Source organism: Salmo salar, chromosome 02 (assembly GCF_965601325.2).
Source record: "Salmo salar chromosome 02, fSalSal1, whole genome shotgun sequence".
NCBI lineage: Eukaryota > Metazoa > Chordata > Actinopteri > Salmoniformes > Salmonidae > Salmo > Salmo salar.
In genome coordinates this window covers 82865578-82930593 of record NC_138292.1, presented here as the reverse complement: position 1 = coordinate 82930593, position 65016 = coordinate 82865578, and the positions used below count along the sequence as shown (strand labels likewise).

At 40.4% G+C, this 65016-nt stretch overlaps 2 protein-coding genes across 2 annotated transcripts; both read right to left on the bottom strand.

The window, feature by feature from the left end:
* Positions 1-18833: 18833 nt before the first annotated feature.
* On the bottom strand, positions 18834-56647 carry LOC106596404 (uncharacterized). Its single transcript, XM_082968792.1, has 4 exons — positions 56354-56647; positions 28084-28181; positions 27772-27949; positions 18834-20613 (listed from the first exon to the last, which is right to left on the bottom strand). The coding sequence occupies exons 2-4, from the start codon at positions 28084-28086 to the stop codon at positions 19538-19540; spliced, it is 1257 nt and encodes a 418-aa protein (XP_082824918.1). The 5' UTR covers positions 28087-28181; positions 56354-56647; the 3' UTR covers positions 18834-19537.
* Positions 56648-62755: 6108 nt separating this feature from the next.
* Positions 62756-64389, bottom strand: LOC145864231 (uncharacterized; the record flags this gene model as incomplete). The annotated part of the gene is made up of 1 exon (XM_082969513.1): positions 62756-64389. A coding segment is annotated over one exon (930 nt), but the record flags the coding sequence as incomplete, so codon positions are not given.
* Between the last annotated feature and the right edge of the window lie 627 nt (positions 64390-65016).

The following is a 65016-nucleotide window of genomic DNA, read 5'->3' as shown; positions in this document are numbered from 1 at the left end:
AGCCATCACGCTAGAGCTGTCAACACAGTTCATTCTCTGGTGAAAGGAAACAGGAACAACTGTAGTCTACGTTTCACATCAGTTCGTTCTCTTTTACAAACTTCTCAAATCTGAAAAAGTTAAACATGGCTACTAAGAGTGGAAAAGCTAAAACTCAGTCCAAGTATAAACATTTTGATAATATTATTGCAGAAATTGACTGGGAGAGTGACACAGAAGGAATGGATGAGGACTCTGTGAGTGACCACAGTTATGATTCCAGCGCGGAAGAAATGTTTTTGGACGGAAAAGATCCACTTTTAGATCGGTAAGTAAAATACGTTTTTGCTTCTCATGTTAACTTCTATGGGCTAGGTGGGACGTTTGCGTCCCACCCTAGTCAACAGCCAGTGGAATCGCGTGGCGCGAAATACAAATACCTCAAATGCTATAACTTAAATTTCTCAAACATATGACTATTTTACACCATTTTAAAGACAAGATTCTCGTTAATCTAACCACATTGTCCGATTTCAAAAAGGCTTTACAGCGAAAGCAAAACATTAGATTATGTCAGGAGAGTACCCTGCCAAAAATAATCACACAGCCATTTTCAAAGCAAGCATATATGTCACAAAAACCAAAACCACAGAACTCCTTTATGCAATCGCGGTGTCAGATTTTAAAATGGCTTTTCGGCGAAAGCACATTTTGCAATATCCTGAGTACATAGCTCGGCCATCACGGCTAGCTATTTTGACACCCACCAAGTTTTGGGCTCACTAAACTCAGAATTACTATTAGAAAAATTGGATTACCTTTGCTGTTCTTCGTCAGAATGCACTCCCAGGACGACTTCTACTTCAACAACAAATGTTGTTTTGGTTCCAAATAATCCATAGTTATATTCAAATAGCTCCGTTTTGTTTGTGCGTTCAGGTCACTATCCGAAGGGCGAGCGCATTTCGTGACAAAACATAAAAAAATATTCCATTACCGTACTTAGAAGCATGTCAAACACTGTTTAAAATACATTTTTATGTGATTTTTCTCGTAAAATAGCGAAAATATTCCAACCGGGCAACGTTGTATTCATTCAAAGGCTGAAAGAAAAAAAATTGAGTAGTCTTGTGAACGCACATCTGTCTCACTGTCCCCAGGCTGACCACCTACAAATTCTGCTGCTGTTCTTTGCCCAGAGACAGCAGACACCCCATTCCACTTTCTGGCGGCTTTAGAGAGCCAATGGAAGCCTTAGAAAATGTCACGTTACAGCACAGATGCTGTATTTTTGATAGAGATCCAACAGAAGGACAACAAATTGTCAGACAGGGCACTTCCTGTATGGAATCTTCTCAGGTTTTGGCCTGCCATATGAGTTCTGTTATACTCACAGACACCATTCAAACAGTTTTAGAAACTTTAGAGTTTTCTATCCAAATCTACTAATTATATGCATATTCTTGTTTCTGGGCAGTAGTAATAACCAGATTAAATCGGGTACGTTTTTTTATCCGGCCGTGTAAATACTGCCCCCTACCCCCAACAGGTTAACGGGATCGATATGACAACAGCCAGTGAAAGTGCAGGGCGCCAAATTCAAACAGAAATCTCATAATTAAAATTCCTCAAACATACAAGTATTTTACACCATTTTAAAGATAAACTTGTTGTTAATCCCACCAGTGTCCGATTTTCAAAAAGGCTTTACTACGAAAGCACACCAAACGATTGTTAGGTCAGCAACTAGTCACAGAAAAACACAGCCATTTTTCCAGCCAAAGAGAGGCGTCACAAAAACCAGAAATACAGCTAAAATGAATCACTAACCTTTGATCTTCATCAGATGACACTCATAGGACTTCATGTTACACAATACATGTATGTTTTGTTCGATAAAGTATATATTTATATCCAAAAATCTGTTTACATTGGCGCGTTACATTCAGAAATGTTTTTCTTCCAAAACATTCGGTAATTTTGCAGAGAGCCACATCAATTTACAGAAATACTCATCATAAATGTTGATGAAAATACAAGTGTTATGCATGGAACTTTAGATCAACTTCTCCTTAATGCAACCGCTGTGTCAGATTTCAAAAAAGCTTTACCAAAAAAGCACACCATGCAATAATCTGAGTACGGAGCTCAGACACAAAAACAAGCCATACAATATATCCGCCATGTTGGAGTCAACAGAAGTCAGAAATAGCATTCTAAATATTCACTGACCTTTGATGATCTTCATCAGAATGCACTCCCAGGGATCCCAGTTCCACAATAAATGTTTTTGTTCGATAAAGTCCATCCTTTATGTCCAAATACCTCCGTTTTGTTCGCGCCTTGAGTTCACAAATCCAAATTCATGACGCGCAGGCCAGACAAACTAAAAAAATTCCATTACAGTTCGTAGAAACATGTCAAACGATGTATAGAATCAATCTTTAGGATGTTTTTATCATAAATCTTATTATGTTTCAACCGGAGAATTCCTTTGTCTTTAGAAATACAATGGAACTCAGCTACCTCTAATGGGCATGACTGAAGCTCATGCCCTTCTGGCAGACCCATCACTCAATCAGCTCTTATTCTCCCCCACTTCACAGTAGAAGCCTCAAACAAGGTTCTAAAGACTGTTGACATCTAGTGGAAGCCTTAGGAAGTGCAATATGACCCCACAGACACTGTATATTGGATAGGCCAAGACTTGAAAAACTACAACCTGAGATTTCCCACTTCCTGGTTGGATTCTTTTGGATGTTTTCTATCCAAATCTACTAATAATATGCATATCTTAGCTTCTGGGCCTGAGTAGCAGGCAGTTTACTCTGGGCACCTAATTCATCCAAGCTACTCAATACTGCCACCCAGCCATAAGAAGTTAAACTATAGTTTTTGCAAGTCGGTTAGGACTTCTACTTTGTGCATGACACAAGTAATTTTTCCAACAATTGTTTAGACAGACTATTTCACTTATAATTCACTGTATCACCATTCCAGTGGATCAGAAGTTCACATACACTAAGTTGACTGTGCCTTTAAACAGTTTGGAAAATTCCAGAAAATTATGTCATGGTTTTAGAAGCTTCTGATAGGCTAATTTACATAATTTGAGTCAATTGGAGTTGTACCCGTGGATGTATTTCAAGGCCTACCTTCAAACTCAGTGCAGCTTTGCTTGACATCATGGGAAAATCTAAAGAAATCAGCCAAGACCTCAGATAAAAGAATGTAGACCTCCACAAGTCTGGTTCATCCTTGGGAGCAATTTCCAAACGCTTGAAGGTACCACGTTTTTCTGTACAAATAATAGTATGCAAGTATAAACACCATGGGACCACGCAGCCTTCATACCCCTCAGGACGGAGACGTGTTCTGTCGCCTAGAGATGAGCGTACTTTGGTGTGAAAAGTGCAAATCAATCCCAGAACAACAGCAAAGGACCTTGTGAAGATGCTGGAGGAAACGGGTACAAAAGTATCTATAGCCACAGTAAAACAAGTCCTATTTCAACATAACCTGAAAGGCCCCTCAACAAGGCAGAAGCCACTGCTACAAAACCGCCATAAAAAAGCCAGACTACGGTTTGCAACTGCACATGGGGACAAAGGTTGTACTTTTTGGAGAAATGTCCTCTGGTCTGATGAAACAAAAATAGAACCGGTTGTCCATAATTACCATTTATGTTTAGAGGAAAAAGGTGGGGGCTTGCAAGCCGAAGAACACCATCCCAACCGTGAAGCACGGGGGTGACAGCATCATGTTGTGGGGTTGCTTTGCTGCAGGAGGGACTGGTGCACTTCACAAAATAGATGGCATCATGAGGGAGGAAAATTATGTTGATATATTGAAGCAACATCTCAAGACATCAGCCAGGAAGTTAATGCTTGGTCGCAAATGGGTCATCCAAATGGACAATGACCCCAAGCATACTTCCGAAGTTGTGGCAAAATGGCTTAACCTCTATGGGCTAGGTGGGACGCAAGCGTCCCACCCGTGGTGCACTCCATCAACAGCAGGTGCATTTCAAGAGCGGCAAATTTGAATCCAAATAAATGTCAAAATTCAAATTTTTCAAACATACAACTATTTTACACCCTTTGAAAGATAAACATCTCCTTAATCTAACCACGTTTTACGATTTCAAAAAGGTTTTACGGCGAAAGCATAAATTTAGAGTATGTTAGGACAGTACATTTACAAGAGTTGTGTGTAATGTTTTGTCAATTCAAAGACAGGGTCACCAAAACCATAAAACCAGCTAAAATGATGCACTAACCTTTTACAATCTCCATCAGATGACACTCCTAGGACATTATGTTAGACAATGCATGCATTTTTAGTTCTATCAAGTTCATATTTATATCCAAAAACAGCGTTTTACTATGGCATTGATGTTGAGGAAATCGTTTCCCTCCAATAACCGGCAGTCAAGTCAGCGTCACAAATTAAATAATTAAAATTAGAAAACATTGGTAAAATATTATATTGTCATTTAAAGAATTATAGATTTACATCTCTTGAACGCAATCAACTTGCCAGATTTAAAAATAACCTTACTGGGAAATCACACTTTGCAATAATCTGAGCACTGCGCCCAGAAAAATACGCGTTGCGATACAGACTAGACGTCATGTTGGGGAGATCTAAAATCGAAAATACTATGTAAATAATCCATTACCTTTGATTCTCTTCATCAGATGTCACTTCCAGGTATCACAGGTCCATAACGAATGTAGTTTTGTTCAAAAAAGCTCATTTATGTCCAAAAATCTCCGTCTTGTTAGCACATGATCTAAGCCAGCCGGACTTCTCGTCATGAACGAGGGGAAAAAATATATTTACGTTCGTTCAAACATGTCAAACGTTGTATAGCATAAATCATTAGGGCCTTTTTTAACCAGAACATGAATAATATTCAAGGTGGACGAATGCATACTCTTTTATAACGTATTGGAACGAGGGTACCCAACATGAACTCGCGCGCCAGGTGTCTAATGGGCCATCATCGTTCCATGGCTCTTGTTCGGTCAGATCTCCCTCCAGAAGACTCAAAACACTTTGTAAAGGCTGGTGACATCTAGTGGAAGCAATAGGAAGTGCCAAAATATTCCTCAGCCCCTGTGTTTTTCAATGGGATAGGTTTAAAGGTAATACAACACATCAGGTATCCACTTCCTGTCAGAAAATGTCTCAGGGTTTTGCCTGCCAAATGAGTTCTGTTATACTCACAGACACCATTCAAACAGTTTTAGAAAATTTAGGGTGTTTTCTATCCATATGTAATAAGTATATGCATATTCTAGTTACTGGGTAGGAGTGGTAACCAGATTAAATCGGGTATGTTTTTTTTATCCAGCCGTGTCAATACTGCCCCCTAGCCCTAACAGGTTAAGGACAACAAAGTCAAGGTATTGGCCGGGCCATCACAAAGCCCTGACCTCAATCCTATAGAAAATGTGTGGGCAGAACTGAAAAAGCGTGTGCGAGCAAGGAGGCCTACAAACCTGACTCAGTTACCAGCTCTGTCAGGAGGAATGGGCCAAAATTCACCCAACTTATTGTGGGAAGCTTGTGGAAGGCTACCCAAAACGTTTGACCCAAGTTAAACAATTTAAAGGCAATGCTACCGAATACTAATTGAGTGTATGTAAACTTCTGACCAACTGGGAATGTGATGAAAGAAATAAAAGCTAAAATAAATAATTCTCTCTCCTATTATTCTGACATTTCACATTCTTAAAATAATGTGGTGATCCTAACTGACCTAAGACAAGGAATTCTTACTAGGATTAAATGTCAGGAATTGTTAACTGAGTTTAAATGTATTTGGCTAAGGTGTATGTAAACTTCTGACTTCAGCTATATATATATATATATATATATAGTACCAGTCAAAAGTTGACACACCTACACATTCAAAGGTTTTTCTTTTTTCTATATTGTAGAATAATAATGATGACATAAACTATGAAAACACACACATGGAATCATGCCTTGACAGCTTTGCACACTCTTGGTATTCTATCAACCAGCTTACTCTCAACCAGCACTTGTTGGCTGCTTTTCCTTCACTTTACGGTCCAACTCATCCCAAACCTTCTCAATTGGGTTTCGGTCGGGTGGTTTGTGGAGGCCAGGTCATCTGATGCAGCTCTCCTTCTTGGTCAAATAGCCCTTACACAGCCTGGAGGTGTGTTGGGTCATTGTCCTGTTGAAAAACAAATTATAGTCCCACTAAGCTCAAACCAGATGGGATGGCGTATCGCTGCAGAATGCTTTTTAAATCAATCACTGACAGTGTCACCACCAGCAAGCACTATCACACCACCACCTCAATGCTTCATGGTGGGAACCACACATGCAGAGATCATCCGTTCACCTACTCCGCGTTACAAAGACACCGCGGTTGGAACCAAAAATTTCTAATTTGTGCTCATCAGACCAAAGTACCGATATCCACCGGTCTAATGTCCAATGCTTGTGTTTCTTGGCCCCAGCAAGTCTCATCTTCTCATTTGGTGTCATTTAGTAGTGGTTTCTTTGCAGCAATTCAACCATGATTCAAACAGTTTCTTCTGAACAGTTGATGTCTGTTACTTGAACTCTGTGAAGCATTTATTTGTGCTGCAATTTCTGAGGCTGGTAACTCTAAAGAACTTATGGGTCTTCCTTTCCTGTGGCTGGTCAGGGGGGAACGGTTCATAGTGGTGGCCGGGGTACGGTGAGTGGAATGGTAAATAAGAACAAATTCTTATTTACAGTGGCGGCCTAGGAACATTGGATTAACTGCCTTGTTCAGGAGCAGAACGACAGTTTTTTTACCTTGTCAGCTCTGGGACTCGATCCACCAACCTTTGGGTTAGTGGCCCAACGCTCTAACCACTAGGTTACCTGCCGCCCCAAGGTTCCACATCATCAAGCAACATGGTTTGTTTGGTGCTGTTCCATTCACTCCATTCCATTGTTATATACAGTGCCTTGCGAAAGTATTCGGCCCCCTTGAACTTTTCGACCTTTTGCCACATTTCAGGCTTCAAACATAAAGATATAAAACTGTATTTTTTTGTGAAGAATCAACAACAAGTGGGACACAATCATGAAGTGGAACGAAATGTATTGGATATTTCAAACTTTTTAACAAATAAAAAACTGAAAAATTGGGCGTGCAAAATTATTCAGCCCCTTTACTTTCAGTGCAGCAAACTCTCCAGAAGTTCAGTGAGGATCTCTGAATGATCCAATGTTGACCTAAATGACTAACGATGATAAATAGAATCCACCTGTGTGTAATCAAGTCTCCGTATAAATGCACCTGCTCTGTGATAGTCTGAGGTCCGTTTAAAGCGCAGAGAGCATCATGAAGAACAAGGAACACACCAGGCAGGTCCGAGATACTGTTGTGGAGAAGTTTAAAGCCGGATTTGGATACAAAAAGATTTCCCAAGCTTTAAACATCCCAAGGAGCACTGCAAGCGATTAATATTGAAATGGAAGGAGTATCAGACCACTGCAAATCTACGAAGACCCGGCCGTCCCTCTAAACTTTCAGCTCATACAAGGAGAAGACTGATCAGAGATGCAGCCAAGAGGCCCATGATCACTCTGGATGAACTGCAGAGATCTACAGCTGAGGTGGGAGACTCTGTCCATAGGACAACAATCAGTCGTATACTGCACAAATCTGGCCTTTATGGAAGAGTGGCAAGAAGAAAGCCATTTCTTAAAGATATCCATAAAAAGTGTCATTTAAAGTTTGCCACTAGCCACCTGGGAGACACACCAAACATGTGGAAGAAGGTGCTCTGGTCAGATGAAACCAAAATCGAACTTTTTGGCAACAATGCAAAACGTTATGTTTGGCGTAAAAGCAACACGGCTCATCACCCTGAACACACCATCCCCACTGTCAAACATGGTGGTGGCAGCATCATGGTTTGGGCCTGCTGTTCTTCAGCAGGGGCAGGGAAGATGGTTAAAATTGATGGGAAGATGGATGGAGCCAAATACATGACCATTCTGGAAGAGAACCTGATGGAGTCTGCAAAAGACCTGAGACTGGGACGGAGATTTGTCTTCCAACAAGACAATGATCCAAAACATAAAGCAAAATCTACAATGGAATGGTTCACAAATAAACATATCCAGGTGTTAGAATGGCCAAGTCAAAGTCCACACCTGATTCCAATCGAGAATCTGTGGAAAGAACTGAAAACTGCTGTTCACAAACGCTCTCCATCCAACCTCACTGACCTCGAGCTGTTTTGCAAGGAGGAATGGGCAAAGATTTCAGTCTCTCGATGTGCAAAACTGATAGAGACATACCCCAAGCGACTTACAGCTGTAATCGCAGCAAAAGGTGGCGCTACAAAGTATTAACTTAAGGGGGCTGAATAATTTTGCACGGCCAATTTTTCAGTTTTTTATTTGTTCAAAAAGTTTGAAATATCCAATAAATTTCGTTCCACTTCATAATTGTGTCCCACTTGTTGTTGATTCTTCACAAAAAATTACAGTTTTATATCTTTATGTTTGAAGCCTGAAATGTGGCAAAAGGTCAAAGTTCAAGGGGGCCGAATACTTTCGCAAGGCACTGTAAATAGGCTGGAGGCTGTTGAGGGGAGGGTGACCCACAACAATGGCCGGAATGGAACAGCACCACAGACCATGTTGCTTGATACCATTCCACTCACCCCGGCCACCACTATGAGCCGTTCTCCCCTGACCAGCCTTATTTACCATTGATAAACACACACTTCACTGTCGTGATTATGGTCCCTCTACTCTATATAGTAGATATACTATACAGATTTTTTTTTTCTTTCTTTTCTTACACAGTGCCAGGGACTCGGATGAACAATGGGAACCCACAATGTCAAGGTGTTCATCCCCCACTAATTCAGACGCTGAAGCTGGTTCATCCAGCTGGACCCCTGCTGTCTCCGGCTCCACACCTTCCCCCGCCCGGCCATCTAGAGGTGTGAAGAGGCCAGTCCAGAAGCGGAGGAGGGCCAGTGAACCAGCGGCAACTACCACCGAGGCAGAGGACTGCTGGCACACTGTGCTAGAAGAGGATGTGGAGCCACTTCCACCAACATTTAGACCGAAAAGGCAGCCAGGACCTCAGCTAGACATGACTGCAAAGTACAGCCCCCTTCATCTTTTCCAGATGTTTTTCTCCTTGTCAGTTCTTGATTCGCTGGTGTCTAACACCAACAAGTATGGGGCTAAGAAACAAGCCGGCAAGAAAGAGGCATGGAAGCCCATTTCCATCCAAGACCTGTACTGTTACATCTCACTGGTTATTTACATGGGGCTTGTGAAGTTCGAAAACCTGAAGGACTACTGGAGAACGTCAACACTCTACCAACTGCCTTTCCCCACCACTGTCATGTCTTGTAAAAGGTTTCTGACTATCTCGCAGGCGCTTCATATCAGTGACCCACAAGTTGATGAGGACAATGACCAGAAGAGAGGCACAGCAAGCTTTGATAGGCTCTGCAAAATCAAACCTCTCTACCCCAGCATGGTTGAGGCCTGCAAGACCCATTTTCAGCCCAACCAGAACCTGTCCATAGATGAGAGGATGGCAGCCTCAAAGGCTAGAATTGGCCTCAAACAATATATGTGTAACACGCCGACAAAATGGGGGTACAAACTGTTTGTTTTGGCCGATTCTGTGTGTGCCTACACTTGGAATTTTTTTGTTTATGAGGGGAAATCCATCTCAGACACCGGTAAGGGACTTAGTTATGATTCCGTTATGGAATTATTGGATTTTCAACTGCTGGGGAAGGGCTACAAACTGTTTGTGGACAACTTCTACACAAGCCCTACCCTGTTTACAGATCTGAGGAAGCTGGATGTGTGGGCTTGTGGCACCATTCGTCCCAACAGAGTGGGTTTTCCCAAAACAAAAGTGAACGACATGCCTAAGAGGACAGATAGGGGTACCATGCGATGGATTCGTAAGGATGACCTGCTCTTTGTAAAGTGGATGGATACCAGAGAGGTGGTCATGTGCACCACTATCCACAAGTCGTACAGTGGCGATCACGTCGTCAGGCGTGTGAAGGACACTAATGGGGCACGGACCACTAAAAATGTCCCCATTCCAGCTGCTGTGAAGGACTACAACAAGAGCATGGGAGGTGTGGACCTGTCAAACGCTCTGATAGGCTACAACAATGTTCTCCACAAGACAATGAAATGGTACAGGACATTGTTCTATCACTTCATCAACATTGCTGTGGTGAATGCATTCGTCCTCCAGAAGGAAATGGCTAAGAGCTCTGGACAGACCCCCATGACACAGCTAGCCTTCAGAAAGTTGCTCATCCAGGAGCTTGCTGGCTACGGCACAAAGTTCACTGCAGCACCTTCTGTCCCCTCTACCTCTGTCCCTTCTGCTCCTGCCACCAGTGGTGTTCACATGCCAACATTCATAACTGCAGGCATGAATGTGCCTCAGGGCCAAAAGGGCACAGCATGGAGGCGTCGTTGTGTTCTTTGTCGCATGAAGTCCCCCATCACCTGCACGACTTGTTCGGTTTGCCTCTGCTTTACAGCAGAAAGAGACTGCTATGGGACATGGCATCAGCAGGACAATATTGTGTAGAGGACTGAGGGTCTTCCAAGGGTTTACTCTTGTTTTTTTTAAAACATTTTTATTTAAAAAAATGGTGTGTTAGAATAGCATTTTGTTATGTTGTGTGTATAGTTATTTGCATAAAAATGTATCACTTCACCAATTCGGCCACTTGGGTACATTTGGGCAACTTGTGTGACTTCATGCTAACTGTCATGTTGCTCGCTCATTCCTGAAGTTATCAGTCTGACACTTTGTACAACTACTGTTGCCCTCTTATGTTCTCCATCTAAATTATCCCCAGCTTCCTATCTGAATGTTTGGCTGTTCATGTGAAAGATAATGCAACAACAATAAAAAAACAGAAAATATATGCTCTCTTATTTTCTTCTACCAGATCTATTGTGTTCTCCTACATTCAATTCACATTTCCACAAACTTCAGTGTTTCCTTTCAAATGATACCAAGAATATGCATATCCTTGCTTCTGGGCCTGAGCTACAGGCAGTTAGATTAGGGTATGTCATTCATGCGGAAATTGAGATGAAGGGTCCTATCCGGAAGAGGTTTTAACCTGACCGAACCATTCTCCTAAGAGCTGTGGACAGACCCCCATATTGTATTTTTTATTAGCATAGCATTTTTGTATGTTCTATATAGGTATTTTCTTGAATGTATCAGTTTGGCCACTTGGGTACATTTGGGCAACTCGTGTGGGACACCTGGGTGACTTCATACTAAATGTCATGTAACTCGCTCATTCCTGAAGTTATCAGTCTGAAACTTTGCACACATACTGTTGCCCTGTTGTGGACAACATATAAATGATCCCCAGCATCCATCTCAATGTATGTCCTTTCTTTTGCATTTCAAAGATCAAATAAAAGTTGAAAACATGTTTTTTTGTTTTTATCTTTTACCAGATGTGTTATGTTCTCCTACATTAATTTCACATCTCCACAAACTTAAGTGTTTCCTTTCAAATAGTATCAAGAATATGCATATCCTTGCTTCAGGTCCTGAGCTGCAGGCAGTTAGATTTGGGTGTCATTTTAGGTGGAAATTGAGATGAAGGGTCATATCTGGAAGAGGTTTTAACCCTCCATATGGAGCCTGTGACCAAATTTTTGGAAAAAGCATAAATTGGATTTTAGTCTAGGCCTCTGCCATGGATTAGTTCACTGAGAGGGTGCAAATACAGTGCCTTCGGAAAGTATTCAGGCCCCTTGACTTTTTCAACATTTTGTTACGTGACAGCCTTGTTCTAAAATGTATTTATTTTTAATCAATCTACACAATACCCAATAATGACAAAGCAAAAACAGGTTCAAATAAAAAATGGAAATATCACATTTACATAAGTATTCAGACCCTTTACTCGGTACTTTGTTGAAGCACCTTTGGCAGCGATTACTGCATCGAGTTTTGGGTATGACCCTACAACCGCCTTTCTTAAGTATGGGTCGCGACCCTGTTAATGGTGGGTCGCGATGTGTCAGTGTACATTTATAATTGTTCACAACATTTTCCTCTGTCATTATGGGGTATTGTGTGTAGGGAAAAAAACAATTTAATCAATTTTAGAATAAGGCTGGAAGGTAAAAGGTCAAGGGGTCTGAATACTTTCCCAATGCACTGTATGTGCCAAGTTAAAATATTCCCAAGAGACATATTCTAAACTCTGCTTCTAGCTCCTAAGCAACTTTGCAGTGTTTTGTGTGTGTTATTTCTATTAGCCCAGAACGTTTGTTGTGTTATTACATACAGCCGGAAATAACATTTGGATATCAGAGCGGCGGTAACTCACCAGCATTACGACCAAGAATACGACTTTCCAGAATTGGATCCTTTGTTCGTACCCCCCAGGGCTCGTCGCCGACGGTAGAGAAGAGGTATTCGGAGTGGACTTCTAGTCAGACTCAGGAGGCGGGCACACCATGTACAAAGAAAAATAATGCAATTTAACCATTGATGGATGGTGACGAAAATAATGACATTACCAGTAGTCATGTTAAAGTTTTAAACGTTTTTTTGGTGGAGTTGATGTATTTGCATGTGGCTGTGCATTATATGATGCCTGAATAGGAAGCATAGTCTGATCGTGACTACTGGTTTTCTTAATAAATTCTTGATCAAAAACTGCTTTGGGTTTCATTCCAAATATCTACTTGCATTGCTTGGTAGTGTATTCACATAGTATGAGACATAAATAATAACATTTAAGTAAAATAAAACAAACAGTATTATCCTGAATTCAGAAGTGAATAACATTTTTGTTATCACATCAACAAAATCTTTCAGAATGTACCTGTTTTCAGTATAGAACGTTGGCTAGCAAGCTACCGATCTGTCTGAATCAGTAGCCTTGTGTCGAAAGGTCCGGTCCACTAGATTATACGTCACGCAAGAAACAACTTGAAAAAATCATCTGCTGGCTAGTTTGGGTGACGCAGTTTGGGAAAATGTTAGTTACATTGTTTATTCTTGCTAACAACTTCATAAAAAGTATCTTCAAAATAACCAGATCTGTGTTTACTGCCCCACAGAAGGCATTTTGCCATGCTGTCATTGTAAATAACAATTTGTTCTGAGGCTGCTGTTCATGCTGGGATTGTTGATTGGCAATTAAGTATGGTAAACTAAGAAAACTATACTTTTTTATAGTAGATTTTGATCACACAATAAACATTGGACATACTCATTAGTAAACACCACACCTTTTAATTCCATGTAATTTATTTCACTACTTTCACAGGAACTTGTGCTACACTGCCTACAGGAACTTATGCTACACTGCCTACAGGAAGTTATGCTATACTGTCTACAGGAAGTTATGCTACACTGCCTACAGGAAGTTATGCTATACTGCCTACAGGAAGTTATGCTATACTGCCTACATGAAGTTATGCTATACTGCCTACAGAAAGTTATGCTATCTTATACAGTGAGGGAAAAAAGTATTTGATCCCCTGCTGATTTTGTACATTTGCCCATTGACAAAGAAATGATCAGTCTATAATTTTAATGGTAGGTTTATTTGAACAGTGAGAGACAATAACAACAAAGAATTCCAGAAAAACGCATGTCAAAAATGTTATAAATTGATTAGCATTTTAATGAGGGAAATAAGCATTTGACCCCCTCTCAATCAGAAAGATTTCTGGCTCCCAAGTGTCTTTTATACAGGTAACGAGCTGAGATTAGGAGCACACTCTTAAAGGGAGTGCTCCTAATCTCATCTTGTTACCTGTATAAAAGACTCCTGCCCACAGAAGCAATCAATCAATCAGATTCCAAACTCTCCACCATGGCCAAGACCAAAGAGCTCTCCAAGGATGTCAGGGACAAGATTGTAGACCTACACAAGGCTGGAATGGGCTACAAGACCATCGCCAAGCAGCTTGGTGAGAAGGTGACAACAGTTGGTGTGATTATTCGCAAATGGAAGAAACACAAAAGAACTGTCAATCTCCCTCGGCCTGGGGCTCCATGCAAGATCTCACCTCGTGGAGTTGCAATGATCATGAGAATGGTGAGGAATCAGCCCAGAACTACACGGGAGGACCCTGTCAATGATTTCAATGCAGCTGGGACCGTAGTCACCAAGAAAACAATTGGTGACACACTACGCCGTGAAGGACTGAAATCCTGCAGCGCCCGCAAGGTCCCCCTGCTCAAGAAAGCACATATACATGCCCGTCTGAAGTTTGCCAATGAACATCTGAATGATTCAGAGGACAACTGGGTGAAAGTGTTGTGGTCAGATGAGACCAAAATGGAGCTTTTTGGCATCAACTCAACTTGCTGTGTTTGGAAGGAGGAGGAATGCTGCCTATGACCCCAAGAACACCATCTCCACCGTCAAACATGGAGGTGGAAACATTATGCTTTGGGGGTGTTTTTCTGCTAAGGGGACAGGACAACTTCACCCCATCAAAGGGACGATAGACGGGGCCATGTACCGTCAAATCTTGGGTGAGAACCTCCTTCCCTCAGCCAGGGCATTGAAAATGGGTCGTGGATGGGTATTCCAGCATGACAATGACCCAAAACACACGGCCAAGGCAACAAAGGAGTGACTCAAGAAGAAGCACATTAAGGTCCTGGAGTGGCCTAGCCAGTCTCCAGACCTTAATCCCATAGAAAATCTGTGGAGGGAGCTGAAGGTTCGAGTTGCCAAACGTCAGCCTCGAAACCTTAAGGACTTGGAGAAGATCTGCAAAGAGGAGTGGGACAAAATCCATTTACATTTACGTCCTTTAGCAGACGCTCTTATCCAGAGCGACTTACAAATTGGTGCATTCACCTTATGATATCCAGTGGAACAACCACTTTACAATAGTACATCTATATCTTTTTTGGGGGGGGGGGTTAGAAGGATTACTTAATCCTATCCCAGGTATTCCTTAAAGAAGTGGGGTTTCAGGTGTCTCCGGAAGGTGGTGATTGACTCCGCTGTTCTGGCGTTGTGAGGGAGCTTGTTCCACCATTGGGGTGCCAGAGCAGCGAACAGTTTTGACTGGGCTGAGCGGGAACTGTGCTTCCGCAGAGGTAGGGAGGCGAGCAGGCCAGAGGTGGATGAACGCAGTGCCCCTCTTTGGGTGTAGGGACTGATCCCTCCTGAGATGTGTGCAAGCCTGGTGGCCAACTATAAGAAACGTCTGACCTCTGTGATTGCCAACAAGGGTTTTGCCACCAAGTACTAAGTCATGTTTTGCAGAGGGGTCAAATACTTATTTCCCTCATTAAAATGCAAATAATTTTATAACATTTTTGACATGCGTTTTTCAGGATTTTTTTGTTGTTATTCTGTCTCTCCCTGTTCAAATAAACCTACCATTAAAATTATAGACCGATTATTTCTTTGTCAGTGGGCAAACGTAAAAAATCAGCAGGGGATCAAATACTTTTTTCCCCTCACTGTATATGTCCTAACCGACTTGCCAAAACTACAGTTTGTTGACAAGAAATGTGTGGAATGGTTGAAAAATGAGTTTTAATGACTCCAACCTAAGTGTATGTCAACTTCCAACTTCAACTATATGTTTGGTAAACTAAAAAAACAAAATCATTATGTAGTAGATTTTGATCACACAATATACACTGGACTCAGAAGGAAATACCACATCTTTAAAATCCTACAGGAAGTTATGCTATACTGCCTACAGGAAGTTATGCTACACTGCCTATAGGAAGTTATGCTACACTGCCTACAGGAAGTTCTGCTTTACTGCCTACAGGAAGCTCTGCTACACTGCCTACAGGCAGTTTGTCATGTTGAACTGGGATCGCCTGGGGAAACATAAGAAGGTGCCCATTCCTGTGTGCAAAAAATTACAAAAAGAACGCAAGACACACCAGAATGGCTTTCCAAGACTTGTTGAGTGTTCCTACGTGGTCTGTTCTCAGTCCTGACTTAAATCTGCTGAAAAAATCAGAGAGAATCAGGTTTAAATATCGCTGTCCTTCAATAAGCAGTTTTGACAAAGAGTTGTGAAAAGTTGGTAGAATCTAAATGAAAATTATTCTAAACTGTAATGGCTTCCACCAAGTATTAACTCGGGTGGGTGACGGAATTCTTCAATTATGATATAAAACAATAATAATTGTAGAACATGTTCAATAAAATCTAACTTAATCCATTTTTAGATTTAATTTTAAGGGAGCAAAATGTGAAAAAAAAGTTAAAGGGGGTGTAGATGTTCTATAGTCACTGTTTAGCTTTAACTATGGAGTGACCCCATGAAATGGGATATCAGCCAACTCAGGGACAACCACAGAACACAACTATGTATAGTTTACACAAATATTAGTGTCTTAGCTTTTATTGCAGGACTTTGACTGTGGTACATCACCTCCCCAGTCAACCTATTGTGTGTAATGAACATTCATATTGGACAGCCTTACCTATAGAGTAGCACCACCACCCATCAGCCCATTCTCTTCTTGACTTCAACACTGAAGTGTATTGTTGGTATAGGAGCTTTTGATAAATAATAATTCAAATTGTTAAAATAGAAGTGTATAATTATTACTTTATAAACTTTAAGATACTGTTTGCCTCTATGCAGATGTAGAAGCTGAATAGGAAAATACATTATCAATAAATAGTTTATATTTTTTCACATCATTGTAAGCATACTGAGCCAAATCTTAAAAATGTGACCATACTATTTATTTCAAGTCCCACTAAGATGTCACCATACTATTCCTTTAAAGCCCCCCTGTCAGATATAAATTATCAGAGTGGGAAACCAACTGAAATGGAAAGAATGGAGCAAATGGATCACTATCAGAGGGGTGTCTTATGACATCATATAGAACTACTCAGACATTCCAAATATCACTTGATTATCAGAGAGATGTATTATGACATCAGATAAAACTACTCAGACATTCCAAATATCACTTGATTATCAGAGGGGTGTATTATGACATCATATAGAACTACTCAGACATTCCAAATCAGGCTTAATCCATGTCATGAAGGTGGATATTGATCCAACCATTTCAAAAGTGATGACCAGGCTGATGGAAACAGGATATGCCTTTACCATTTTATAAATGCAGACAGACGATTTGTTAGTTCGTTTGACATGGTGGGGTTATTTTGTGTCAGTAAACATGTATAAGCGAGAATTGGCGGTGGAAACTCCTTTATGAGCAAATATTTATATAACCATCACATATTAGTTAACTTGGAGTCACATGATGATATGTTGTGTGGTCCTCCCACTACGACTTGGGAACCAATGCAGTTTATTAGGTTACAGATGAAATAAATTATGAACTTCACAGGGTGGTGAAACTGCACGTGATGAGCTTGATGCTCCTTTCCAATACATTTTGATGGTCTTATTCTGGTGACATGATGATCGATGGTTGGTTGTCATTTGACAAATAAAATAATATGGCTCTTATCCATAATAATCTCATCATGTAGGTAGCCTACCCGCACTGTAATGTGAGATGTTGGCTACAGTACACGGGACAAGAGCACGTTTGCTATTTCACTCAACAGTTTAAAACCATCAGTAGTGTTGAAAACGTGATGGAAACCCATTTAACTTATATTTTTCATTCTGTACATGGGAATTTAACAGCAAACGTTTTTTTTTGTGCACTGCGTCATAATGCAAAGCCTTTAATCTGCAATAAGTCTGTTTGATGCAAACATTTCTGGTGGGAAAGCGCGTATATTGTTATATGCATATTTTAGAATATTCACATGGAAATCTGTCGCACATTGCATGGAAACTTAACAAAGGTGGATATTGATCCAACACCTGCTGCTTATTCAAACCAGCCCACTGGGTACAGACGTCAGTTGTGCGTCTAGTTTCTATTTACATTTCTTTGAGTCCTCAACTAAAGTGAATTCAATATGAAATCAACACAAAATGTCACCTGTCATTGGATGTTTAAAATTATTATTTTTTTAAATGTATTTCACCTTTATTTAACCAGGTAGGCTAGTTGAGAACAAGTTCTCATTTGCAACCGCGACCTGGCCAAGATAAAGCGTAGCAATTAGACACATACAACAACACAGAGTTACACATGGAATAAACAAAACATACAGTCAATAATACAGTAGAACAAAAGAAAACAAAAAGTCTATATACAGTGAGTGCAAATGAGGTAAGTTAAGGCAATAAATAGTAATTACAATATAGCAATTACACACTGGAATGGTAGATGTGCCGAATATGAATGTGCAAGTAGAGATACTGGGGTGCAAAGGAGCAAGATAAATAAATACAGTATGGGGATGAGGTAGGTAGATGGGCTGTTTACAGATGGGCTATGTACAGGTGCAGTGATCAGTGAGCTGCTCTGACAGCTGGTGTTTAAAGCTAGTGAGGGAGATATGAGTCTCCAGCTTCAGAGATTGTTTGTTGCCAATGACAGTTTGTTCCAGTCATTGGCAGCAGAGCACTGGAAGGAAAGACGACCAAAAGAGGAATTGGCTTTTGGGGTGACCAGTGAGATATACATGTAGGTTGCCAGTTCGGTGAAAAATAAAAAATACCTGATGTTGATGGCTTTTTACAAATCCAATCAGTTTTCCACATTAATCAAACATCATCACCTGGATTTGTTTTGTTGAAATGACGCGGACACAACATTTATTCAACCAGTGGGAGGCTTGTAAATGCCCCCAGGAAAGTGGAACAAGGAACTCTTCTTTGAGACAATGATGGAACAGCAATCTGTGGGAGAGTTGTGGTGGATATTATAAAATAAGCATCTACTGGAGTCCAAGTCAAACCAAGATTCTTTATTTCTGAGCTCAGAGAGAATAACAGAGTTACACAGCGCAGTGTAGACAATCTGAATTCCTGAAGCATTGGGTGATGAGCACATTTCTTTATAGTTTCCTGTTCCTGGGAGGGACTTTATTCATTCAAGGGCACAGGTGCAGCTAGTTTGCAACGCAGGATGATACTCCCAAGAACAGGAGATTATAATAGGTCAGTTTCACAAGGTTAGTCACATACTCAGTTATGTGGACACATACAATTAACATTTTCCATTACAGAGTCTGAACATTTTTATTTAATTAAATCATCAGTGGACCAACAATGCAAATGTAAACAATGGAGCAAATGCATCACATCCAAATATCACTTGATTATCTGTAGTGCTGAAGGAATGACACTCAGATAAAGACAAACACAGTCAGAGTTTAAAAAAAGACCATTTAAAACAGAAGTAATCTGATCTACTTTATATTCAAACAGAAATACTCCATATTCACTTCATGTTTTGTAATAAAAAAATACATGTTTGAGTATACTTTGTACAATTCAATTTCATATGTTATAAACAGGTAAACACATTCTCAGTCAACAATATAAGACAATTGGAGCACTGTGTACGTTCTCTGATGAATTTTAAGTCAATGTGATCTAAAATATCAATTTACACACTAGAATAATTAAGTCAATGTGATGTTAAATATTCACACTAGGAGAAGTAATTATTATCTCCTGTGTGTATTCGCTCATGTCTTTTCAGGTTCCATAAATGGTTAAAACTCTTCCCACACTGGGAGCAGTGGTAAGGTCTCTCCCCTGTGTGTATTCTCTCATGTTGTTTCAGGGCCCCTAACAGGTTAAAACACTTGCAACACTGAGAGCAATGGTAAGGCTTCTCCCCTGTGTGTATTCTCTCATGATTTTTGCAGTCCCTTAAACGATTAAAAGTCTTTCCACACTGGGAGCAGTGGTAAGGCTTCTCCCCTGTGTGTATACGCTCATGACCTTCGAGGGATTCTAACCGCTTAAAACTCTTCTCGCAATGGGAGCAGTGGTAAGGCTTCTCCCCTGTGTGTATTATCTCATGTTGTTTCAGGGCCCCTAAGAGGTTAAAACACTTGCCACACTGAGAGCAGTGGTAAGGCTTCTCCCCTGTGTGTATTCTCTCATGTATTTTCAGGTTACCTGCCTGGCTAAAACACTTGCCACACTGAGAGCAGTGGTAAGGCTTCTCCCCTGTGTGTATTCTCTCATGTATTTTCAGGTTACATACCGTGCTAAAAGTCTTTCCACACTGGGAGCAGTGGTAAGGCTTCTCCCCTGTGTGAATTATCTCATGTTGTTTCAGGGCCTCTAACAGGTTAAAACACTTGCCACACTGAGAGCAGTGGTAAGGCTTCTCCCCTGTGTGTATTCTCTCATGTTGCTTCAGTGCCCCTAACAGGTTAAAACGCTTGCCACACTGAGAGCAGTGGTAAGGCTTCTCCCCTGTGTGTATTCTCTTGTGTATTTTCAGGTAGCTTTTCTGCTTAAAACTCTTTCCACACTGGGAGCAGTGATAAGGCTTCTCCCCTGTGTGTATACGCTCATGCCCTTCGAGGGCGTCAAACCGCTTAAAACTCTTCCCACACTGGGAGCAGTGGTAAGGTTTCTCCCCTGTGTGTATTCTCTCGTGTATTTTCAGGTAGCTTTTCTGGTTAAAACTCTTTCCACACTGGGAGCAGTGGTGTCGTCTTGCTGGTTTGGACGTCCCTGGCTCTGGTTCCTCTGAGTCTGGTCTTTCTCCTGCCAAAGACACTGTGTTTAAATTTTAAATAGAGACCTGAATAAAACTTCCAGATGATAAAACGGCCTTGCTACGAGAGTAAATCCTAATCAGATCCCTCAATAACCGGAGGCCAGTTAACAATCTTGGTGTGATTTTAAAACAAATGTTGTAGAGCTTCCTGGTAATTACTGATAATGTTTTACATTACTTATTCATTCTGTTTTACAAGTCAGGACACAAAAAACGAAACAGTTCTAGGACACTCAAGACACAGACATCGCTGGATTCCAATCGAGCAGGTGGTTCTAAATATATAACTTTCATAGCTGTATGATACAGAATGCGACCTACACACTTCCTTATACATAAAATAAGTAAAAAAGTAATTTTAAGTGGAAGTCCAAAATGTGTTTTTACGTCGAAGACACAAAGCACATCAGTAACATCTCCCCGTTGTTGAAAGGGTTCAACACATGCTGTTTAAATGGCCCAACTTCTTATTTAGACGTTCACAGATTTTCAACATTTTGACTATCGCCAATGTCATATTTTGGGTAAAGTAAAAAATAAGGTGAAATATTTTGGGTAGATGTTCCTAAAACTGATAGTAACTACAATAAACAAAAATATAATTGCAACATGTAAAGTGTTGGATGTTTCATGAGCTGAAAAAAAGATTGCAGAATTCTTCACATCCCAGTTAGTGAACATTTATTCTTTGCCAAGATAATCCATCCACCTCACAGGTGTGGTATGTCAAGAAGCTGATTGAACAGCTTGATTATTACACAGGTGCACCTTGTGCTGGGGATAATAAAAGGACACTCTAAAATGTGCAGTTTTGTCACAACAATGCCACAGATTGGCATGCAATTGGCATGCTGACTGCAGGAATGTCCACTGGAGCTGTTGCCAGGGAATTGAATGTAATCAAAACTATTAAAAACACATATGGAATCATGTAGTAACCACAATTGTTAACTTCTTTGGGGTAGGGGGCAGTATTTTGACGTCCGGATGAAAAGCGTGCCCAGAGTAAATGTCCTGCTACACAGGCCCAGAAGGTAGGATATGCATATTATTAGTAGATTTGGATAGAAAACACTCTGAAGTTTCTAAAACTGTTTGAATGATGTCTGAGTATAACAGAACTCATATGGCAGGCAAAAACCTGAGAAAAGTCCAACCAGGGAGTGAGAAATCTGAGGTTTGTAGTTCTTTCAAGTGATTGCCTATCTAACATAGTGTCTATGGGGTCATTTTGCACTTCCTACAGCTTCCACTAGATGTCAACAGTCTTTAGAACGTTGTTTCATGCTTCTACTGTGAATGGGGAGAGAATAAGAGCATGTGGAATCAGATGACTGTGGAAATGACATGAGCTCAGTGGCGCGCACTCACATGAGAGTTAGCTGCGTTTCTTTTCTTTTTTGAAGACATTGGAATCGTCCGGTTGGAATATTATGGAAGATTTATGTTAAAAACATCCTAAAGATTGATGCTATACATCGTTTAACATGTTTCTACGAACGTAAATACATTTTCTTTGACTTTTCGTCGTGATATTTTCCGCACGCTTCCTGTATTTGGAGTAGTGCACAGAACGCGCAAACAAAAAGGAGGTATTTGGACATAAATGATGGACTTTATTGAACAAAACCACATTTATTGTGGAACTGGGATTCCTGGGAGTGCATTCTGATGAAGATCATCAAAGGCAAGTGAATATTTATAATACTATTTCTGAGATTTGCTGACTCCACAAAATGGCGGGTTTGGTGTCTAAGCGCCGTACTCAGATTATTTCAAAGTGTGCTTTCGCTGTAAAGTTTTTTAGAAATCTGACACAGTGGTTGCATTAAGGAGAAGTTTATCTATAATTCTTTGAATAACAGTTGTATATTTTATCAACGTTTATGATGAGTATTTCTTTTAATTGATGTGCTCATTCTCCCGGGAAGTTTTTGGAGGCAAAACATTTCTCAACATTACACGCCAATGTAAACTGAGATTTTGGGATATAAATATGAACATTATCGAACAAAACATACATGTATTGTGTAACATGAAGTCCTATGAGTGCCATCTGATGAAGATCATCAAAGGTTAGTGATTCCTTTTAGCTGTAGCTTCTAGCATCCCACATTTCACAGAGAGGTTAAATAGTACCCGCAAACCACAAGTCTCAACGTCAACAGTGAAGAGGCAACTATTTGAGGTTTTCAATTTTTAAGGGCAGTACAGGCGACAGAAATGGTGTTGCATAACACGGCTTCCAGTACAATGGTAAAAAACTAAATAGATTTGTATGTTCCACACGCAGTAGCAACCATAGTGGACAGCACGAAAGCACAACATTTTACTAGTGCAAGATGGACAAACTGGGAGTTAACGTTAAATGGGGAAAATCTACAATTTCATAAGATTGGTGCTTTGAATCCTGCGTCGTTAATGTCGTTGCATGGGGAGGGTGAATCGCATACATGTGACCCAGATCAGATTACTCCAAAACCTAGACCTGATTTGCAGGAGACAGCATTGGAATCGGGAAAAGTATTGTACACAGATGGCTCTAGTTACATGAACACAGAAGGGAACAGAGTAACGAGGTACGCTGTGTGTGGTATGCATTTGGAGTAGTTCATGATTTCGGTACATTGTGGTCACCACGGGGCAGGTTAACAGCGACAGGAACACCAATAAAAATGGTCTGGAGGTAATTATTAGAAGAATATCAGTTAACCAGTAAAGTAGCAGTGGTGAAATGTGAAGCTCATACTAGTCGTACAGATGAAATCACCACAGGTAATCGTAGAGCAGACGAAATGGGTAAGGCGACTGCCTTGGTGAGATAAAGTGTTATGGAACCACATGTATATATTGCGGATTCCTTACGATGAGAAATTGGCTAAATTTGCCACAGGAAAGCGTATTTAGGGTTGTAGATTCTAGGCTAAATGCCAGGGGAATGGATTCTAAAGGCAACACATTTAAATGATATGACCGAACACTCATTGCAAATGCAGAAGGTCTTAGGGTTTGTCTAAATCATTAGACGTTTTATGTGGTTTTATTTTTAAATACATTTACATCTGATGTCGTCTTATTCTGGAATGGGATTCTGGAATGGGATTCTGAAATGGGATTCTGGAATGGACGAAAGGCTGGAGGGGTCACGAGAAATTAGCATTGGGGTTACCAAACCAAAAATGAACTTTTTTTTTTTTAAATGTGGTATGATGGTTACAGAGAAGAGAATGAGATGTTTTGAAGAGGTATCTAAACGGTTTCCGAAGGACAGGGAAAGAAAGGGAGAGGAAACATTTTAATATTAAAAATTCCTAATGAAGAATGATCAACTTCATTAGGAATTAAATAGACGGGGGGTTTCATTATAAGACTCATGAGAAACACCATTCTCTATCCAAATGGTATGTTTTATGTTTTATGTTTTTTTGTTGCTCTCCAAGTCTTGTGCGATCACTCTCTTAGGAACCAGAACGGGGATGCGGAGAAACTAAAAGCCGCTCCATCTGACATATAACAAGACCGAAGATTCAGCTGGAAAGGCATTTTGTTGCATGATGATAGATGGGAAAGGCATTTTGTTGCGTGATGATAGATGGGAAAGGCATTTTGTTGCGTGATGATAGATGGGAAAGGCATTTTGTTGCGTGGTGATAGATGGGAAAGGCATTTTGTTGCGTGATGATAGATGGGAAAGGCATTTTGTTGCGTGATGATAGATGGGAAAGGCATTTTGTTGCGTGATGATAGATGGGAAAGGCATTTTGTTGCGTGATGATAGATGGGAAAGGCATTTTGTTGCGTGATGATAGATGGGAAAGGCATTTTGTTGCGTGATGATAGATGGGAAAGGCATTTTGTTGCGTTGTTGCGTGATGATAGATGGGAAAGGCATTTTGTTGCGTGATGATAGATGGGAAAGGCATTTTGTTGCGTGGTGATAGATGGGAAAGGCATTTTGTTGCGTGATGATAGATGGGAAAGGCATTTTGTTGCGTGGTGATAGATGGGAAAGGAATTTTGTTGCGTGATGATAGATGGGAAAGGCATTTTGTTGCGTGGTGATAGATGGGAAAGGCATTTTGTTGCGTGGTGATAGATGGGAAAGGCATTTTGTTGCGTGATGATAGATGGGAAAGGCATTTTGTTGCGTGATGATAGATGGGAAAGGCATTTTGTTGCGTTGTTGCGTGATGATAGATGGGAAAGGCATTTTGTTGCGTGATGATAGATGGGAAAGGCATTTTGTTGCGTGATGATAGATGGGAAAGGCATTTTGTTGCGTGATGATAGATGGGAAAGGCATTTTGTTGCGTGATGATAGATGGGAAAGGCATTTTGTTGCGTGATGATAGATGGGAAAGGCATTTTGTTGCGTTGTTGCGTGATGATAGATGGGAAAGGCATTTTGTTGCGTGATGATAGATGGGAAAGGCATTTTGTTGCGTGATGATAGATGGGAAAGGCATTTTGTTGCGTGATGATAGATGGGAAAGGCATTTTGTTGCGTGATGATAGATGGGAAAGGCATTTTGTTGCGTGATGATAGATGGGAAAGGCATTTTGTTGCGTGATGATAGATGGGAAAGGCATTTTGTTGCGTGATGATAGATGGGAAAGGCATTTTGTTGCGTGATGATAGATGGGAAAGGCATTTTGTTGCGTGATGATAGATGGGAAAGGCATTTTGTTGCGTGATGATAGATGGGAAAGGCATTTTGTTGCGTTGTTGCGTGATGATAGATGGGAAAGGCATTTTGTTGCGTGATGATAGATGGGAAAGGCATTTTGTTGCGTGATGATAGATGGGAAAGGCATTTTGTTGCGTGATGATAGATGGGAAAGGCATTTTGTTGCGTTATGATAGATGGGAAAGGCATTTTGTTGCGTGGTGATAGATGGGAAAGGCATTTTGTTGGGTGATGATAGATGGGAAAGGCATTTTGTTGTGTGATGATAGATGGGAAAGGCATTTTGTTGCGTGGTGATAGATGGGAAAGGCATTTTGTTGCGTGGTGATAGATGGGAAAGGCATTTTGTTGCGTGATGATAGATGGGAAAGGCATTTTGTTGCGTGATGATAGATGGGAAAGGCATTTTGTTGCGTGATGATAGATGGGAAAGGCATTTTGTTGCGTTATGATAGATGGGAAAGGCATTTTGTTGCGTGGTGATAGATGGGAAAGGCATTTTGTTGGGTGATGATAGATGGGAAAGGCATTTTGTTGTGTGATGATAGATGGGAAAGGCATTTTGTTGCGTGGTGATAGATGGGAAAGGCATTTTGTTGCGTGGTGATAGATGGGAAAGGCATTTTGTTGCGTGATGATAGATGGGAAAGGCATTTTGTTGCGTGATGATAGATGGGAAAGGCATTTTGTTGCGTGATGATAGATGGGAAAGGCATTTTGTTGGGTGATGATAGATGGGAAAGGCATTTTGTTGGGTGATGATAGATGGGAAAGGCATTTTGTTGCGTGATGATAGATGGGAAAGGCATTTTGTTGTGTGATGATAGATGGGAAAGGCATTTTGTTGTGTGATGATAGATGGGAAAGGCATTTTGTTGTGTGATCATAGTTCGGGGGCTATAAGTCTCTGAATTTGTACACCTCGCGGTGACTGTCTGTTCATCTGTTTGTTTGTTTTTAAATCATGTTTTATAATCATTTGTTATTTTTTTTAATTCATGTTCAATTATCATTGTTTATACATTTATTAGCAATTTCCAAGTTTATGTGAATTGAACATTAGGATGCTATTGTTCAAGAGGAGGGACTGTTGGGTTTGACATTTTGAACATTGAGATATTAAATAAACGATAGAAAAGAAGCATAGAATCAAAGGAGAAAGTTAAGGGTTCTCTGTGGAAAGCCAGAAGGCTTTGGAATGTGTTTGATGGAGGAGAGGAGAGTGACGTGTTTGATATAGGGAAGACAGATGGATATCTGTGGATTAGGTGAAGGAGGGGTTGAGGTCAGGAAATGAGGGGTGAGGTCAGATCCCCTTAAGGGGGTAATAAAGGTTTGGCATCCTGTTACCCTTTTAACTCTTTCCTGTTAAACCATAAGAAGGATTGGAGAGAAGAAGGAGTGTCTTAAGTGGGATATATATATCTGAGTGGGACAAATGTTGAGTTGACTGATTACAGCTGTACAGAACCTTTGGGAAAAATAAACTTGGTTAAAGCTTCTCTAGTGTCTGTGGGTTATTTACTCTGAAAAATAAGAACCTAACAAACTCTGAAACATTTATTTGGGCCGCAATTTCTGTGGCTGGTAACTCTAATGAACTTATCCTCTGCATCAGAAGTAACTCTGGGCCTTACATTTCTGTGGTGGTCCTCATGAAAGCCAGTTTCATCACAGTGCTTGATGGTTGTTGCGACTGCACTTGAAGAAACTTTCAAAGTCCTTGAAATCTTCCTGATTGACTGACCTTCATATCTTAAAGGAAATTATGGACTGTCATTTCTCTTTGCTTAATTGAGCTGTTCTTGCCATAATATGGACTTGGTCTTTTACCAAATAGGGCTATCTTCAGTATACCACCCCTACCTTGTAACAACAACTGACTGGCTAAAAAGCATTGAGGAAATAAATTCCACAAATTAACTTTTAACAAGGCACACCTGTTAATTGAAATGCATTCCAGGTGACTACCTCATGAAGCTGGTTGAGAGAATGCCAAGAGCGTTCAAAGCTGTCATCAAGGTAAAGGGTGGCTACTTTGAAGAATCTCAAATATAAAATATATTTTGATTTATTTAACACTTTTTTGGTTACTACATGATTCCATATGTGGTATTTCATAGTTTTGATGTCTTCAATGCAGAAAATAGTAACATTTAAAAAAAACCTTGAATGAGTAGGTGTTCTAAAACTTTTGACCAGTAGTGTAGAATAATATATCTGTAGATCAGATATAATGAAGCAATACAGACCACATTGAAGTGTCTTGAGTTTAGTTTGTGTTCTAGAGTCTTGTAAAGACTTGTTGACTGGGACAGACAATGTAACATCCATAATGTTTTGAGAAAATGTTTTTGTAAAACATGCACCTTACATCGGATCATCTTGAAACTTTCTGGTAACAGATACCAGCGGGCAGATCTATTGTATTTGTTCAAACTAAACTACAGCACTTACTTTGATGTGTCAAATCTGATCCTTTCTTCTCTTCTCCTCCTCTCACAGTTCCACTCAGCCCCGTTGTTTTCCTGCAGTCCACCAGCAGCACAGACAACCTCTTCATACCCAGCAGTAAGGTGCTACCGGGAGAGGCACGACACGGGGACTCCGGGAGGGAGGAAGGGCTAGCGTTGTCCTGGTAACCATAAAGAGGTGACACAGACACATATCATTATGGATGCTGATGTCACTGTTGACATAAAGTGCTTTACAGAAAGCCTGCCCAGACCCTGATAGAGCAAGATGTATCTAGACCAGACCAAGCTGTACCATCTGGTGTTCTGATCTGCAGAGACTCTTCTCTGCCTTGTCAGCATCAGGATGTTGTTGAGGCTCCCCAGAGGATCCACGATAGTCATGTCTCTCTCCTGTGTGAACAAGAACATCAAACAGATGGCCGTCTATTGCAATCACAGTGTCTTACAAGAGGCATGAATAGAACGAAAATAGCCACTTTCATCATGATTTTGTAGAACATTGTTTGTGAAGCAACTGTAAAATGGTCATTCCACGAAATGGATGCCTTTTGCATCCCTTTGATATTTTAAGAAGAAATTATGCTCCAATATTGAATTTTAACAGCCTGTTGTATTAGATGAGTTGAACTTTAATATACACCACATGGAGAATTCAATAAATCTAATTTAAACGTCCCAAAAATGTATGTACCAATGGCAGATTGCCCCTTAAACAATTCCTACAGTACTGAACAACATATTCAAGTGGAGAACTTCAGTAGAATGCCCCTTAAAACCCCACATTAGTTCAACAACTGCAAAGTTTGTGCCCCTGTTTTTAAGACAGTACTCACTGGTGGTAATCAGATCTTCAGTCTCCTCCTCCTTTTTCACTCCCAAAACATCTTCCTCCATAAAAAAGCCAGACTACAGTTTGCAACTGCACATGGGGACAAAGATTGTACTTTTTTGAGAAATGTCCTCTGGTCTGATGAAACAAAAATAGAACTGTTTGGCCATAATGACCATCGTTATGTTTGGAGGAAAAAGGGGGAGGCTTGCAAGCTGAAGAACACCATCCCAATCGTGAAGCATGGGGGTGGCAGCAACATGTTGTGGGGTTGCTTTGCTGCAGGAGGGACTGGTACACTTCACTTAATAGATGGCATCATGAGGCAGGAAAATTATGTGGATATATTGAAGATGTATCTCAAGATCTCAAGACATCAGTCAGGAAGTTAAAAGCTTGGTCACAAATGGGTCTTCCAAATGGATAATGACCCCAGCATACTTCCAAAGTTGTGGCAAAATGGCTTAAGGACAACAAAGTCAAGGTATTGGAGTGGCCATTACACAGCCCTGACCTCAATCCTATAGAAAATTTGTGGGAAGAACTGAAAAAGCGTGTGCGAGCAAGGAGGCCTACAGTTACCAGCTCTGTCAGGAGGAATGGGCCAAAATCCACCCAACTTATTGTGGGAAGGTTGTGGAAGGCTACCCAAAACGTTTGACCCAAGTTAAACAATTTGAAGGCAATACTAATTGAGTGTAAGTAAACTTCTTACTCATTGGGAATGTGATGAAAGAAATAAAAGCTGAAATCATTCTCTCTTCTGACATTTCACATTCTTAAAATAAAGTGGTGATCCTAACTGACCTAAGACAGGGAATTTTTACTAGGATTAAATGTCAGGAATTGTGAAACTGAGTTTCAATGTATTTGGCTAAGGTGCATGTGAACTTCTGACTTCAGCTGTATATACAGAACAAAAATATAAACACAACATGCAACTATTTCAACCATTTACTGTTCATATAAGGAAATCACTCAATGTAAATAAATGAATTAGGCCCTAATCTATGTACTTCACATGACTGGGCAGGGGCGCAGCCATAGGTGGGCCTGGGAGGGCATAAGCCCACCAACTGGGGAGCCAGGCCCAGCCAATGAGAATTTGTTTTTTCCCACAAAAGGGCTTTATTACAGAGCTAAATACTCCTCAGGTTCATCATCTGTCTGGGTGGCTGGTCTCAGACAATGTGGAGGTCCTGGGCTGGCGTCATTAATACGTGGTCTGCGGTTGTGAGGCCAGTTGGATGTACTGCCAAATTCTCTAAAACGACATTGGAGGTGGCATATGCTAGAGAAATTAACATTACATTCTCTGGCAACAGCTCCAGTGGATATTCCTGCAGTCAGCATACCAATTGCACGCTCCCTCAAAACTTGAGACATCTGTGGTGTTGTGTTGTGTGACAAAACTGCACATTTTAGAGTGGCCTTTTATTCTCCCCAGCACAAGGTGCACCTGTGTAATGATCATGCTGTTTAATCAGCTTCTTGATATGCCACACCTGGAGGATGGATTATCTTGTAAAAGGAGAAATGTTCACTAACAGGGATGTAAACAAATTTGTGCACCAAATTTGAGAGAATGAAGCTTTTGTGCGTAAGTGAAGAATTCTGTGATCTTTATATTTCAGCTAATGAAACATGGGTCCAACACTTTACATGTTGTATTTATAGTTTTTGTAACATCTTCCCAAATTGACAATGGGGAGATCTTACTGTGCTTTGTGTCTGTCTCTTCTTTACCTATTTTAGGTTTAAGGAAGTGTGTAGGTCGTGTTCTGTATCATACAGCTAGTTTTATCATGTAGAGGTTTCATTCAGGTCTCTCTTTAAATAAACACTGTCTTTGGCAGGAGAAAAAACAAACCCGGAGGAACCAGGGACATCCAAACCAGCAAGACAACACCTCTGCTCCCAGATTGGAAGGAGTTTTACCAAGTTAGGAAGTCTGAAAAGACATGAGAGGAAACACACAGCAGAGAAGCTATACCATTGTGCCCAGTGTGGAAAGAGTTTTAACCACTTAGGAAACATGAAATCTCACGAGCGAATACACACTGGGGAGAAGCCATACCTTTGCGCCCAGTGTGGAAAGAGTTTTAGCCGCTTAGGACAACTGAAATGTCATGAGCGAATACACACGGGGGAGAAGCCATACCATTGCGCCTGGTGTGGAAAGAGTTTTAAGGAGTCAGGAATGCTGACAACTCATGAGCGAATACACACAGGGGAGAAGCCTTTCAAATGCTCAGACTGTGGGAAGACATATTACTCATCACAGTCGCTTAAAAGTCATGTGAGAATCCATGAATAATTATTCTAGTGTGTAAATTGATATTTCGCATCACATTGACTTCGCATCATCGGAGAACATACACAGTGCTCCCGTTGTCTTATATTGTTGACTGAGAATGTGTTTACTTGTTTATACCATATGAAATTTAATTGTAGAAAGTATACTCAAAAATGTGTGTTTTCATTAGAAAATATGAATTGAATATGGAGTATGTCAGTTTGAATATAAAGTAGATCAGATTCCATGTGTTTAAATGGTCCTTTTTTAAACTCTGACTGTGTGTCTGTTTATCTGGGTGTCATTCCTCCAGCACTACAGATAATATTTGTATGTGATGCATTTGTTCCATTGTTTACATTTGCATTGTTGGCCCACTGATGATTTAATTTTTTTTTTTAAATTGTTCACAGACTCTGTAATGGAAAATGTTAATTGTATGTGACTAACCTTGTGAAACTGTCATATTATAATCTCCTGTTCCTGGGAGTATCATCCTGTGTTGCAAACCAGCTGCACCTGCGTCCTTGTATAAATAAAGTCCCTCCCAGGAACAGGAAACTATAAAGATATGTGCTCATCACCCAATGCTTTGGAATTCAGACTGTCTACACTGCGCTGTGTATCTCTGTTATTCTCTCTGAGCTCAGAAATAAAGAATCTTGGTTTGACTTGGACTCCAGCAGATCCTTATTTTATAATATCCACCACAACTCTCCCACGGATTGCTGTTTCTTCATTGTCTCAATGAAGAGTTCCACTTTCCTGGGGGCATTTACAAGCTTCCCACTGGTTAAATAAACGTTGTTTCCACGTCATTTCAACAAAATAAATCCATGTGATGGTGTTAGATCAATGTAGAACACTGATTGGATTTGTAAAAATCCATCAACATCAGGTATTTTTTATACATTTTTCACAGAACTTGCAACCTACATCCAATGTATTGATTTCATGTTGAATTGACTTTAGTTGACATGTAAATAGAAACTAGATGTTGAACTGACGACTGTGCCCAGTGGGCTGGTTTCAATAAGCGGCAAGTGTTGGATCAATATCCACCTGCTGTTAAATTCACATGTGCCGAATGAAAAATACAAGTTAAAATGGTTTCCATCACATTTTCAACTCTACTGATCTTTTTTTTTTTTTAAATGTTGAGTTATATAGCAAACGTGCTCTTGTCCCATGCACTGTAGCCAGTAGCTCACATATACAGTGATGGTAGGCCACATACATGATGAGATTATTATGGATAAGAGAGATATTTAATTTGTCAAACAAAATAATAAACCATGTAAAACAAACTAAAAAATCGTCTGTCGTCATTTATAAAATTGTACAGACATATCCTGTTTCCATCAGCCTGGTCATTACTTTTGAAATGGTTGGATCAATATCCACCTTCATTATATGGATGAAGCCTGGTTTGGAATGTCTGAGTAGTTCTATCTGATGTCATAATACACTCCTCTGATAATCAAGTGATATTTGGAATGTCTGAGTAGTTCTTGCTTGCTTCATAGTTTACTCCTCTGATAATCAAGTGATATTGTTTACATTTAGGTTGGTGACCCACTCTGATGATTTATATTTTACAGCGTGGGGCTTTAAAGGAATAGTATGGTGACATCAAATAAATAGGATTATTAATCATAAACTCCTACAGCAACAATACACTGCAGCTTTGATGTCAAGAAGAGAATGGGCTGATGGGTGGTGGTGCTACTCTATAGGTAAGGCTGTCCAATATGAATGTTCAATACACACAATAGGTTGATCAGTAGCCAGTTAGCTAGCTGCTACATCTTTAGCCGCACAGCTATTTAACACAGTTAGCTAACACACCTAGCTATCAACAAAGTCAAAATGCCCTCCAGGCCTCGTGGTGGCAGCAGTGCACTACAACCACTGTTTAACCGGAGCTTCCTGAGGGGAAAATAATTAGGCTGTATACAGATTGATTAACAACGTTTCCATCCAAAGTTATGTCAGTAAAGTCATACCGTATAAAAAACCTCACGACAACTGTGATGGAAACAGGAAGTTGTGATCGGTGGTGGTGTACACTCTATAGGTAAGGCTGTACAGTCCAATATGAATGTTCAATACACACAGTCAAAGTCCTGCAATAAAAGCTAAGACACTAATATTTGTGTAAACTATACATAGTTGTGTTCTGTGGTTGTCACTGAGTTGGCTGATGTCCCATTTCATGGGGCCAGTCCATTGTTAAGGCTGTACAGTGTTCTGTGGATGTCACTGAGTTGGCTGATATCCCATTTCACTCCATAGTTAAGGCTGTACAGAGCATATAGAAAGGCTTTTTTTCACATTTTGATGCCTTGAGAACAAATAAGAAACACGCACCGTCTCACTGCTCTTTAATAAGCTTTACGTATCGACCTCAAGGCCTTCATCATAGTATCACTGCTCTTTAATAAGCTTTACGTATCGACCTCAAGGCCTTCATCATAGTATCACTGCTCTTTAATAAGCTTTACGTATCGACCTCAAGGCCTTCATCATAGTATCACTGCTCTTTAATAAGCTTTAAGTATCGACCTCAAGGCCTTCATCATAGTATCACTGCTCTTTAATAAGCTTTACGTATCGACCTCAAGGCCTTCATCATAGTATCACTGCTCTTTAATAAGCTTTACGTATCGACCTCAAGGCCTTCATCATAGTATCACTGCTCTTTAATAAGCTTTACGTATCGACCTCAAGGCCTTCATCATAGTATCACTGCTCTTTAATAAGCTTTACGTATCGACCTCAAGGCCTTCATCATAGTATCACTGCTCTTTAATAAACTTTACGTATCGACCTCAAGGTCTTCATCAGAGTATCACTGCTCTTTAATAAGCTTTACGTATCGACCTCAAGGCCTTCATCATAGTATCACTGCTCTTTAATTTAGCTTTACGTATCGACCTCAAGGCCTTCATCATAGTATCACTGCTCTTTAATTTAGCTTTACGTATCGACCTCAAGGCCTTCATCATAGTATCACTGCTCTTTAATAAGCTTTACGTATCGACCTCAAGGCCTTCATCATAGTATCACTGCTCTTTAATAAGCTTTACGTATCGACCTCAAGGCCTTCATCATAGTATCACTGCTCTTTAATTTAGCTTTACGTATCGACCTCAAGGTCTTCATCATAGTATCACTGCTCTTTAATAAGCTTTACGTATCGACCTCAAGGCCTTCATCATAGTATCACTGCTCTTTAATAAGCTTTACGTATCGACCTCAAGGTCTTCATCATAGTATCACTGCTCTTTAATAAACTTTACGTATCGACCTCAAGGCCTTCATCATAGTATCACTGCTCTTTAATTTAGCTTTACGTATCGACCTCAAGGCCTTCATCATAGTATCACTGCTCTTTAATTTAGCTTTACGTATCGACCTCAAGGCCTTCATCATAGTATCACTGCTCTTTAATAAGCTTTACGTATCGACCTCAAGGCCTTCATCATAGTATCACTGCTCTTTAATAAGCTTTAAGTATCGACCTCAAGGCCTTCATCATAGTATCACTGCTCTTTAATAATCTTTAAGTATCGACCTCAGGGCCTTCATCATAGTATCACTGCTCTTTAATTTAGCTTTACCACCTGGCCCGTCGGGAAGTCCAGGACCCAGTTGCACAGGGCGGGTTCAAGAACCAGGGTCTAGAGCTTAATGACAAGTTTGGAGGGTACTATGGTGTTAAATGCTGAGCTGTAGTCGATGAACAGCATTCTTACATAGGTATTCCTCTTGTCCAGATGTGTTAGGGCAGTGTGCATTGTGATTGTGTCATCTGTGGACCTATTGGGCGGTAAGCAAATTGGAGTGGGTCTAGGGTGTCAGGTAGGGTGGAGGTGATATGGTCCTTGACTAGTCTCTCAAAGCACTTCATGATGAGGGAAGTGAGTGCTACGGGGCGATAGTCATTTAGCTCAGTTACCTTAGCTTTCTTGGGAACATCAATGATGTCGCCCTCTTGCTGCTGGCGTCTCTCTGATCCACCTCTACTCAGATGACACCATTCTGTATACATCTGGCCCTTCTTTGGACACTGTGTTAACAAACCTCCAAACGAGCTTCAATGCCATACAACACTCCTTCTGTGGCCTCCAACTGCTTTTAAATGCTAGTAAAACTAAATGCATGCTCTTCAACCGATTGCTGCCCTTCACCCGCCCACCCGACTAGCATCACTACTCTGGACGGTTCTGACTTAGAATATGTGAACAACTACAAATACCTAGGTGTAGCGTGGTTCGTTCTGCGTTGTGTACTTTTAATTAGGACACTGCCACAACTGGAGGTCTGCTGGTTGAATTATTTTTATTTGCCCTGCACACGAAGAGACAACACACAATACTTTAGCCCTTGGCGCAGTCACAGCTCTCAGGCACCTTGCTAGCCGAAGGTCAGACAAAAGAGAGCGTGCCAAAAATAAATAACAGGTGCTGCATGCACACATTCAGTGCACAACAACACACCATACAATACAAGTAAAATGATATAGAACATAATTCGGACAAAATAAAAGACATACCTGCACACGAAGAGACAACACACAATACGTTAGCCCTTGGCGCAGTCACAGCTCTCAGGCACCTGCGCAAGCACATGGACAGTCACTCATACACTGTCCCAAGTACTCACAAGTTACAATAGGTACCCTAGTTAGCGAGCTCAGTGAAACTTGTTAACATAAATCTTTATATTGTCCACATTGTAACAAACTTATGGTTGCATAACAGCACATTGTGTAACATTACCACGGTTTTATACTGAACAATTTCGGAGCCAAGGACAACATAACTTGCTAGCCGAAGGTCAGACAAAAGAGAACAATAAGGGGGTACGGAAATACAAATAACCCGCAATGGGCCAAACCCAAATATACCAAACTTTTACAATCACGTGTATGTACAAGATTGATATGAAAAAGTGTTTGTACACCAAAAAATAACATTACCTATGCAGCTGTAATTAAAAAAAAAAAAACACTGAATTATTATTATTATCAAATTATTAACATCCCCTATTGACCTGGCCTATTTGAATTGGTCCTTGTGTGCAATTTGGTGCATAATCTAGGGTAACAACATCACAATGCTACATTAGCTTTCTTGGGAAAAGGAACAAAGCTGAAGGAAAATACAAATCACTGAGGCTAATTTAACGACGACTTGTAGGCAGTGGGTTCAGTATAACTATGAGAAAAAATGAATACAAATTATACCACCACCCAAAAGGGCACTTTAGAGACAGGAAGGGAAAAGGAGCACGTGCTCTACACAGGTAGAGCCCTATCTGTCCATGTTGCTTTTTGCAAAGTGGGAAGTGCTTCATGTGGCAACAACAACACTTACCTAAATAGCCCATATGCCACTGGGTGAGAGAAGTTTTCATTGTATTTGGGCAGAATTATATGAAGTCTTATTATGTGTTGTTAGCGATGAGCCTTGGTCAATTTAGCTCGGATACACCACCCTCGTCAATCTGTCACCTAATCCTGCCTAATGGGCAGGCCAGCCCTGGAGTAAAGTATTGGCTGTAAGAAGTAAGAGAAAACATAACATCTGGTTGTTTTTAAATTACTTCTTATGACATTGCTTGCCAGAATGAACATTGTAATTAATATTTTTCCAATCTGCGTTACCCACTCCAGTCAGCAGATGGCGCTATGAGTCTTTCAGGTGATGTTTCTTGAGTGACGTATAATCTAGTGGACGGAACAGGAGGCTTCTTCAACAGCGACAAAAGGCTTCTGGTTTAACCACGCGGTGCTTTGCTAGCGAACATAGAACCGAAACATTGAAGCTCTTTAGACCAATTTTCTGTATATTACTCTTAGTGTTTTGAACATAATTCTGTTTACCTATCGACTGGTTAATTTACACGTATTTGCTTGTTAAATTAGCAAATGTGTTACATTGATACTGCACTAGGCTAATTGTCCGGAGCATAAACTCACTAATCTAGACGGAGAAAGAAACTGGTGAAAGGAGAGGAAGAAGTTTCAAGAATGAAAAAGGAGGCTATCACATTGAAACAAGAGGATGATATTACAGTGAAAGAGGAATATGGGAAAGAGGTTGTCAAAGTGGAAAAAGAGGTAGAAGCTTTCAGAATCAAAAAGGAGGAAGATGCCGTAAAATTTAAAGAAGAGGAAGAACCTTTTGGAGTAAAGGAGGATATCTCAATAAAAGAGGAGACTGAAGTTCCGATTACCACCAGTGAGTACTGTCTTAAAAACAGGGAGACAAACTATGCAGTTGTTGAACCGTGTTTTTTTAAAGGGGCATTATACTGAAGTTCTACACTTAAATATGGCTCAGTTGTTAGAGCATGGTGTTTGCAACGCCAGCATGGTGTGTGCAACGCCAGGGTTGTGGGTTCAATTCCCACGGGGGGCCAGTACAAAAAAAATGCATTAAATGAAATGTATGCATTGACTACTGTAAGTCGCTCTTGATAAGAGCGTATGCTAAATTACTAAAATGTAAATGTTGTTCAGTACTGTAGGAATTGTTTAAGGGGCAATCTGCCATTGGTACATATATTTTTGGGACTTATTGAATTCTCTGTGGTCCATATTAAAGTGCACTTATTCTAGTATAGCCGGGTTTAAAATATAATATACAGTGCATAATTTCTACTTAAATTATCAAACGTACGCAAAATGCCCCCATTTCGTGGGACGGACCTTTAACATTTCCATCACAGAGGTGGGAAAAGTACGCAATTGTCATACTTGAGTAAAAGTAAAGATACCTTAACAGAACTCAAGTAAAAGTGAGTCACCAAGTAAAAGTGAATCACCAGGTAAAATAATACTTGAGTAAAAGTTAAAATATACTGAAGTATCAAAAGTAATAGTATATAAATAATTTCACATTCCTTATATTAAGCAAACCAGATGGTGCCATTTTAAGTGGCTAATTTTAGGCCCTTTTTAGACATATATTCATGCCTCTTGTAAGACCCTATGATTGCAATAGAAGTTCATAAGTTCACCATCTGTTTGATGTTCTTATTCACACAGGAGAGAGACATGACTATTGTGGATCCTCTGGGGAGCCTCAACAACATCCTGATGCTGACGAGGCAGAGAAGAGTCTCTGCAGATCAGAACACCAGATGGTACAGCTTGGTCTGGTCTAGCATACAGCTTGCTCTATCGGGGTCTAGGCTGGGTTTCTGTAAAGCACTTCATGACAACAGTGGCATCAGCATCCATAATGATATGTGTCTGTGTCCCCTCTTTATGGTTACCAGGACAACGCTAGCCCTTCCTCCCTCCCGGAGTCCCCGTGTCGTGCCTCTCCCAGTAGCGCCTTACTGCTGGGTATGAAGAGGTTGTCTGTGCAGCTGGTGGACTGCAGGAAAACAATGGGGCAGAGTGGAACTGTGAGAGGAAGAGAAAAGAAGAAAGGATCAGATTTGACTCAGCAAAGTAAGTGCTGTAGTTTAGTTTGAACAAATAAAATAGATCTGCCCACTGGTATCTGTTACAAACACAACCAGCAGAGTTCTGTTAGTTGATATGAAGATGGACTGGTATCTTTTCCCAGTAGGGCTGTCCCTGACTAATAAAAATCTTGTTTGACTTAGCCACCTGTTCTTTCGACCAATCAATTGGTGCAAATTTTAAACGTGTGTTTTTATATATACACTACCGTTGAAAAGTTTGGGGTCACTTAGAAATTTGCTTGTTTTCGAAAGAAAAGTACAAAAAAAGTCAATTAAAATAACATCAAATTGCTCAGAAATACAGTGTAAACATTGTTAATGTTGTAAAGGACTGTTGTAGCTGGAAATGGCAGATTTTTTATGTAATATCTCCATAGGCGTACAGAGGCCCAGTATCAGCAACCATCACTCCCGTGTTCCAATGGCACGTTGTGTTACCTAATCCAAGTTTATCATTTTAAAAAGCTAATTAATCATTAGAAAACCCTTTTGCAATTATGTTAGCACGCTGAAAACTGTTATGCTGATTTTAAAGAAGCAATAAAACTGGCCTTCTTTGGATTAGTTGAGTATCTGGAGCATCAGCATTTGTGGGTTCGATTACAGGCTCAAAATGGCCAGAAACAAAGAACGTTCTTCTGAAACTCGTCCGTCTATTCTTGTTCTGAGAAATGAAGGCTATTCCATTCGAGAAACTGAAGATCTCGTACAACGCTGTGCACTACTCCCTTCACAGAACAGTGCAAACTGGCTGTAACCAGAATAGAAAGAGGAGGGGGAGGCCCCAGTGCACAGCTGAGCAAGAGGACAAGTACATTAGAGTGTATAGTTTGCGAAACAGATGCCTCACAACTGGCAGCTTCATTAAATACTACCCGCGAAACACCAGCCTCAATGTCAACAGTGAAGAGGCGACTCCGGGATGCTGGCCTTCTAGGCGGCGTTGCAAAGAAAAAGCTATATCTCAGACTGTCCAATAAAATATTAAGATGGGCAAAATAACACAGACACTGGACAGAGGAACTCTGCCTAGAAGGCCAGCATCTCGGAGTTGCCTCTTCACTGTTGACGTTGAGACTTGTGGTTTGCCGGTACTATTTAACCTCTCTGTGAAATGTGGGATGCTAGAAGCTACAGCTAAAAGGAATCACTAACCTTTGATGATCTTCATCAGATGGCACTCATAGGACTTCATGTTACACAATACATGTATGTTTTGCTCGATAAAGTTCATATTTATATCCAAAAACCCCATTTTACATTGGCGTGTAATGTTCAGAAATGTTTTGCCTCCCAAAACTTCCGGTGAATGAGCACATCAATTTACAGAAATACTCATCATAAACGTTGATAAAATATTCAACAGTTATTCAAAGAATTATAGATACACTTCTCCTTAATGCAACCGCTGTCAGATTTCAAAATAACTTTACGACAAAAGAACACTTTGCAGTAATCTTAGTACTGCGCTTAGACAACAATATCAAGCAATACAGATACCTGCCATTTTGGAGTCAACTAAAATCATAAATAGCATTATAAATATTCACTTACCTTTGATCTTCATCAGAATGCACTCCCAGGAATCCCAGTTCCACAATAAATGTTTGTTTTGTTCGATAAAGACCATCATTTATGTCCAAATACCTCCTTTTTGTTTGCGCGTTCAGTCCACTACTCCAAATGCAGGAAGCGCGCCGAAATGTCACGACGAAAAGTCAAAAAAGTTATATTTACATTCGTAGAAACATGTCAAACGATGTATAGCATCATTCTTTAGGGTCTTTTTTATCATAAATCTTAAATAATATTCCAACCGGACGATTACTTTGTCTTCAAAAAAGAAAAGGAACAGAGCTAACTCATGGGAACACACGCCACTGAACTCATGTCATTCTCTCAGTCATCTGACTCCAGGACCTCTTGTTCTCTCAATATTCACAGTAGAAGCATGAAACAACATTCTAGTGGAAGCCTTAGGAAGTGCAAAATGACCCCACAGACAGTGTAGTTTGGATAGGCAATCACTTGAAAAACTACAAACCACTTCCTGGTTGGATTTCTACAAACCTCAGATTTCCCCACTTCCTGGTTGGATTTTTCTCAGGTTTTTACCTGCCATGTGAGTTCTGTTATACTCACAGACATCATTCAAACAGTTTTAGAAACGTCAGTGTTTTCTATCCAAATTTACTTATAATATGCATATCCTACCTTCTGAGCCTGAGTAGGAAGCAGTTTACTACGGGCACACCTTTCATCCGAACGTGAAAATACTGCCCCCCAGCCCAAAGAAGTAAATGAAGCTGCAAGTTGAGGACCTGTGAGGCGTCTGTTTCTCAAACTAGACATTCTAATGTACTTGTACTCTTGCTCAGTTGTGCACCGGGGCCTCCCACTCCTCTTTTCTATTCTGGTTAGAGCCAGTTTGCGCTGTTCTGTTAAGGGAGTAGTACACAGCGTTGTCTGAGATCTTAAGTTTCTTGGCAATTTCTCGCATGGAATAGCCTTAATTTCTTAGAACAAGAATAGACTGACAAGTTTCAGAAGAAAGTTATTTGTTTCTGGCCATTTTGAGCCTGTAATCGAACCCACAAATGCTGATGCTCCAGATACTCAACTAATCTAACGAAGGCCAGTTTTATTGCTTCTTTAATCAGAACAACAGTTTTCAGCTGTGCTAACATAATTGCAAAAGTGTTTTCTAATAGTCAATTAGCCTTTTTAAAATGATAAACATGGATTAGCTAACACAACGTGCCATTGGAACACAGGAGTGATGGTTGCTGATAATGGGCCTCTGTACGCCTATGTAGATAATCCACAAATAATCAGCCATTTCCAGCTACAATAGTCATTTACATCATTAACAATGTCTACACTGTATTTATGATCAATTTGATGTTATTTTAATGGACCAAAAAAAATGCTTTTCTTTAAAAAACAAGGACATTTCTAAGTGACCCCGAACTCTTGAATGGTAGTGTATATCCTAACACGATCCATGTTGTAAACAGAGTTCTGCATGAATTCCGACTCTTTCAACTTGTAACAAAACAATTTTATGAAATCTAATTTTGTTAGCAATCTAACGTTGTTTAACACGGTCAAGTCCGGTTTCTGTGCAATCCTCAGACACTCTAGAAGGCAACCAAACTTGTTTCAAAATTCTACATTACGTATTGGCTATACAACACCTGAATTAGCCCATGAAGGGTCTTGGTCCAATGACCACCTATCGTTTTGAAACCTAGCTAGATAGCCAATGAGCTGGGCTTTCCAGCAGTATGTGAACGCTGTTTGTAGGACAAACAGCCATCACGCTAGAGCTGTCAACACAGTTCATTCTCTGGTGAAAGGAAACAGGAACAACTGTAGTCTACGTTTCACATCAGTTCGTTCTCTTTTACAAACTTCTCAAATCTGAAAAAGTTAAACATGGCTACTAAGAGTGGAAAAGCTAAAACTCAGTCCAAGTATAAACATTTTGATAATATTATTGCAGAAATTGACTGGGAGAGTGACACAGAAGGAATGGATGAGGACTCTGTGAGTGACCACAGTTATGATTCCAGCGCGGAAGAAATGTTTTTGGACGGAAAAGATCCACTTTTAGATCGGTAAGTAAAATACGTTTTTGCTTCTCATGTTAACTTCTATGGGCTAGGTGGGACGTTTGCGTCCCACCCTAGTCAACAGCCAGTGGAATCGCGTGGCGCGAAATACAAATACCTCAAATGCTATAACTTAAATTTCTCAAACATATGACTATTTTACACCATTTTAAAGACAAGATTCTCGTTAATCTAACCACATTGTCCGATTTCAAAAAGGCTTTACAGCGAAAGCAAAACATTAGATTATGTCAGGAGAGTACCCTGCCAAAAATAATCACACAGCCATTTTCAAAGCAAGCATATATGTCACAAAAACCAAAACCACAGAACTCCTTTATGCAATCGCGGTGTCAGATTTTAAAATGGCTTTTCGGCGAAAGCACATTTTGCAATATCCTGAGTACATAGCTCGGCCATCACGGCTAGCTATTTTGACACCCACCAAGTTTTGGGCTCACTAAACTCAGAATTACTATTAGAAAAATTGGATTACCTTTGCTGTTCTTCGTCAGAATGCACTCCCAGGACGACTTCTACTTCAACAACAAATGTTGTTTTGGTTCCAAATAATCCATAGTTATATTCAAATAGCTCCGTTTTGTTTGTGCGTTCAGGTCACTATCCGAAGGGCGAGCGCATTTCGTGACAAAACATAAAAAAATATTCCATTACCGTACTTAGAAGCATGTCAAACACTGTTTAAAATAAATTTTTATGTGATTTTTCTCGTAAAATAGCGAAAATATTCCAACCGGGCAACGTTGTATTCATTCAAAGGCTGAAAGAAAAAAAATTGAGTAGTCTTGTGAACGCACATCTGTCTCACTGTCCCCAGGCTGACCACCTACAAATTCTGCTGCTGTTCTTTGCCCAGAGACAGCAGACACCCCATTCCACTTTCTGGCGGCTTTAGAGAGCCAATGGAAGCCTTAGAAAATGTCACGTTACAGCACAGATGCTGTATTTTTGATAGAGATCCAACAGAAGGACAACAAATTGTCAGACAGGGCACTTCCTGTATGGAATCTTCTCAGGTTTTGGCCTGCCATATGAGTTCTGTTATACTCACAGACACCATTCAAACAGTTTTAGAAACTTTAGAGTTTTCTATCCAAATCTACTAATTATATGCATATTCTTGTTTCTGGACAAGAGTAGTAACCAGTGTAACCTGTTATGGCTAGGGGGCAGTATTTTCACGGCTGGATAAAAAACGTACCCGATTTAATCTGGTTACCACTCCTACCCAGTAACTAGAATATGCATATACTTATTACATATGGATAGAAAACACCCTAAAGTTTCTAAAACTGTTTGAATGGTGTCTGTGAGTATAACAGAACTCATTTGGCAGGCAAAAATCTGAGAAGGTTTCATTCAGGAAGTGGCCTGTCTGACAAGGTGTCGTTCTTCTTGTCTCTGTTTATTGAAGAGTGAGGATCTTAGCTGTCCCGTGACACTTCCTACGGCTGCCATAGGGTCTCAGAAGGCGGTAAAAAGCTGAATCGTGGCTTTGCAGGCTCTGGCTGAAAAAAAGTAGCGCGTTTGGGTAGTGGCTGGTTACAGTACTGTGAGACTCAGGCTCGTGCCCGCGTCGACCGAAAGCTTTGTTTACTTTCCTCTGTTTAGCTAAAAGGAGATTCCCGGTCGGAATATTATCGCTTTTTTACGAGAAAAATGGCATAAAAAAGGATTTTAAACAGCGGTTGACATGCTTCGAAGTACGGTAATGGAATATTTAGATTTTTTTTGTCACGAATTGCGCCATGCGCGCGACCCTGATTTACCATTTCAGATAGTGTCTGGGACGCACGAACAAAATGCCGCTATTCGGATATAACGATGGATTATTTTGGACCAAACCAACATTTGTTATTGAAGTAGCAGTCCTGGGAGTGCATTCTGACGAAGACAACAAAAGGTAATCAAACTTTTATAATAGTAAACCTGATATTGGTGAGTGCTAAACTTGCCGGGTGTCTAAATAGCTAGCCCGTGATGCCTGGGCTATGTACTTAGAATATTGCAAAATGTGCTTTCACCAAAAAGCTATTTCAAAATCGGACATATCGAGTGCATAGAGGAGTTCTGTATCTATAATTCTTAAAATAATTGTTATGCTTTTTGTGAACGTTTATCGTGAGTAATTTAGTAAATTCTTAGCAAATTCCTCCGGAAGTTTGCGGGGGGTATGCTAGTTCTGAACGTCACATGCTAATGTAAAAAGCTGTTTTTTGATATAAATATGAACTTGATTGAACAAAACATGCATGTATTGTATAACATAATGTCCTAGGTGTGTCATCTGATGAAGATCATCAAAGGTTAGTGCTGCATTTAGCTGTCTTCTGATGATCTTCATCAGATGACAACCCTAGGACATTATGTTATACAATACATGCATGTTTTGTTCAATCAAGTTCATATTTATATCAAAAACCAGCTTTTTACATTAGCATGTGACGTTCAGAACTAGCAAACTTCCGGTGAATTTACTAAATTACTCACGATAAACGTTCACAAAAAACATAACAATTATTTTAAGAATAATAGATACAGAACTCCTCTATGCACTCGCTATGTCCGATTTTAAAATAGCTTTTCGGTGAAAGCACATTTTGCAATATTCTCAGTAGATAGCCCGGCATCACAGGGCTAGCTATTTAGACACCCAGCAAGTTTAGCATTCACCAAAATCAGATTTACTGTAAGAAAAATGTTATTACCTTTGCTGTCTTCGTCAGAATGCACTCCCAGGACGTCTACTTCAATAACAAATGTTGGTTTGGTTCAAAATAATCCATAGTTATGTTCAAATATCCTCTGTTTTGTTCGTGCGTTCAAGACACTATACGAATGGTAAAGAAGGGTGACGCGCACGACGCATTTCGTGACAAAAAAATTCTAAATGTTCCATTACCGTACTTCGAAGCATGTCAACCGCTGTTTAAAATAAATTTTATGACATTTTTCTCGTAAAAAAGCGATAATATTCCGACCGGGAATCTGTGTTTAGGTTCAAAGACGATAGAAAATAAAAACATGGGGTCGACCCGTGCATGCGCCTCAGCCCATTGTCCTCTGATAGAGCACTTGCAAAAAGCGCTAATGTGTTTCAGCCTGGGGCTGGAATTACATCATTCAGCTTTTTCCCGCCTTCTGAGAGCCTATGGGAGCCGTAGGAAGTGTCACGTTACAGCAAAGATCCTCAGTCTTCAATAAACAGAGTCAAGAAGCTCAAGGAATGGTACTTCCTGTAAGGAATCATCTCAGGTTTTTGCTGCCATATGAGTTCTGTTATACTCACAGACACCATTCAAACAGTTTTAGAAACTTTAGGGTGTTTTCTATCCAAAGCCAATAATTATATGCATATTCTAGTTTCTGGGCAGTAGTAATAACCAGATTAAATCGGGTACGTTTTTTTATCCGGCCGTGTAAATACTGCCCCCTACCCCCAACAGGTTAACGTGATCGATATGACAACAGCCAGTGAAAGTGCAGGGCGCCAAATTCAAACAGAAATCTCATAATTAAAATTCCTCAAACATACAAGTATTTTACACCATTTTAAAGATAAACTTGTTGTTAATCCCACCACAGTGTCCGATTTTCAAAAAGGCTTTACTACGAAAGCACACCAAACGATTGTTAGGTCAGCAACTAGTCACAGAAAAACACAGCCATTTTTCCAGCCAAAGAGAGGCGTCACAAAAACCAGAAATACAGCTAAAATGAATCACTAACCTTTGATCTTCATCAGATGACACTCATAGGACTTCATGTTACACAATACATGTATGTTTTGTTCGATAAAGTATATATTTATATCCAAAAATCTGTTTACATTGGCGCGTTACATTCAGAAATGTTTTTCTTCCAAAACATTCGGTAATTTTGCAGAGAGCCACATCAATTTACAGAAATACTCATCATAAATGTTGATGAAAATACAAGTGTTATGCATGGAACTTTAGATCAACTTCTCCTTAATGCAACCGCTGTGTCAGATTTCAAAAAAGCTTTACCAAAAAAGCACACCATGCAATAATCTGAGTACGGAGCTCAGACACAAAAACAAGCCATACAATATATCCGCCATGTTGGAGTCAACAGAAGTCAGAAATAGCATTCTAAATATTCACTGACCTTTGATGATCTTCATCAGAATGCACTCCCAGGGATCCCAGTTCCACAATAAATGTTTTTGTTCGATAAAGTCCATCCTTTATGTCCAAATACCTCCGTTTTGTTCGCGCCTTGAGTTCACAAATCCAAATTCATGACGCGCAGGCCAGACAAACTAAAAAAATTCCATTACAGTTCGTAGAAACATGTCAAACGATGTATAGAATCAATCTTTAGGATGTTTTTATCATAAATCTTATTATGTTTCAACCGGAGAATTCCTTTGTCTTTAGAAATACAATGGAACTCAGCTACCTCTAATGGGCATGACTGAAGCTCATGCCCTTCTGGCAGACCCATCACTCAATCAGCTCTTATTCTCCCCCACTTCACAGTAGAAGCCTCAAACAAGGTTCTAAAGACTGTTGACATCTAGTGGAAGCCTTAGGAAGTGCAATATGACCCCACAGACACTGTATATTGGATAGGCCAAGACTTGAAAAACTACAACCTGAGATTTCCCACTTCCTGGTTGGATTCTTTTGGATGTTTTCTATCCAAATCTACTAATAATATGCATATCTTAGCTTCTGGGCCTGAGTAGCAGGCAGTTTACTCTGGGCACCTAATTCATCCAAGCTACTCAATACTGCCACCCAGCCATAAGAAGTTAAACTATAGTTTTTGCAAGTCGGTTAGGACTTCTACTTTGTGCATGACACAAGTAATTTTTCCAACAATTGTTTAGACAGACTATTTCACTTATAATTCACTGTATCACCATTCCAGTGGATCAGAAGTTCACATACACTAAGTTGACTGTGCCTTTAAACAGTTTGGAAAATTCCAGAAAATTATGTCATGGTTTTAGAAGCTTCTGATAGGCTAATTTACATAATTTGAGTCAATTGGAGTTGTACCCGTGGATGTATTTCAAGGCCTACCTTCAAACTCAGTGCAGCTTTGCTTGACATCATGGGAAAATCTAAAGAAATCAGCCAAGACCTCAGATAAAAGAATGTAGACCTCCACAAGTCTGGTTCATCCTTGGGAGCAATTTCCAAACGCTTGAAGGTACCACGTTTTTCTGTACAAATAATAGTATGCAAGTATAAACACCATGGGACCACGCAGCCTTCATACCCCTCAGGACGGAGACGTGTTCTGTCGCCTAGAGATGAGCGTACTTTGGTGTGAAAAGTGCAAATCAATCCCAGAACAACAGCAAAGGACCTTGTGAAGATGCTGGAGGAAACGGGTACAAAAGTATCTATAGCCACAGTAAAACAAGTCCTATTTCAACATAACCTGAAAGGCCCCTCAACAAGGCAGAAGCCACTGCTACAAAACCGCCATAAAAAAGCCAGACTACGGTTTGCAACTGCACATGGGGACAAAGGTTGTACTTTTTGGAGAAATGTCCTCTGGTCTGATGAAACAAAAATAGAACCGGTTGTCCATAATTACCATTTATGTTTAGAGGAAAAAGGTGGGGGCTTGCAAGCCGAAGAACACCATCCCAACCGTGAAGCACGGGGGTGACAGCATCATGTTGTGGGGTTGCTTTGCTGCAGGAGGGACTGGTGCACTTCACAAAATAGATGGCATCATGAGGGAGGAAAATTATGTTGATATATTGAAGCAACATCTCAAGACATCAGCCAGGAAGTTAATGCTTGGTCGCAAATGGGTCATCCAAATGGACAATGACCCCAAGCATACTTCCGAAGTTGTGGCAAAATGGCTTAACCTCTATGGGCTAGGTGGGACGCAAGCGTCCCACCCGTGGTGCACTCCATCAACAGCAGGTGCATTTCAAGAGCGGCAAATTTGAATCCAAATAAAAGTCAAAATTCAAATTTTTCAAACATACAACTATTTTACACCCTTTGAAAGATAAACATCTCCTTAATCTAACCACGTTTTACGATTTCAAAAAGGTTTTACGGCGAAAGCATAAATTTAGAGTATGTTAGGACAGTACATTTACAAGAGTTGTGTGTAATGTTTTGTCAATTCAAAGACAGGGTCACCAAAACCATAAAACCAGCTAAAATGATGCACTAACCTTTTACAATCTCCATCAGATGACACTCCTAGGACATTATGTTAGACAATGCATGCATTTTTAGTTCTATCAAGTTCATATTTATATCCAAAAACAGCGTTTTACTATGGCATTGATGTTGAGGAAATCGTTTCCCTCCAATAACCGGCAGTCAAGTCAGCGTCACAAATTAAATAATTAAAATTAGAAAACATTGGTAAAATATTATATTGTCATTTAAAGAATTATAGATTTACATCTCTTGAACGCAATCAACTTGCCAGATTTAAAAATAACCTTACTGGGAAATCACACTTTGCAATAATCTGAGCACTGCGCCCAGAAAAATACGCGTTGCGATACAGACTAGACGTCATGTTGGGGAGATCTAAAATCGAAAATACTATGTAAATAATCCATTACCTTTGATTCTCTTCATCAGATGTCACTTCCAGGTATCACAGGTCCATAACGAATGTAGTTTTGTTCAAAAAAGCTCATTTATGTCCAAAAATCTCCGTCTTGTTAGCACATGATCTAAGCCAGCCGGACTTCTCGTCATGAACGAGGGGAAAAAATATATTTACGTTCGTTCAAACATGTCAAACGTTGTATAGCATAAATCATTAGGGCCTTTTTTAACCAGAACATGAATAATATTCAAGGTGGACGAATGCATACTCTTTTATAACGTATTGGAACGAGGGTACCCAACATGAACTCGCGCGCCAGGTGTCTAATGGGCCATCATCGTTCCATGGCTCTTGTTCGGTCAGATCTCCCTCCAGAAGACTCAAAACACTTTGTAAAGGCTGGTGACATCTAGTGGAAGCAATAGGAAGTGCCAAAATATTCCTCAGCCCCTGTGTTTTTCAATGGGATAGGTTTAAAGGTAATACAACACATCAGGTATCCACTTCCTGTCAGAAAATGTCTCAGGGTTTTGCCTGCCAAATGAGTTCTGTTATACTCACAGACACCATTCAAACAGTTTTAGAAAATTTAGGGTGTTTTCTATCCATATGTAATAAGTATATGCATATTCTAGTTACTGGGTAGGAGTGGTAACCAGATTAAATCGGGTATGTTTTTTTTATCCAGCCGTGTCAATACTGCCCCCTAGCCCTAACAGGTTAAGGACAACAAAGTCAAGGTATTGGCCGGGCCATCACAAAGCCCTGACCTCAATCCTATAGAAAATGTGTGGGCAGAACTGAAAAAGCGTGTGCGAGCAAGGAGGCCTACAAACCTGACTCAGTTACCAGCTCTGTCAGGAGGAATGGGCCAAAATTCACCCAACTTATTGTGGGAAGCTTGTGGAAGGCTACCCAAAACGTTTGACCCAAGTTAAACAATTTAAAGGCAATGCTACCGAATACTAATTGAGTGTATGTAAACTTCTGACCAACTGGGAATGTGATGAAAGAAATAAAAGCTAAAATAAATAATTCTCTCTCCTATTATTCTGACATTTCACATTCTTAAAATAATGTGGTGATCCTAACTGACCTAAGACAAGGAATTCTTACTAGGATTAAATGTCAGGAATTGTTAACTGAGTTTAAATGTATTTGGCTAAGGTGTATGTAAACTTCTGACTTCAGCTATATATATATATATATATATAGTACCAGTCAAAAGTTGACACACCTACACATTCAAAGGTTTTTCTTTTTTCTATATTGTAGAATAATAATGATGACATAAACTATGAAAACACACACATGGAATCATGCCTTGACAGCTTTGCACACTCTTGGTATTCTCTCAACCAGCTTACTCTCAACCAGCACTTGTTGGCTGCTTTTCCTTCACTTTACGGTCCAACTCATCCCAAACCTTCTCAATTGGGTTTCGGTCGGGTGGTTTGTGGAGGCCAGGTCATCTGATGCAGCTCTCCTTCTTGGTCAAATAGCCCTTACACAGCCTGGAGGTGTGTTGGGTCATTGTCCTGTTGAAAAACAAATTATAGTCCCACTAAGCTCAAACCAGATGGGATGGCGTATCGCTGCAGAATGCTTTTTAAATCAATCACTGACAGTGTCACCACCAGCAAGCACTATCACACCACCACCTCAATGCTTCATGGTGGGAACCACACATGCAGAGATCATCCGTTCACCTACTCCGCGTTACAAAGACACCGCGGTTGGAACCAAAAATTTCTAATTTGTGCTCATCAGACCAAAGTACCGATATCCACCGGTCTAATGTCCAATGCTTGTGTTTCTTGGCCCCAGCAAGTCTCATCTTCTCATTTGGTGTCATTTAGTAGTGGTTTCTTTGCAGCAATTCAACCATGATTCAAACAGTTTCTTCTGAACAGTTGATGTCTGTTACTTGAACTCTGTGAAGCATTTATTTGTGCTGCAATTTCTGAGGCTGGTAACTCTAATGAACTTATGGGTCTTCCTTTCCTGTGGCTGGTCAGGGGGGAACGGTTCATAGTGGTGGCCGGGGTACGGTGAGTGGAATGGTATTTTATTTTTTCTTTAACTAGGCAAGTCAGTTAAGAACAAATTCTTATTTACAGTGGCGGCCTAGGAACATTGGATTAACTGCCTTGTTCAGGAGCAGAACGACAGTTTTTTTACCTTGTCAGCTCTGGGACTCGATCCACCAACCTTTGGGTTAGTGGCCCAACGCTCTAACCACTAGGTTACCTGCCGCCCCAAGGTTCCACATCATCAAGCAACATGGTTTGTTTGGTGCTGTTCCATTCACTCCATTCCATTGTTATATACAGTGCCTTGCGAAAGTATTCGGCCCCCTTGAACTTTTCGACCTTTTGCCACATTTCAGGCTTCAAACATAAAGATATAAAACTGTATTTTTTTGTGAAGAATCAACAAGTGGGACACAATCATGAAGTGGAACGAAATGTATTGGATATTTCAAACTTTTTAACAAATAAAAAACTGAAAAATTGGGCGTGCAAAATTATTCAGCCCCTTTACTTTCAGTGCAGCAAACTCTCCAGAAGTTCAGTGAGGATCTCTGAATGATCCAATGTTGACCTAAATGACTAACGATGATAAATAGAATCCACCTGTGTGTAATCAAGTCTCCGTATAAATGCACCTGCTCTGTGATAGTCTGAGGTCCGTTTAAAGCGCAGAGAGCATCATGAAGAACAAGGAACACACCAGGCAGGTCCGAGATACTGTTGTGGAGAAGTTTAAAGCCGGATTTGGATACAAAAAGATTTCCCAAGCTTTAAACATCCCAAGGAGCACTGCAAGCGATTAATATTGAAATGGAAGGAGTATCAGACCACTGCAAATCTACGAAGACCCGGCCGTCCCTCTAAACTTTCAGCTCATACAAGGAGAAGACTGATCAGAGATGCAGCCAAGAGGCCCATGATCACTCTGGATGAACTGCAGAGATCTACAGCTGAGGTGGGAGACTCTGTCCATAGGACAACAATCAGTCGTATACTGCACAAATCTGGCCTTTATGGAAGAGTGGCAAGAAGAAAGCCATTTCTTAAAGATATCCATAAAAAGTGTCATTTAAAGTTTGCCACTAGCCACCTGGGAGACACACCAAACATGTGGAAGAAGGTGCTCTGGTCAGATGAAACCAAAATCGAACTTTTTGGCAACAATGCAAAACGTTATGTTTGGCGTAAAAGCAACACGGCTCATCACCCTGAACACACCATCCCCACTGTCAAACATGGTGGTGGCAGCATCATGGTTTGGGCCTGCTGTTCTTCAGCAGGGGCAGGGAAGATGGTTAAAATTGATGGGAAGATGGATGGAGCCAAATACATGACCATTCTGGAAGAGAACCTGATGGAGTCTGCAAAAGACCTGAGACTGGGACGGAGATTTGTCTTCCAACAAGACAATGATCCAAAACATAAAGCAAAATCTACAATGGAATGGTTCACAAATAAACATATCCAGGTGTTAGAATGGCCAAGTCAAAGTCCAGACCTGATTCCAATCGAGAATCTGTGGAAAGAACTGAAAACTGCTGTTCACAAACGCTCTCCATCCAACCTCACTGACCTCGAGCTGTTTTGCAAGGAGGAATGGGCAAAAATTTCAGTCTCTCGATGTGCAAAACTGATAGAGACATACCCCAAGCGACTTACAGCTGTAATCGCAGCAAAAGGTGGCGCTACAAAGTATTAACTTAAGGGGGCTGAATAATTTTGCACGGCCAATTTTTCAGTTTTTTTATTTGTTCAAAAAGTTTGAAATATCCAATAAATTTCGTTCCACTTCATAATTGTGTCCCACTTGTTGTTGATTCTTCACAAAAAATTACAGTTTTATATCTTTATGTTTGAAGCCTGAAATGTGGCAAAAGGTCAAAGTTCAAGGGGGCCGAATACTTTCGCAAGGCACTGTAAATAGGCTGGAGGCTGTTGAGGGGAGGGTGACCCACAACAATGGCCGGAATGGAACAGCACCACAGACCATGTTGCTTGATACCATTCCACTCACCCCGGCCACCACTATGAGCCGTTCTCCCCTGACCAGCCTTATTTACCATTGATAAACACACACTTCACTGTCGTGATTATGGTCCCTCTACTCTATATAGTAGATATACTATACAGATTTTTTTTTCTTTCTTTTCTTACACAGTGCCAGGGACTCGGATGAACAATGGGAACCCACAATGTCAAGGTGTTCATCCCCCACTAATTCAGACGCTGAAGCTGGTTCATCCAGCTGGACCCCTGCTGTCTCCGGCTCCACACCTTCCCCCGCCCGGCCATCTAGAGGTGTGAAGAGGCCAGTCCAGAAGCGGAGGAGGGCCAGTGAACCAGCGGCAACTACCACCGAGGCAGAGGACTGCTGGCACACTGTGCTAGAAGAGGATGTGGAGCCACTTCCACCAACATTTAGACCGAAAAGGCAGCCAGGACCTCAGCTAGACATGACTGCAAAGTACAGCCCCCTTCATCTTTTCCAGATGTTTTTCTCCTTGTCAGTTCTTGATTCGCTGGTGTCTAACACCAACAAGTATGGGGCTAAGAAACAAGCAGGCAAGAAAGAGGCATGGAAGCCCATTTCCATCCAAGACCTGTACTGTTACATCTCACTGGTTATTTACATGGGGCTTGTGAAGTTCGAAAACCTGAAGGACTACTGGAGAACGTCAACACTCTACCAACTGCCTTTCCCCACCACTGTCATGTCTTGTAAAAGGTTTCTGACTATCTCGCAGGCGCTTCATATCAGTGACCCACAAGTTGATGAGGACAATGACCAGAAGAGAGGCACAGCAAGCTTTGATAGGCTCTGCAAAATCAAACCTCTCTACCCCAGCATGGTTGAGGCCTGCAAGACCCATTTTCAGCCCAACCAGAACCTGTCCATAGATGAGAGGATGGCAGCCTCAAAGGCTAGAATTGGCCTCAAACAATATATGTGTAACACGCCGACAAAATGGGGGTACAAACTGTTTGTTTTGGCCGATTCTGTGTGTGCCTACACTTGGAATTTTTTTGTTTATGAGGGGAAATCCATCTCAGACACCGGTAAGGGACTTAGTTATGATTCCGTTATGGAATTATTGGATTTTCAACTGCTGGGGAAGGGCTACAAACTGTTTGTGGACAACTTCTACACAAGCCCTACCCTGTTTACAGATCTGAGGAAGCTGGATGTGTGGGCTTGTGGCACCATTCGTCCCAACAGAGTGGGTTTTCCCAAAACAAAAGTGAACGACATGCCTAAGAGGACAGATAGGGGTACCATGCGATGGATTCGTAAGGATGACCTGCTCTTTGTAAAGTGGATGGATACCAGAGAGGTGGTCATGTGCACCACTATCCACAAGTCGTACAGTGGCGATCACGTCGTCAGGCGTGTGAAGGACACTAATGGGGCACGGACCACTAAAAATGTCCCCATTCCAGCTGCTGTGAAGGACTACAACAAGAGCATGGGAGGTGTGGACCTGTCAAACGCTCTGATAGGCTACAACAATGTTCTCCACAAGACAATGAAATGGTACAGGACATTGTTCTATCACTTCATCAACATTGCTGTGGTGAATGCATTCGTCCTCCAGAAGGAAATGGCTAAGAGCTCTGGACAGACCCCCATGACACAGCTAGCCTTCAGAAAGTTGCTCATCCAGGAGCTTGCTGGCTACGGCACAAAGTTCACTGCAGCACCTTCTGTCCCCTCTACCTCTGTCCCTTCTGCTCCTGCCACCAGTGGTGTTCACATGCCAACATTCATAACTGCAGGCATGAATGTGCCTCAGGGCCAAAAGGGCACAGCATGGAGGCGTCGTTGTGTTCTTTGTCGCATGAAGTCCCCCATCACCTGCACGACTTGTTCGGTTTGCCTCTGCTTTACAGCAGAAAGAGACTGCTATGGGACATGGCATCAGCAGGACAATATTGTGTAGAGGACTGAGGGTCTTCCAAGGGTTTACTCTTGTTTTTTTTTAAAACATTTTTATTTAAAAAAATGGTGTGTTAGAATAGCATTTTGTTATGTTGTGTGTATAGTTATTTGCATAAAAATGTATCACTTCACCAATTCGGCCACTTGGGTACATTTGGGCAACTTGTGTGACTTCATGCTAACTGTCATGTTGCTCGCTCATTCCTGAAGTTATCAGTCTGACACTTTGTACAACTACTGTTGCCCTCTTATGTTCTCCATCTAAATTATCCCCAGCTTCCTATCTGAATGTTTGGCTGTTCATGTGAAAGATAATGCAACAACAATAAAAAAACAGAAAATATATGCTCTCTTATTTTCTTCTACCAGATCTATTGTGTTCTCCTACATTCAATTCACATTTCCACAAACTTCAGTGTTTCCTTTCAAATGATACCAAGAATATGCATATCCTTGCTTCTGGGCCTGAGCTACAGGCAGTTAGATTAGGGTATGTCATTCATGCGGAAATTGAGATGAAGGGTCCTATCCGGAAGAGGTTTTAACCTGACCGAACCATTCTCCTAAGAGCTGTGGACAGACCCCCATATTGTATTTTTTATTAGCATAGCATTTTTGTATGTTCTATATAGGTATTTTCTTGAATGTATCAGTTTGGCCACTTGGGTACATTTGGGCAACTCGTGTGGGACACCTGGGTGACTTCATACTAAATGTCATGTAACTCGCTCATTCCTGAAGTTATCAGTCTGAAACTTTGCACACATACTGTTGCCCTGTTGTGGACAACATATAAATGATCCCCAGCATCCATCTCAATGTATGTCCTTTCTTTTGCATTTCAAAGATCAAATAAAAGTTGAAAACATGTTTTTTTGTTTTTATCTTTTACCAGATGTGTTATGTTCTCCTACATTAATTTCACATCTCCACAAACTTAAGTGTTTCCTTTCAAATAGTATCAAGAATATGCATATCCTTGCTTCAGGTCCTGAGCTGCAGGCAGTTAGATTTGGGTGTCATTTTAGGTGGAAATTGAGATGAAGGGTCATATCTGGAAGAGGTTTTAACCCTCCATATGGAGCCTGTGACCAAATTTTTGGAAAAAGCATAAATTGGATTTTAGTCTAGGCCTCTGCCATGGATTAGTTCACTGAGAGGGTGCAAATACAGTGCCTTCGGAAAGTATTCAGGCCCCTTGACTTTTTCAACATTTTGTTACGTGACAGCCTTGTTCTAAAATGTATTTATTTTTTATCAATCTACACAATACCCAATAATGACAAAGCAAAAACAGGTTCAAATAAAAAATGGAAATATCACATTTACATAAGTATTCAGACCCTTTACTCGGTACTTTGTTGAAGCACCTTTGGCAGCGATTACTGCATCGAGTTTTGGGTATGACCCTACAACCGCCTTTCTTAAGTATGGGTCGCGACCCTGTTAATGGTGGGTCGCGATGTGTCAGTGTACATTTATAATTGTTCACAACATTTTCCTCTGTCATTATGGGGTATTGTGTGTAGGGAAAAAAACAATTTAATCAATTTTAGAATAAGGCTGGAAGGTAAAAGGTCAAGGGGTCTGAATACTTTCCCAATGCACTGTATGTGCCAAGTTAAAATATTCCCAAGAGACATATTCTAAACTCTGCTTCTAGCTCCTAAGCAACTTTGCAGTGTTTTGTGTGTTATTTCTATTAGCCCAGAACGTTTGTTGTGTTATTACATACAGCCGGAAATAACATTTGGATATCAGAGCGGCGGTAACTCACCAGCATTACGACCAAGAATACGACTTTCCAGAATTGGATCCTTTGTTCGTACCCCCCAGGGCTCGTCGCCGACGGTAGAGAAGAGGTATTCGGAGTGGACTTCTAGTCAGACTCAGGAGGCGGGCACACCATGTACAAAGAAAAATAATGCAATTTAACCATTGATGGATGGTGACGAAAATAATGACATTACCAGTAGTCATGTTAAAGTTTTAAACGTTTTTTTGGTGGAGTTGATGTATTTGCATGTGGCTGTGCATTATATGATGCCTGAATAGGAAGCATAGTCTGATCGTGACTACTAGTTTTCTTAATAAATTCTTGATCAAAAACTGCTTTGGGTTTCATTCCAAATATCTACTTGCATTGCTTGGTAGTGTATTCACATAGTATGAGACATAAATAATAACATTTAAGTAAAATAAAACAAACAGTATTATCCTGAATTCAGAAGTGAATAACATTTTTGTTATCACATCAACAAAATCTTTCAGAATGTACCTGTTTTCAGTATAGAACGTTGGCTAGCAAGCTACCGATCTGTCTGAATCAGTAGCCTTGTGTCGAAAGGTCCGGTCCACTAGATTATACGTCACGCAAGAAACAACTTGAAAAAATCATCTGCTGGCTAGTTTGGGTGACGCAGTTTGGGAAAATGTTAGTTACATTGTTTATTCTTGCTAACAACTTAATAAAAAGTATCTTCAAAATAACCAGATCTGTGTTTACTGCCCCACAGAAGGCATTTTGCCATGCTGTCATTGTAAATAACAATTTGTTCTGAGGCTGCTGTTCATGCTGGGATTGTTGATTGGCAATTAAGTATGGTAAACTAAGAAAACTATACTTTTTTATAGTAGATTTTGATCACACAATAAACATTGGACATACTCATTAGTAAACACCACACCTTTTAATTCCATGTAATTTATTTCACTACTTTCACAGGAACTTATGCTACACTGCCTACAGGAACTTATGCTACACTGCCTACAGGAAGTTATGCTATACTGTCTACAGGAAGTTATGCTACACTGCCTACAGGAAGTTATGCTATACTGCCTACAGGAAGTTATGCTATACTGCCTACAGGAAGTTATGCTATACTGCCTACAGAAAGTTATGCTATCTTATACAGTGAGGGAAAAAAGTATTTGATCCCCTGCTGATTTTGTACATTTGCCCATTGACAAAGAAATGATCAGTCTATAATTTTAATGGTAGGTTTATTTGAACAGTGAGAGACAATAACAACAAAGAATTCCAGAAAAACGCATGTCAAAAATGTTATAAATTGATTAGCATTTTAATGAGGGAAATAAGCATTTGACCCCCTCTCAATCAGAAAGATTTCTGGCTCCCAAGTGTCTTTTATACAGGTAACGAGCTGAGATTAGGAGCACACTCTTAAAGGGAGTGCTCCTAATCTCATCTTGTTACCTGTATAAAAGACTCCTGCCCACAGAAGCAATCAATCAATCAGATTCCAAACTCTCCACCATGGCCAAGACCAAAGAGCTCTCCAAGGATGTCAGGGACAAGATTGTAGACCTACACAAGGCTGGAATGGGCTACAAGACCATCGCCAAGCAGCTTGGTGAGAAGGTGACAACAGTTGGTGTGATTATTCGCAAATGGAAGAAACACAAAAGAACTGTCAATCTCCCTCGGCCTGGGGCTCCATGCAAGATCTCACCTCGTGGAGTTGCAATGATCATGAGAATGGTGAGGAATCAGCCCAGAACTACACGGGAGGACCCTGTCAATGATTTCAATGCAGCTGGGACCGTAGTCACCAAGAAAACAATTGGTGACACACTACGCCGTGAAGGACTGAAATCCTGCAGCGCCCGCAAGGTCCCCCTGCTCAAGAAAGCACATATATACATGCCCGTCTGAAGTTTGCCAATGAACATCTGAATGATTCAGAGGACAACTGGGTGAAAGTGTTGTGGTCAGATGAGACCAAAATGGAGCTTTTTGGCATCAACTCAACTTGCTGTGTTTGGAAGGAGGAGGAATGCTGCCTATGACCCCAAGAACACCATCTCCACCGTCAAACATGGAGGTGGAAACATTATGCTTTGGGGGTGTTTTTCTGCTAAGGGGACAGGACAACTTCACCCCATCAAAGGGACGATAGACGGGGCCATGTACCGTCAAATCTTGGGTGAGAACCTCCTTCCCTCAGCCAGGGCATTGAAAATGGGTCGTGGATGGGTATTCCAGCATGACAATGACCCAAAACACACGGCCAAGGCAACAAAGGAGTGACTCAAGAAGAAGCACATTAAGGTCCTGGAGTGGCCTAGCCAGTCTCCAGACCTTAATCCCATAGAAAATCTGTGGAGGGAGCTGAAGGTTCGAGTTGCCAAACGTCAGCCTCGAAACCTTAAGGACTTGGAGAAGATCTGCAAAGAGGAGTGGGACAAAATCCATTTACATTTACGTCCTTTAGCAGACGCTCTTATCCAGAGCGACTTACAAATTGGTGCATTCACCTTATGATATCCAGTGGAACAACCACTTTACAATAGTACATCTATATCTTTTTTTGGGGGGGGGGGGTTAGAAGGATTACTTAATCCTATCCCAGGTATTCCTTAAAGAAGTGGGGTTTCAGGTGTCTCCGGAAGGTGGTGATTGACTCCGCTGTTCTGGCGTTGTGAGGGAGCTTGTTCCACCATTGGGGTGCCAGAGCAGCGAACAGTTTTGACTGGGCTGAGCGGGAACTGTGCTTCCGCAGAGGTAGGGAGGCGAGCAGGCCAGAGGTGGATGAACGCAGTGCCCCTCTTTGGGTGTAGGGACTGATCCCTCCTGAGATGTGTGCAAGCCTGGTGGCCAACTATAAGAAACGTCTGACCTCTGTGATTGCCAACAAGGGTTTTGCCACCAAGTACTAAGTCATGTTTTGCAGAGGGGTCAAATACTTATTTCCCTCATTAAAATGCAAATAATTTTATAACATTTTTGACATGCGTTTTTCAGGATTTTTTTGTTGTTATTCTGTCTCTCCCTGTTCAAATAAACCTACCATTAAAATTATAGACCGATTATTTCTTTGTCAGTGGGCAAACGTAAAAAATCAGCAGGGGATCAAATACTTTTTTCCCCTCACTGTATATGTCCTAACCGACTTGCCAAAACTACAGTTTGTTGACAAGAAATGTGTGGAATGGTTGAAAAATGAGTTTTAATGACTCCAACCTAAGTGTATGTCAACTTCCAACTTCAACTATATGTTTGGTAAACTAAAAAAACAAAATCATTATGTAGTAGATTTTGATCACACAATATACACTGGACTCAGAAGGAAATACCACATCTTTAAAATCCTACAGGAAGTTATGCTATACTGCCTACAGGAAGTTATGCTACACTGCCTATAGGAAGTTATGCTACACTGCCTACAGGCAGTTTGTCATGTTGAACTGGGATCGCCTGGGGAAACATAAGAAGGTGCCCATTCCTGTGTGCAAAAAATTACAAAAAGAACGCAAGACACACCAGAATGGCTTTCCAAGACTTGTTGAGTGTTCCTACGTGGTCTGTTCTCAGTCCTGACTTAAATCTGCTGAAAAAATCAGAGAGAATCAGGTTTAAATATCGCTGTCCTTCAATAAGCAGTTTTGACAAAGAGTTGTGAAAAGTTGGTAGAATCTAAATGAAAATTATTCTAAACTGTAATGGCTTCCACCAAGTATTAACTCGGGTGGGTGACGGAATTCTTCAATTATGATATAAAACAATAATAATTGTAGAACATGTTCAATAAAATCTAACTTAATCCATTTTTAGATTTAATTTTAAGGGAGCAAAATGTGAAAAAAAAGTTAAAGGGGGTGTAGATGTTCTATAGTCACTGTTTAGCTTTAACTATGGAGTGACCCCATGAAATGGGATATCAGCCAACTCAGGGACAACCACAGAACACAACTATGTATAGTTTACACAAATATTAGTGTCTTAGCTTTTATTGCAGGACTTTGACTGTGGTACATCACCTCCCCAGTCAACCTATTGTGTGTAATGAACATTCATATTGGACAGCCTTACCTATAGAGTAGCACCACCACCCATCAGCCCATTCTCTTCTTGACTTCAACACTGAAGTGTATTGTTGGTATAGGAGCTTTTGATAAATAATAATTCAAATTGTTAAAATAGAAGTGTATAATTATTACTTTATAAACTTTAAGATACTGTTTGCCTCTATGCAGATGTAGAAGCTGAATAGGAAAATACATTATCAATAAATAGTTTATATTTTTTCACATCATTGTAAGCATACTGAGCCAAATCTTAAAAATGTGACCATACTATTTATTTCAAGTCCCACTAAGATGTCACCATACTATTCCTTTAAAGCCCCCCTGTCAGATATAAATCATCAGTGGGAAACCAACTGAAATGGAAAGAATGGAGCAAATGGATCACTATCAGAGGGGTGTCTTATGACATCAGATAGAACTACTCAGACATTCCAAATATCACTTGATTATCAGAGAGATGTATTATGACATCAGATAAAACTACTCAGACATTCCAAATATCACTTGATTATCAGAGGGGTGTATTATGACATCATATAGAACTACTCAGACATTCCAAATCAGGCTTAATCCATGTCATGAAGGTGGATATTGATCCAACCATTTCAAAAGTGATGACCAGGCTGATGGAAACAGGATATGCCTTTACCATTTTATAAATGCAGACAGACGATTTGTTAGTTCGTTTGACATGGTGGGGTTATTTTGTGTCAGTAAACATGTATAAGCGAGAATTGGCGGTGGAAACTCCTTTATGAGCAAATATTTATATAACCATCACATATTAGTTAACTTGGAGTCACATGATGATATGTTGTGTGGTCCTCCCACTACGACTTGGGAACCAATGCAGTTTATTAGGTTACAGATGAAATAAATTATGAACTTCACAGGGTGGTGAAACTGCACGTGATGAGCTTGATGCTCCTTTCCAATACATTTTGATGGTCTTATTCTGGTGACATGATGATCGATGGTTGGTTGTCATTTGACAAATAAAATAATATGGCTCTTATCCATAATAATCTCATCATGTAGGTAGCCTACCCGCACTGTAATGTGAGATGTTGGCTACAGTACACGGGACAAGAGCACGTTTGCTATTTCACTCAACAGTTTAAAACCATCAGTAGTGTTGAAAACGTGATGGAAACCCATTTAACTTATATTTTTCATTCTGTACATGGGAATTTAACAGCAAACGTTTTTTTTTGTGCACTGCGTCATAATGCAAAGCCTTTAATCTGCAATAAGTCTGTTTGATGCAAACATTTCTGGTGGGAAAGCGCGTATATTGTTATATGCATATTTTAGAATATTCACATGGAAATCTGTCGCACATTGCATGGAAACTTAACAAAGGTGGATATTGATCCAACACCTGCTGCTTATTCAAACCAGCCCACTGGGTACAGACGTCAGTTGTGCGTCTAGTTTCTATTTACATTTCTTTGAGTCCTCAACTAAAGTGAATTCAATATGAAATCAACACAAAATGTCACCTGTCATTGGATGTTTAAAATTATTATTTTTTTAAATGTATTTCACCTTTATTTAACCAGGTAGGCTAGTTGAGAACAAGTTCTCATTTGCAACCGCGACCTGGCCAAGATAAAGCGTAGCAATTAGACACATACAACAACACAGAGTTACACATGGAATAAACAAAACATACAGTCAATAATACAGTAGAACAAAAGAAAACAAAAAGTCTATATACAGTGAGTGCAAATGAGGTAAGTTAAGGCAATAAATAGTAATTACAATATAGCAATTACACACTGGAATGGTAGATGTGCCGAATATGAATGTGCAAGTAGAGATACTGGGGTGCAAAGGAGCAAGATAAATAAATACAGTATGGGGATGAGGTAGGTAGATGGGCTGTTTACAGATGGGCTATGTACAGGTGCAGTGATCAGTGAGCTGCTCTGACAGCTGGTGTTTAAAGCTAGTGAGGGAGATATGAGTCTCCAGCTTCAGAGATTGTTTGTTGCCAATGACAGTTTGTTCCAGTCATTGGCAGCAGAGCACTGGAAGGAAAGACGACCAAAAGAGGAATTGGCTTTTGGGGTGACCAGTGAGATATACATGTAGGTTGCCAGTTCGGTGAAAAATAAAAAATACCTGATGTTGATGGCTTTTTACAAATCCAATCAGTTTTCCACATTAATCAAACATCATCACCTGGATTTGTTTTGTTGAAATGACGCGGACACAACATTTATTCAACCAGTGGGAGGCTTGTAAATGCCCCCAGGAAAGTGGAACAAGGAACTCTTCTTTGAGACAATGATGGAACAGCAATCTGTGGTGGATATTATAAAATAAGCATCTACTGGAGTCCAAGTCAAACCAAGATTCTTTATTTCTGAGCTCAGAGAGAATAACAGAGTTACACAGCGCAGTGTAGACAATCTGAATTCCTGAAGCATTGGGTGATGAGCACATTTCTTTATAGTTTCCTGTTCCTGGGAGGGACTTTATTCATTCAAGGGCACAGGTGCAGCTAGTTTGCAACGCAGGATGATACTCCCAAGAACAGGAGATTATAATAGGTCAGTTTCACAAGGTTAGTCACATACTCAGTTATGTGGACACATACAATTAACATTTTCCATTACAGAGTCTGAACATTTTTATTTAATTAAATCATCAGTGGACCAACAATGCAAATGTAAACAATGGAGCAAATGCATCACATCCAAATATCACTTGATTATCTGTAGTGCTGAAGGAATGACACTCAGATAAAGACAAACACAGTCAGAGTTTAAAAAAAGACCATTTAAAACAGAAGTAATCTGATCTACTTTATATTCAAACAGAAATACTCCATATTCACTTCATGTTTTGTAATAAAAAAATACATGTTTGAGTATACTTTGTACAATTCAATTTCATATGTTATAAACAGGTAAACACATTCTCAGTCAACAATATAAGACAATTGGAGCACTGTGTACGTTCTCTGATGAATTTTAAGTCAATGTGATCTAAAATATCAATTTACACACTAGAATAATTAAGTCAATGTGATGTTAAATATTCACACTAGGAGAAGTAATTATTATCTCCTGTGTGTATTCGCTCATGTCTTTTCAGGTTCCATAAATGGTTAAAACTCTTCCCACACTGGGAGCAGTGGTAAGGTCTCTCCCCTGTGTGTATTCTCTCATGTTGTTTCAGGGCCCCTAACAGGTTAAAACACTTGCAACACTGAGAGCAATGGTAAGGCTTCTCCCCTGTGTGTATTCTCTCATGATTTTTGCAGTCCCTTAAACGATTAAAAGTCTTTCCACACTGGGAGCAGTGGTAAGGCTTCTCCCCTGTGTGTATACGCTCATGACCTTCGAGGGATTCTAACCGCTTAAAACTCTTCTCGCAATGGGAGCAGTGGTAAGGCTTCTCCCCTGTGTGTATTATCTCATGTTGTTTCAGGGCCCCTAAGAGGTTAAAACACTTGCCACACTGAGAGCAGTGGTAAGGCTTCTCCCCTGTGTGTATTCTCTCATGTATTTTCAGGTTACCTGCCTGGCTAAAACACTTGCCACACTGAGAGCAGTGGTAAGGCTTCTCCCCTGTGTGTATTCTCTCATGTATTTTCAGGTTACATACCGTGCTAAAAGTCTTTCCACACTGGGAGCAGTGGTAAGGCTTCTCCCCTGTGTGAATTATCTCATGTTGTTTCAGGGCCTCTAACAGGTTAAAACACTTGCCACACTGAGAGCAGTGGTAAGGCTTCTCCCCTGTGTGTATTCTCTCATGTTGCTTCAGTGCCCCTAACAGGTTAAAACGCTTGCCACACTGGGAGCAGTGGTAAGGTTTCTCCCCTGTGTGTATTCTCTCGTGTATTTTCAGGTAGCTTTTCTGCTTAAAACTCTTTCCACACTGGGAGCAGTGGTGTCGTCTTGCTGGTTTGGACGTCCCTGGCTCTGGTTCCTCTGAGTCTGGTCTTTCTCCTGCCAAAGACACTGTGTTTAAATTTTAAATAGAGACCTGAATAAAACTTCCAGATGATAAAACGGCCTTGCTACGAGAGTAAATCCTAATCAGATCCCTCAATAACCGGAGGCCAGTTAACAATCTTGGTGTGATTTTAAAACAAATGTTGTAGAGCTTCCTGGTAATTACTGATAATGTTTTACATTACTTATTCATTCTGTTTTACAAGTCAGGACACAAAAAACGAAACAGTTCTAGGACACTCAAGACACAGACATCGCTGGATTCCAATCGAGCAGGTGGTTCTAAATATATAACTTTCATAGCTGTATGATACAGAATGCGACCTACACACTTCCTTATACATAAAATAAGTAAAAAAGTAATTTTAAGTGGAAGTCCAAAATGTGTTTTTACGTCGAAGACACAAAGCACATCAGTAACATCTCCCCGTTGTTGAAAGGGTTCAACACATGCTGTTTAAATGGCCCAACTTCTTATTTAGACGTTCACAGATTTTCAACATTTTGACTATCGCCAATGTCATATTTTGGGTAAAGTAAAAAATAAGGTGAAATATTTTGGGTAGATGTTCCTAAAACTGATAGTAACTACAATAAACAAAAATATAATTGCAACATGTAAAGTGTTGGATGTTTCATGAGC

Bases quoted from the DNA above. Each gene is read 5' to 3' on its own strand.
- LOC106596404 (XM_082968792.1), bottom strand. The intron at 20,614-27,771 runs GTAAGTGCTGTA...TGTCTTTGGCAG, and splicing joins ATCAGATTTGACACATCAAA to GAGAAAGACCAGACTCAGAG.